This window comes from Neofelis nebulosa, chromosome 1, assembly GCF_028018385.1.
Source record: "Neofelis nebulosa isolate mNeoNeb1 chromosome 1, mNeoNeb1.pri, whole genome shotgun sequence".
NCBI lineage: Eukaryota > Metazoa > Chordata > Mammalia > Carnivora > Felidae > Neofelis > Neofelis nebulosa.
This window is the reverse complement of record NC_080782.1, coordinates 219,345,952-219,404,440: the sequence shown is the minus strand read 5'-3', so window position 1 is coordinate 219,404,440 and position 58,489 is coordinate 219,345,952. Positions and strand designations below refer to the sequence as shown.

At 44.5% G+C, this 58,489-nt stretch overlaps 1 long non-coding RNA gene across 1 annotated transcript; it reads right to left on the bottom strand.

Annotated features, from left to right (window-relative positions):
* Nucleotides 1-28,359: 28,359 nt before the first annotated feature.
* On the bottom strand, nucleotides 28,360-56,738 carry LOC131485614 (uncharacterized). Its single transcript, XR_009248940.1, has 2 exons — nucleotides 56,230-56,738; nucleotides 28,360-29,639 (listed from the first exon to the last, which is right to left on the bottom strand). It is a non-coding gene; the product is annotated as an uncharacterized LOC131485614 (long non-coding RNA).
* Nucleotides 56,739-58,489: the final 1,751 nt, after the last annotated feature.

Genomic DNA, 58,489 nt, shown 5'->3' with positions numbered 1-58,489 from the left:
AAGAGGGGTTAGGCCCATAGGCTCTGGAGCCCCAGCGATCACCACCAATAATTACTGATGCCCCGTAGCCGTGTGACCTTGACCAAAGTGATGACCCTCTGTATGCTGTCATATATCAAAAAGGCTTCTTGGGAGGTATGCCTGGATGGCTCATTCAGAAGAGCATGTGACTCTTGGTCTCAAGATTGTGAGTTCAAGCTCTACGTTGGCTGCAGAGATTACTAAAAAAAAAATAATAAATTTGTTTTTAAAATGGCTTCTTGAGAGAACTGAATGCATGACGTCTTCAAAGCACTCAGCACAGTCTGACAAATGTAGTGATAGCTGAATACAAAGTGGATACTGTTAGGAATTTGAGTAGCAGTAGATTGACGGCTCCAGCAGGAAGTAAAGAAGCTTTGGTTGTATCTAGAATCTCCCAGGGGGGAAAAAAACTATCATCTCTCCTGGAGGGAAAGCTTGAAGATCTTGTTCACTGGAGACCACTTCAAGGACTCGTTATTAATTATCTGGAAAATGTGTTTCCAAGTAGCCGGGTAAGAAAAAAACAATTAGGAAAAACTGAAATAATTTTCATTGACTAACCTGTGTAAAGTACAGGATATAAAACCAAAGACATTTGAAAGTTGCTAACAGAATAAATCTTCACATTTCTCATTATAAGAAAAAAGTTTGACTATGTACGGTGATGGATGTTATCTAGACTTATCATGGTGACCACTTTGTAATATGTACGAATGTCAGATCACGACATTGTATACCTGAAACTGATACAATGTTATATGTCATTTACACCTCAATTAAAAAAAAATAAACCCAAAGACAGGGTAAAGGAGGTTAAAATGTGTCTTGTTTATATTGGTTTGAACTTCATCACATCAGAGAAAACCAAGACTTTCTTCTTCCTCTGGTAACTCAACAAAAGAACATGTTGGCCTTTGATGCAGATGTGTTTAGCTGATTAAAGAGTTTGTAAAATGTGGGGGACCTTTTTTGTTTGTCAGACTGGCAAGCAACAGGGAAAGAAGATTTGTGTGCTGGAGAATAGTGTGGAGCTTTTGTTGTGGGATACTTTTTGGAGGCTGAAATAGTAAAATCTAATCACTTCTAATGTCTTCAGAATGCCAAAACATTCTGGCATGTGTTGATTGATTAGATGACAATGGGATGTTTGGCCAATGAACCAAAGTTTTGTTCTACAAGATGCCAAGCACCTGGATATTTGGAAGCAGCTGTTTGGCATCCTGTGAACCAAAGAGAAGCATCATTGTACTACTGTACAAGAGATTGTCTGTCTAAGATTGCCTGTTGTCTGAACCGCTCCTGTCCCTAAGATCCAGTCTCAGGAACAGTGTTGACCAAGGAGCGCCAGGACTAGTTTGGACCAAGGTCAAGTGGTAAAGTTGATGGAGACAGAATTTCTCATTGGGATTCAGATCTAAGGAGTGAGCATGGGACGGGTTTATTATCAGGGAGTCTGAACTTCCTCAGGACAACGTTTCAGGAGGCCACGGTGTGCTGGAAAAAAGACAGGAAGTAGTACGGAAACCAGGGCCAGAGTGATTTCTCCTTATGGTCAGACAAAGGCACTTCGAGGAGTCTGCAACAACAGCCAATACACTGAGTTTTCATGTTTTACCGAGTCAGTGGCATGGTGTGACGGAAGGAGCCCAGGACCGGGAGTTAAAGCAACTGGATTCTGTTTCTGGCTCCACCACGAGGCTGCACATGTGAGCACGTGTAAACTCTCTGAAACTCAGCTTTCTAACAGGTAAAATAAAGATTACACTGACTATCTCACAGGACTGTTGAGAAGTGCACTGACGCGCTTCCTAGATGGCAAAGTGGTATAAAATGGTATAGTCCCATTAAGAGATTTTTCATTCCCATTGTTTGATGTCACGCAAAATTTAGAATAATTAGCTAAAATTATGGGGACTACAGATAAGACTATTTCAGAGAGTCCTGGTGGGAATGGGTGGTCCTGAAAAGCACCGGAGAAAAGCTTGGGGTTTGGGGGAAATCAGACCCGGGTTTGGACTCCTGCCGCACGGCAGTCTAGTTGTGTATCCTTGGACAAGTCACTTCTCTTGCCTTGTGAGAGGTTTCCTGCTTTGTGAAGTGGGGCAAATGGTAGCAGTGACATCAGAGAACTGAGAGCAGCAAAGGAGATAATGGTGGCAAAGCCCCATCCCTGAGTCCAAGCACACACAAAGATGGGGCCGGTGTTAGTTCAGGGAGCTTCCTGTCACTGAAAGCAGACAAGCAAAAGCGGACCCCCAATCTCTTCGAGGTGTTAATGGCGTGGGAGGAGGTTGGGCAAAATGACTTCTAAACTTCCTTCGAATTCGAACCGTCTATGAGTTTCTGACATCAAAACACACCACTGTGGGAAGGAAACCAGGGATGCATTTGATCCTTGGGAAAGATCATTCAGTTTACACGCAGAATGAGAAGCTACCTATGAGGAGACGTCAGAAACCGTGTTCCCAAGCTTTCGACTTTGGAAAGTCTGGCCCCGAGTCCAGCCTAGTGAAGCCCAACTCAAACAACTAGTGAGCTTGTTCACAATGTCCTGTGCTTTGAAGTGTCAGAATTTCAACTTCTCCTGCTCTTACTGGGTTGACCCCAGGACAAGATAAGGGAACAGAGGATCTTGTTGGCAAGTTAAAGAATGAAAACAGTAACAGCAACTTATCAGTGTAACTGGGCCCTTAGTCCTAACTCAGGTTGTAATTGCGGGCTGAACAGATAAAGTACTTTGGGGCAGAGCTATCAATGTTTCTCACTTTGCAAACAAAACACTATTCTTCCTGTCAAACTCATCTTTTACGAGGGAGGAAGGACAGCCCAGTTTGGACACGGAGCCCTTGTTGAGAAATCTGTGCTGCTGAGGGAAAAATTCTCCCTAGCAAACATGAATTTCTCTTTGTCAGAGGTAAAGTTAACTGTTGACTTCTTTCCTTCTCTCGTTTTCGTGCAAACTACGCGCTCAGCACATTGCTAAGCCTTCTGCACGTTCTGCCAAACATTCTCCATTTGTTGCCCCAGACCCACTTCTCCACCCTTGTCCTGGGACCCCAGAAAGCTCCCCTTGAATGAATGGTGTCACCCAGGCTCCATTGACTTCTGGTGTGTAATTGAGTTCGACCACGAGGAAGCAGCAGCAAGAGTTAGAGGGACGGGAAAAAAGACAGTTTAGGCTACTTATTCCTACCCACCCCCTATTTCACATCCCCTCCCTGAGTTTCAGGTACTGGAAAGTCCAGGATTTTCTGGATTGAGCTGTTGGTAGCGCTGAGGTGCCTCAGCATCCCTTGTGGTGTCTCTTAACCTTGCTCACAGCTTTGTAAAGAATCCATTAAACAGTGGCCCTTTAGAGTACACCATCTGTTGTTCTGCTGTGACTCTAATATCTAATATATATAGGCTTACTTCCAATGGGCCATAACCAGAAAGGACATAGTCACTTTGAGGCCAAGCCAGTAAAGAGCCAGTGTGACTCCTCCCTTCATCAGGAAGCTAAGACCTCCAAGATGTCAGAGCTGCTATTTGGAAACAGCCCAAGTTCTTGAGCACTCTTGGAGGAAAGCCACGGTCTCAGACTGTGACATGAGCAGTAAGTGAACTTTTCTCAGGTGAAGCCACTGAAATGTCAGGGTTCGTTTGTTACTGCGGCAGAACCTATCATCCTGACCAACTCTCTTATTTAATTGAACCCTAATCCCCCACGATCTATGAAGGAGACACCAACGCTAATGCACATTTCATAGGTAGGAAAACGGAGGCAAATTGCTTGAGTGTCTTGCAACAATACCAGAAGCAGCAGAGCTGGTGCTCAAACCAGATCTTTCGGACGCCAAGGTCTAGCTTTTACCAACGCATGGTATAGTTTCCCGCTAAACCATACTCCTTTGTGTGGGGTCAGGGGAATGTCTTCCTGCCATGTGTAGGAAGATGCACTTCCTGTCCGCGAATCTTGCAAATGCAGTGTTATCCAGCAAAGGTGTATCCAGCAAAGGTTGAGGGAACTTTCCTGAAGCTGATGAAAGATGAGCGGAGAGCCCCTTAATACCCTTACTCGCCTTCCCTACCTGGAAAAGAGGGATTTGGGATTTTTTTTTTTTCTTGCTTAGGCTTATAACATTACTCCTGTGGAAGTTTCACATTTTCCCCTTCTTGTCCAGAATGAAAGCTGTAGCTCTTTCTTTATTACCCCTGTTGGGTGTATTTCTTCGGAGAGACCAGGAGCCCATTTTTAGCAACTTATGTTTAAAATGTGATTCTTAATGTACATAATGCCACTGACTGTGTACACTTAAAAGTGGTTAAAATGATAACAGATGGCAGCTACACTCCGGTGGGCACAGCGTAATGAATAGAGTTGTCAAATCCTAACAATAACATTGTGTGTTAACTATATACCTCAATAAAAAGGTTTCTTTCTTAAACTGTTTATTTACTTATTCTGGGAGAGAGAAAGCAAGCGGGGGAAAGGGCAGAGAGAGACAGGGACAGAGGACCCCAAGCAGGCTCCGTGCTGTCAGCAAAGAGCCTGATGTGCTCTTGAGCTTGAACTCACCAACCTGTAAGCTCTTGAGCTCTGAGCTTGAACTCACCAAGTTCAGCTCAGCTCATGACCTGAGCTGAAATCAAAAGTCAGATGCTTAACCAACTGAGCCACCCAGGTGCCCCTTAATTTTTTTTTAATACTAATGAAGTAAAGTACAAAAATAGCAACCCCAAAATAGTCCACATTGGGAGGTTTCTGTTATATGTGTTTGGCCACAATAGAAAAAAACGGTCTTGAAATAGGAGTCTTCATTTTCAATCGATTAAGGCACAAGGCTGCATCTTTGCCATGGATTATTTGCTTCTGAAATGCATGTCCAACACATTTCCAGAGTGTCATTATCAGCTGGAGGAAACAGGCTTTTGTCACTTGCAGGAAGACATCATTGACTCCAGGTCAGATCAGTTCCTTGCATTCAACGACGACTGTTTTTTCTGCTACCAAAGGAAATTCAGCAGCACGGTGACTTCTGAAATTTTGTGTGTAGGAAGGGAAAGCCAAAGGAGCATTGGTGGCCCAAGCCGGAAATGTGACCTATTGAGCTTTTCTGAGGCAATGGGGTCAGAGAAATCCTTTACGCTCCTGAGCTGGATGTGCTAAGCCTCAGCAGTTTGCTATGACTCTGTTGGGACAAACTCACAGGTAAAATTTCTGTCCAAACGTCCTACGTGTTTTCCCATAATCGGTTTGCCCCGGCTTCCTTCGCTGAGTTTTCAATGCATCTGGAGGGGGTCTGAGTGTGTGGAAACCATTCTCTCCTATTTATATTTTCCTAGACACGATAGTGCTCCTTGGAAAAGAAAGCAGGGGTTTTACTTGGAAAAGCCAGCAACGTTAGTTAGGACTGAGCTCGTACGCATTTGCCCAGAGCCCTTTAAAGAATGAACTTGTTGGGTAAAGTGGGAGAGTTTGGGGTCAGATTCTCCGTGTAGTGGCTAGAGCCAAAATAGGCAAGGACTGCCTGAGATGGTTCCCACACCTATTGCTTGCTTACTGCTGGGCCTGGCCTGGCCTCGGTGGCCTTTCCCCCACTCTTTCCTTAGGGATGGTATGTTTTAAAGTAGCCACATATTTCTATAAAAGGATGAGAATTCTCAACCCACTCTGAATCTCTTATTGCAAGGGCTGATGAAGTGTTTATTTTTCACCAACCAACCCATATCCACTTCTTGCTCTTTACTGCCCCCCACTGGACTGGGTCACAGGGCCCCCTCCCTACCTTCTCTCTTCCAGCTGGAGTTGGCCAACCCTACTCACCACTGAGGGGAGCCTGGGTTGGGGTATCCCCACCACCCACCCGCCCCTGCCTCCCTCCTCCTTGCTTTATCACTGTGGCTCTGGCTATAGCTGAGGGTTTCCTCTCAGGTGGCCTCAGAGGATGTGGTGTGGCAGCCTTGAAGGCCCCAGGTTTCAAGGACTTGAAGGCAAGTCCCCATCACTTCAAGCCAGCGTGGCAACGTCTTCTTGCTGTGCTGTTCCTATCTGCCTCTGGATGTTTGCTGGGTCTCTGCGGCACGCCCATACCTGCATAAATGTCCCGTCCTGAAATACTGCCCATCTGCCTCAAAGCATGCCTTCTGAGCCTGCAGAGGACTTGTCTGAGAGTTTCTCAGTTCCAAGAGCCTTTCCCGTTTGGACGAGAGTACTTACTGCCAGGAAGCCGCAGCTGCATAATCTGGACACTGTGGAGCCTTAAGCCAGTTTTAATGTTTCAGTGTCGACAGTGCCAGAGTTGGTGGCAAAGAGATTTTACTCTGAAAGAGATGATCCAAGCTACCCAAAGTGTGGCCCACACCCCAGCCGCCTCGGCATCACCTGGGAACTTGTTAGAAATGTTGAAACTTAGGCTCCACCCAGGACCTCCTGAACCAGAATCTGTAATTTAACAAGATTGCCGACAGTTGGGGTTTTTGAGAAGCACTCCTATAAGCCACGGATCATCGAGACCATTGTATATTACTCTGTGGGCAGAGCCTAGCTCAAAAGGGTGGTTAAGACCAGACAGATGGGGAGCGCTGTGAAATATTAACTGATTGCTCTTCATCCTCCAGGCTGATGAGAGCAGAGGAAATTTGGGTTATATCCCCTTTTAACACTCCTCCCTCTCAGACATCTCATGAGATCCTGCTCTGTTTTGCTTTTTCAGCCTAGCTCTAAGGAATCTGATACAGGCATTCACCCTACGGCAAATTAATGGGAAGATCCATTTTCATTTAGTCAAAACCAAACATCCTTGAAGCACCTGCTACAAACAACAGAGTGCTATACAGGAAGAAATGATGATAGCAGCAGAAGAAGGGAGGGTGTTGGGAGGAAGTGGGAAAGAGCCCGGGGAGAAATTCACCGGAATTTAGTAACTGGTGACCTGGCACCAGGGTTGGGGGTGAGGTTGAGGGACAGTGCGGAAATGAGATAGTTTCTCGATGTGTTGCCTTTGTGGTTGGGGGTGCAGGGGTGCCGGGACCAGGAGGCTGCAGCTGGGAAGGCAGTGAGAGAAGGAACAAGAAGAGGATGAGTATCTTGGGGGCACTGAGATATATGAGTTTGAAGTTTAGGAAATCAATTGAAAAAGGTGGGAGGGACTGGGGCACCTGATGGCACAGTCGGTTAAGTGTCCGATGCTTGGCTTCTGCTCAGGTCATGATCTCACGGTTCGGGAGTTCAAACCCCGAGTTGGGCTTTGCTCTGTCAACTCTGTCAACACAGAGCCTGCTTGGGATTCTCTCTCTCTTTCTCTCTGCCCCTCCCCCACTCACGCTGTCTGTGTCTCTCTCAAAATAAATAAATAAACTTAAAAAAAATAAAAAAATAAAAAAAGGGGAACTACCCAGTAAACATATGAGTGACAGGGAGACGCAGTGGAGTAAGAGGCTTGTTTCTCTAAGTACAAACATAAAGTAAAGGAAAACACCCTTCTAACCACCTGCAAGGTTAGGTCAAGGGTGCCCTGCGTCTTTCCTCATCAAGGGTGGGGGTGGATGGGGCGGGGCTCGGCAGGCAATCCTTTCCTCCCACACCACCTCTCAAAGCTCCTCACCTCCAGCCCCTCCCATGAGGAGTGGGATGTGACTTCCCAGACTCCATTCCTTGCTGTCCCGAGACCCAGCACTTAAGCCTTTGGTTTGGGGAATTTCACGCCAATCCCTATAGGAAATAGGAGAAAAGAAGTTGGAGCAAGAACAAAAGTGGTTGCTTGTGTAGTATTTTTACCCGCAGTAAATAGATTTTCTAAACGATTCAGCTTGGCACTTTCCCTGGACACCAAAAGTGCCCTCTTGGGAAATAAATGCAAAAGGAAATTTATGTTGGCTGACTCTTTTGAGAATGAAAACCTAATCCTAATAACAAAAAATCCTAATAACAAAAACCACGCTTTTGCTCTCCCTTTGCAGACTTGCTCTCTGCTTTTTTTTTTCTTTCTTTTAACTTTGTTTACTTTTTGTGTTGTGTTTTGTTTGTTTCTTTCTTCTTATTTGCCCTTCCCTCGGGATCAAATCTTGACTCTTGCATAAAGTCTCTTATATTTGGGGCGCCTGGGTGGCTCAGTTGGTTGAGGGTCTGACTTTGACTCAGGTCATGATCTCGCAGTTTGTGGGTTGGAGCCCCGCGTCGCGCTCTGTGCTGACAGCTCAGAGCCTGGAGCCTGCTTCGGATTCTGTGGCTCCCTGCCTCTCTCTGCACCCCCCACCCCCCCCACACACACACTTTGTCTCTCTCTCCTTCAGAAATAAATAAACATTAAAAAAATTTTTTTTAAGTCTCATATTTATATTGTAGTCTGTGAGGTCTCCTCATTGCTCTGGAGAATGAAATCAGATACTCCAACTGTAGGTATGTGAACACGCGCCTATAGAACTCAAATGAGTTCCAAATGCTGCTAGGGCAAGATGAATAACAATTCCTCACGCTAAACTGCATGTAGGATCTACGTGACACTTTATGCCGAGAAAGACATCGTCACTAACCAGCTAACCAGGCAAATAGCTTGTAGTCTCTCCACTTTTTTTCTCAAGTGATTTCAGTATTCACTTTTCTCCTCTTTAACAAAGAAAGAAAACACCTCGGGCACCTGGGTGGCTCAGTCAGTTAAGTGTCGCACTCTCGATTTCTGCCAATGTCATGATCTCACAGTAGTCAGACTGTCCAGGCTGGGCGTGGAGGCTGCCTAAGGTTCTCTCTCTCCCTCTCTCTCTCTCTCTCTCTCTCTCTCTCTCTCTCTGCCCTGCTAAATAAATAAATAAATAAATAAATAAATATTTTAAAAGAGAAAGAAAACAAACACTTGACCATCACCCCTACACTACTGAGCCTTAGCCTTCTGTAGAAGATCTTGTGCAGCACAGAATAATGCTGGCATTTTGTTTCAGTGAAATTCAATAATAAAAGGACTAATCTCAATAGTTCCACTCAAGTAGCCATCCTTTACCCTCAGTTACTAGAGTAACTCGGGCAAAAGTCATTTCTTCTGAATTTATCAGAATAGTTGTGATACGATGACAGTTTTTTGGGAAGGTTTCTGGGAAAATTCTTTGCCTTTCTCAAATTAGAAGCAAGCATTGCCTCTTATGTTTGATTGCTAGAAATAGCTGGTGGGCTCCCTCCTAACAAAAAATTATCAGTGCAATTTCTTTATGTGCATTCACTGAATAACGTTCTTTGACACCTGTGAAGACATAATTTGCTTGATGTGGAGAGATCCTTACCCTTGGGAAATACACGATTTTGGCGGGAGCCTGTGAGGTTAATAATGTGGAGAGTCATGCAACAGAACTGTGTGTGAACGGCCATGGGGGCTTGGAATAGAGAAAGTTCTAATTTTGTCGGGAGGAGAGAGGATGGATGAATAACTTCATAGGAGAGGTGACATTGAACAGCGTCTTGAAGAACGAGTAGGAGAGAGGCAGAGAGCATGAGCAAAGAGAGCAGAGTGAGGAAGGCACAGGTTTAAGGTACGTGTGTTTAAGATATGGGCTGTTGCAGAGGGAACAAAAAGGAGAGCGAGGTCCAGACTGTGACTGGCTGGTGAGGGAGGCATGGAAGTTTACAAGCTACCCTACAGATGGAGATGAGCGGCTGAGAGAGTTTTAATTAGGTATCTCTGCTTTCTTTATCTTCAAGAAAATATCCAGATCCTCTGTTATTAAGAATTAAAAGAAAATCCCCATGAGATCTTATTCCCCAAGGTCCACTTTTACTTTTTAATGGGTCCGTGGCAGTCAGCTCCAACATTACGAGGTCGCAAGGATATCTCTGGACCAAGCTGGACAGAGGGCTCTTCCAATGGTTCGGTAATCCCAAGATCTGACAAAGACGTTAAGCAAGATTTGATTAAACTCTGGCACCACAAAAATAAACATAGTAGGATTATACAATTGATAAAAGGTGGTTTGCTCTCAGGATGTGAAGGTGTGGTCCCATTCGGTTCCAGGTCCTCCCTTAGCTTCCACATGCCTGCACGCAGATGTGTTTACATTAGTGAGAAGGGATGGGCGAAGGGGGAGTACCCCCTGGACAACCACCACGCAGAAGCACATGCCTAGACCTCTAACCTCCTCAAAGTCTACTGACCCTTTTTAACCAGAGTTCCCCCAAAATATTAATCCTTAGTGCCTTAAGGCATCCAATGCATTTCTAACAAATCAACTTCTTTACTGTGTGTCTCAAATGGAACTAGTTACGGACTCAGTATTGCTGAGAAAATAGTCATTCAAATCGCTTTCTGTAGGGCTTAATTCTTCGTGCTCTTCTGATGATGAAAGACTGGAGAAAGGCCCAGCTCCCTCACCTGCCTGCCTTAGGTCCATCTCCCAGGATCAAGTTCCCATGCGAAATTGATTCTAGGAAGCTCACTTCCTTCAGGAGAGATCACACCTGACGTCGGGAATGTGACTTCACACTCACTTTCTCAGAAAGATTTTCTTGGATGATCTGGTGGTAGTGAGAAAGATGGGTTGCAGAGCGGACAGCCTAGAGGTAGGGAAAAAAGAGGGTACTATAAAGGCTCAGGAGGTTGGTGGGTTACTTTTGTGTAGCTCCCAACAAAGGGACAGGCACCCATTGATAGTATTTGTGCTGGGCAACTCTGCTCCCAGCCAGAAGGGACTCTCGTAAGAGAAGACATCTTACCCGATCAGATTCTCTCCTCTGAGGAGTTGAAACGTGGAAAAAAGACACACAATGGAGGATCTTTTGAGCTGATTAAATAATGGCAGGGCTTTAGGAAGACCAACTGTTAATTTCTTTTTGTAGTGATGACAACGTCCTAAACTTGATTATGGTGATGGTTGCACATGTCTGTGAATATATTAAAAAACCACTGCATTGGTTTACATGGGTTAATGTCATGAAATATGAATTGTATCTCAACACACAATGCTATTTTAAAAGTCTATGGAGAAGTAGATATCAAACTGCCTTTCTGAATTCCTCAGCAAGTCTGGGGGTTCAGCAGGGACTCTGCTGGTGTCTGAGGCTCAGACTCACATGTTTAAGGGCCTGGAGGTGGTAACAGCTACAATCGTGCAGTCCTACAAGGCACTACCAGGATGGCTTTGGCAGCATATTTGTGTCCAGCTGTGCTTGTCCTCTGATCCCAGGACCCCAGATCGCCAGAGAGTGGATACATTCTGTTCTGAACCTGAGCCCCAGGTGCTAGGAGAATTCCCGGATTCAGCATCTGGTGATGTCTCATTTGGCCTTTGACCTCAGCAGCTGGAGCCTAATACTTTTTGTGCAGAAAATAAATCAGCACACTCTAGCTTTGATATGATGATCAGGGCCGAACAACATTGCCATCTGAGGCCGGTGCGATCTGCCATTAATCAGAATAATTCAGAATACCCAAGATAGAGCTCTATAGGGTCTGCACTGTCAAATTAATGGATGGGAGGAAGAAAAATCATGTTTCCAGACCTGGCGTAAGTAGTTTGAAAGTTCAGTCCTGTCATTCAGACCATGTAATTCCCCATTAATATTCTAAAGGAGAGACCTCCAAAACGGAATGTGTTCACTCCAAAGGGGGCCCCAGATAATCCGTTGGGGTGCAACAGCGTCGTATTAGAATTTCTATGTATCCTTTACTTCATCCTTTTAAGTTTCTTTGTTTCTGTTTTTTGATATATAGAATATTTTAGGAAAATTGTGCAGGCATATTACTTATAAATAGATTAATGCAAATGCAGGTGCTCAAAAATTATGGATAGTTTTAGGCAACTTTTAAAAACGTTCGGGGGACTACTATTCTAAAGGATTTTTTGGTTTATTGCTAGATGGAGGGATTGTAAAGGTTGCCCTACATGACACATTAATTCACATTTGAGACCTATCCCAAAAAGGAAACCTGGTTCAGAATACCTATTTGCAAAGACTTGTTATATAAATTCATCTTAACAGAACTCAAATCTCTAGGGTTTAATCATCTCCCCACAATTGATGGGAGCAAACCCTCCGTGGCCGGCCCTGTTTGGGTTCCTAAGCTCTTTATCCTTCTTCTTCACCAGTTGGGCAGTTGGGTCCCCATATGTAGGTTCAGTCCTGCCCCAGCCTGAAGGACCCACCCAGACTTTAAACTGGTGGATTTAAAGTTTGTTTGTTGAGACCTACATTCTTGGCCAAAAGATCAGTCCTCCTTTGTTGCTGATCTAACTTCAGGCTACTTCCCCAATTCTGAGAACTGGCCTTGTGTTTTGACACTGAGACCAATTCCCAACCCACACCCTGTTTGTAGTAATTGAATCCTCTCGTATACCCTGTATCTAGGTCTGGATCCAAACAACCCACCTCCTACTCAGTCCTACAAGGACAGGGACAATCGAGGCCTCGCCCATCTCCAAGCCTATGATGCTGACAGAGATGTCAGTGGTTTGGGTTCTTGGAATGTTTACATGACAAAATGAAGCCATGCATAATTATCTCAAGTATTCTCATAACTGGCTATTAGCACCAGGTATTAATAACCACTAGGCATCTGCCTGATCAGCATTTAGATGTACTCCGTGGTGAACAAAGCTCATCCTTCCAAGAACACAAAGCTGTTGCATGGTACCAATCCCCTTTAAATGTAAAGCAAAATCAATAAGACTTCTGAGTGTATCCAATCTGGAGACGACAGATGGCTCCTTGCTGCTTAGCTCATCTTTGAGAACTAGGCACTACTTGGTAATGGTGAGAAATTTAGCCGTGGTCAAGCAGAGTCCCTGAACTCTGGACACCTGCAGACGGCCTGTCTTATCTCCCTTGTCCAATCCTTCTTGGGTTGACACTCAAAAGCTGCCTCTATGCATTTAATTACGTGCAAGTTCTACTAGCAATGTTTTTTTTTTTTTGCTTCTTAACTATTTTCACTTTTCCTGTGCTCTCTAAAGGAAAAAAAAAAAACCTAATGGTAGGAAATACACTCAAAACTTATAAAGCATTTGGAAGAGTATTTAGATTTGTCTTACTTTTTATATCCTGGCTCTTTATCAACTTGTTTATAGCTCTCAGCACATGACCACTCATCAGATTTCATGGCTAAGGGAACTGGATCTCATTCTACTTCAGGTGGAGTCTTGTGGATGGAGACCCATTCCGTCTCATCTACCCACGCCTGTGAGAGAGGCAAGCTTGATCGGCTGTTACCTAACAACCAAACAACTCCTGGAGGTGTAACCAGGAGTTACTGCACCCTGTAGGGTTACTTCATCTGTCCATTTCCAAACACCTGAAATTGTTACAATTATCTACCTCATGGGATGATTGATGGAGTAAAGAGTTAAGTGTTAAACTGACTACACAACATTCTTCCCAGCTGTCGTGACTGCTACCACAACGCCTATCAAGGTCTTCAAAATTTTTATAGAATATTTCACATGAATATTTATGCATAATGTTTTCCTCTGACTGTATAAGGTATACGTTCTTCCTGATGTCTACCTTAAATTCTTCTTCAGTAGTCCATCACCCTTGCTCTCTCTAGGGTGCTCACTATCACTGAGACCGTGGTTTTCAGTGGATGGAAACCAACTGTGGTTTTTCCTCAAAAGCTTACCTGATAGTAACATCCCGATAAGCAACAGGTCACTATTTAAAAAAAATAATGTTCAATATTTTATTTATTATTAGCACTCCACCTTCCAGAGCATAAACCTTATATTGACTTAAAAGTTTCATTAATTGCCTTCAAGGAGCAGTAAAGTCGTATGAAAGTTCATGGAAAGATTCGAAATTCTGAGAAGAGAAAGCAGAGTGAAGCCAATTTCAGGGGGAAAAAAATACAGTCTCTAATACCTGGAGTGGAATCACCTGGAGGTTTGCACCCCAGCTGAAAAAACCTAGAAAGTTGTATGATCTCTCAAGCCTCATTTCCTTGTCTGTAAGACGGACGTAGGAGTTAGAGCAAGGTTAATGTGCTGTAGCAAAGAGACTTGAAAATATCGTAGCCTAAAGAACGGAAAAGCTTATTTCTATCACAGGTGATGATTCGCAGGGGAGTATTCCAGTTGGCCACGCAGCTCTGCTCAGAGCAATCATTTAAGGATGCGTTAAGGATGCAGTATCATACTTAAATCCCACTTGTAACTCCACGAGAGTGCCAAAATCCGTTCTTTGTTCTTCTGGGGCACGTGGCTACCCACCCCCCCCCCCCCCATGCTGTGTTTTCTACTTTGCCACATGAATTGGCAAAGAATTTCTCAAACGCTATCTTGGAAACTGTGAGGCAAAATTTAATGAAATTTGATTACATAAAGAATTACCATTTTTGTGGCACGTTACAGGAAGCCCAGATCATGTCTATGGAAGGACTATGGATAGATGCTCTGATGGACCAGCCCAGCCAACCTACCAGCCAAGAGTCCACGGGCAGCTGTTAGCTGTCCCCTCCCACATGGAGACAGGTGAGTGAAGGAGCCATCATCGAGTAGCTCCTCCAGTCCCAGCGACATAACTGATGCCTGGAGGATGGATACTAAGCATCCAGCTGAGTCCTTTCTAAATTCCTGACCCACAAAACATTTAAAAAAAAAATGGTTGTCCTGATTTAGAACAGAGTTTAAGGAAGAGTCTGGGCTGAAAACACAGATCTGAGATTCCCAAGCATATAAGTGGTGACTGAAAAGTACTGGAAATCGAGAATAGCACTGCAGGATGGAGAGTCAAAACAAACAGGGTACCAATCCTCGTGGGTGGTCCGAGGAGAAGGAAACTAAGTGTAAGTGAGACTGGGAAGAAAGGGTTAAGCAAGAAGAGATGGAAAATAATTTTTTGCTTTATTGAGTTTAACTTGTGGTGGATTACCTGAAACTCTAAATTCACTCAGATCCATAGATTTATTCAAATGATTGTATGTTGATCACGTGGGAGGCAGTTGTTAAAAACTTGGAGTGGCAGAGGCAGACCAGATTCAGACATAAAGCCCAGTCCTTCGGGTCTTCGCAGTGTGTGTTTTTTAAAACATCATTATGATTCTTTTTCTTCTTTAAGATATACAGTAAAATACAATAAAATTCCTCCTTGATTAGTAAACAGTCCCGTGCATTTTGACAAAGCGTATTGGTGTATCCCCAGCCCTTCTTTCTCTTGGCCTCACGCCTTTTTGAGATTCGTCCGCGTTGTTATGTAGATCAGTAATTCATTCCTTTGTCATCCCTGAGTAGTAGTCTATTGTATGGAGGTATCATATTTGTGAATTCATTCCCCAGCTAGGGGAAGCTTGTGCGTTTTCTCATTTGGGGCAATTTGCTGTAATACAGGTTTTTATGGGGACATAAATTTTCATTCACTTGGGTAAATACTTAGGAGTGGGATTACTAGGTCATATGTTAAGTGGATGCTTACTGTATAAGAAATCGCCAATTTCTTTCTCGAAGTGGCTGTACCATTTTGTGTTCCCACCAGCAACCTGTGAGCAGCGCAATGACCCCTCGTCTGCGTTTGATATTATCAGGTGTTCCATGTCTTTAAATGTCAGCCATCCTGGCAGGTGTGTACCTCACTGAGGTTTTAATTTTGCATTTCCCTAATGACTAATGGAGTTAACGATGCCCATCTTTTCATGTCCTTATTTGCCATTATTTATCATCTTTGGTCAATGGGGTACTCAAGTCTGTTCTCCATAGTTTTATAAAAAAGGATTGTTTTCCTACTATTGAGTTTTGAGAGTTCTGGATACATTCTGGAAACAAGACTTTTATCAAATATGTAATTTGGAAGTATTTTCTCCTGGTCTGAATTGTCTTCACATTCTCTTAACAGAGTCTTGCAAAAAGTAGGCGTTCTTAATTCCAGTAAAGCTCACCATGTCATTTTTCTATGGATGGTGACTTTTGTGTCATTTCTGAAGTATCCACTCATAACCCAGAGGTCACAAAGATTTTTCTCCTGTGTCTTCTTCTGGAAGTTTTAGATTTTACATGTACGCGTAGGAGTTAATTTTTGTATGGAGAGAAGTATGGATCAAGGTTTATTTTTTTTTTATTTAAAAAAAAATTTTTAATGTTTATCTTTATTTTTGAGACAGAGAGAGACAGAGCATGAGCAGGGGAGAGGCAGACAGAGAGGGAGACACAGAATCTGAAGCAGGCTCCAGGGTCTGAGCTGTCAGCACAGAGCCCGACGCGTAGCTTGAACTCTTCAACTTCGAGATCATGACCTGAGCTGAAGTTGGAAGCTCAACCGACTGAGCCACCCAGGTGCCCCAAGGTTTATTTTTTTTAATGTAGCTATCCAACTGTTCCAGCACATTTGTTGAAAAAACTGTCCTTTCTCCAGTGAATTCAGTGAATTGCCTTTCTATCTTTGTCAAAAAGTCAACTGACCATGTATGTCTGAGTCTATTTTTGGACTCTATTCTGTCCTATCATTCTATATGTCCACCCTTTCCCCAAAACCAGTCTTGATTACTGTAGCTTTATGTTGTCTTTTTTTTTATTTAAATTTAATTTAAATTTAAATTTTAAATTAAAAAAATATACATTTATTTATTATTGAGAGAGAGAGGACAGAGCATGTGCAGGGGAGGGGCAAAGATAGGGGGAGACACAGAATTTGAAGCAGGACCCAGGCTCTGAGCTGTCAGCACAGAGCCCCATGTGGGACTCGAACTCACAAACCCCAAGATTATGACCTGAGCCGAAGTCAGATGCTTAACCGAATGAGCCACCCAGCCACCCCAGTTTATGTTAAGTCTTGAAATCAAGTAGTAATTATCTTTACGTTTTGATCACTACACTATCAAGAAATGTCAGAATAACAATTATACTAATAACAATTATACTAACAAAGTCAATTAACTTAAATTAGAGAAAACAAATAAATGGTTAACCTTTTATCACAAACTCTCAGATAGATAAAACATGTTACTTCTAAGTCAGAACATGGTGAGTGCATATCCAGGCCAAACTGCTAGCCCTTTACAATACATAATATCTATAAAATAATTTTAAAGTACAAAACATGACCATTTTTTTATTGCACACTTTCTACACACAATCTTTAAACAAAATAACACTCGTATTCTGGTGCTGACCTCTACGCTGCCATGAATCCACTGTAATTTCAAAACAACGTAAACAAGAAGAGAAATAGAAATAATAAAGAATTCATCACTCCAACTTTTACTTTTCTACGGCAGCATTATTGCTTCATAACTATTTTTAGACTGAAAAGAAGGAGAATCTAAGAGCCTGAAGGCAACTTCAGGCAATTTTGATAACTTACACACTTTCGATTTTTGAAGGAAACCTGCAGCAAAAGAATGAAGGCAGATGACATTCCTCGCAGCGATGTTTTTATCAGACCTGCTACTTAACCTGAGCACTGTGTTTCACAGGGGCGGGGTAGGGAGCCCTCCCGGGTTCAAGCCCATGGAATCGCACCCAAGTGAATCTCAGCTTGCTTTCTGTGACAGCAAAAGAAATAGTACTAACTAAAGTCAGTAACTAAAGTTGTTAAAAGGTTAACGGGAATTATGCACGGAAGTGTTGACCTTAAAATAAAAAAAATTAAAAAGAAGAAAGAGCTATGTCACGAAGCAAGTTTATCCAGGAATGGCCAAGAATTCTCCAGAAGAGCAGATACTGATGAAAGGTTAAAAATAACCTTTTGTGGGGCACCTGGGTGGCCCAGTCAGTTAAGGTAAGGTAAGTCGGTTAAGTAACTCTAGATTGCGGCTCAGATCATAATCACGGAGTTCGTGAGTTCGAGCACTGCCTCGGGCTCCACACTGCCAGTGTGGATTGGGACTCTCCCCTCACACGCCTTTCTCTCTTTCTCTCTCGCTCTCGCTCTCGCTCTCTCTACCTCTCCCCCGCTCACTCTAAGTAAATAAACTTTAAAAAGAAAAACCTTTCGAGAATACAGCCTCATACGTTTTATGTTTTTTGCTAAAATTCCTTTGAAATCTCCTCTTCCATTCTTATTAACATACGTCTTTGAGACTGATATCTCTACTATGTGTGTCATTAAGGCAAAACAGAAATAGTTTAGATATAGATAATCCTCACCAGTTTCTATCAGTGCAATGTAGGTAACAAGCAAGAGGCAAATATATTTGTCATACAAAAAACTTTAAATATTGATATACACAACATTCACTGAAAGCGGGTATAGATATGTTTAATATTGAGAGAACTATTTCACCCCTAATTTTTTGTTTAGTTATAACCGCCAAAAGTTATGAGCATAATACAGATTTTCTGTTAGTTGTCGAAATCCACATTTCAATAAACCTGCATACTTTTTGTGATTCTTTTCTTTTTTTGTTCTGTTTTTGCTACAGTTACGTGTGCTGAAAGGCAATTTGAAGTTTGCTGAGGCTGACGATAAAATAGCGGAGCTTGTTTATTTTATGTATTTTTGAACTCATATTTCTAGTAATTCGTGTTGAATTACTTTACGGAAGTGCTGATCCTAGGTGGACTGGAAATTGAGAGCACTGGCTTTTTACCACAGATAGTTCAAGAAGCAGTGCCAGGAGACCATGCTTCTCCAACTTTCCGTGTGTATGAATCACTGAGGGTCTTGTTTAGGAAGCAGATTCTGGTTTGGTCTGTCTGGGGTGGGGTCCGAGATACTGTATTTCTAGTAAGCTTCCCAGTGATCTAAATAATGCTGGTATAAGAGCCACACTCGGAATAACAAGGCTAGAAAGTGGGAAATTGATGTAAGGTTTTGAAACACCGTGGAAAGGATTAAAGGGAAAGAATCAGCCGAAGCAGCAGAAAGGGCCCAAGAGAAGCAGAACTGTGAAGTCAGCCTATGACTTTTGATAGAATTCTCGCACCAGGCACCGCTGAAAGTCTGATCGGTACTCTGGAAGTAATTGTCATAGTTATGCAAGGAGCCCGTGTTATGAAAATGACCAGTGTGCTCACTAAGGGTTGCCCCGACAACAAGCTGGGTGAGACTTCCCAGGGGTAGGGGCTCTGCCTATATTGGACAGGTGGCTTCTGCACCGCCCCCCACCCCCAGTGGTAGCAGGGGGTGGTTATAATACCCCGTGCGTCTCAGGGACCCCACCTGCTCTAAGTTGTCTCATGGGAAGAAGGCCTGGTGTTCCGAGACCAGTCTGCAAACAGTGATCGCGCAGTCTAGGTGTTTCTGACCAGGCGGCTTCCTCATACTTGGCCTAAGAAAACTGACCCACAAAGGGGAAAAGTTGTTCCATGAAACAAAACCATGGCCCTGGTTCATCTTTCCAGGTGTGATCCTCATCCAGGGACGACGGAGAGACTGGTGGGCCATATTCACTTCTGCCTCATTGTCCTGTGCATTTTTCTTGCTTCCTTAAAGGACTTTTCTGAAACCCCTATGGTAGAACACGATAGAATTCACCTGACCTTCCTTGTATGAGTAATGGCAGCCTGGAAAGGACCCTTGTGACCTGAAGGTCATTATTTCACAAAGTCTAACAGACACTACATTTGGCTAAGGTAAATCTGTACAAGCAAGTACTTAATAAATTACCGTTCAGAGAAATAGTTTAAATATTTTTGGGAGCAGAATAAAATGATGATATGGAAGGGGTTCTTGGAGAGAAAAAAGGAAGACCCATCTGAGCTAGTCTTAGCCACTTAAGGAAGTATTCATTGGAACATTCATTTGTGCTGTATCCTCCTTGGATTTTTACCCTCTCTTTTGATTTTGGAACGTGGCTGGGCTATTGGGTTCTCTTGCTTCACTGCTCACAGCAGAAGTTTCTTGGAGATAACCCCACTACCACCTCCAGTTTCCCAGCAGTAGCTCTTAAAAGCCTAAAGGGGATTATGCTCTACCTTCCCAGGAAGAGAGGAGAGGAGTGAATGTCTCTAAGGTGGGAAGCGGTAGAAGCTGTGACAACATAGTAGGCAGGGGGCTTCTCCCAGGTCTGGGACAAGGACGGGGGGAAATGCCAGTGACCTGAGCCTCTGCCCCTTGCAGCATCTCTGGGAGGCGACCACCCCTTACAAGGGAATGTCTGGATAGAGGACCAAAGGCAGATGGACCATCTGCATGGAGGCTCCCGTGCCCGACCAAGAGCCTATGCTTGTTTGGCAAAGAAGTAGCAAGTGACCTACCTTGAAGGACCTTGACAGAGGACCTAGCACCAGCCCAGCTTACGGGCTAAAGACAGAGGGTCCTCTTCTCAGATGTTCGTGGGGGAGGGAGGAGACTATCAATAGGATTAACACTAAATTTCCTGCCTCCCTGGTGGGGTCAGGGTCAGAGTTAACCTGGCTTTGAAAGAATGAAAGGATGTAACGGTATCTAGTGCACCCAAGTTTGTGGGGGGTAAAGTTCAGAGCTTCTTCATGATTCAGATGACCGAACTGAGCTTTGAGATTACAGATACAATGATTTTTCCAAGGTCATGCAATGAGCTGAGGGCAGAGGTCGTTGTTTTATTTTCTATAGCATGTTGCCTTCCTTATTGTATCTGATTAGAGTTCAGGTGGCTAAGAGAAAACAGATCCAATCCTAAAACTATTCAATAATAGTAGTAATGGCAATGGCAATGGCAATGATACAAACATAGCGCTATCATGCTGGGGACTTTACATTTGTAATTCAATTTAATTTTCATAATGCTCTACAGTAACTATCGTGATCTCCATCTTATAGAAATTTGAACCTCAGAGAATTTCACTAGCTGGCACACCTAGGAAAGGCCGACTCAGGGTTTGAGCCAGGCAGGGTGTTCCCGGAGTGTTTACACCTACACCACACTGTTCTCAACCCACACATCTGAGCTTCAAGAAATGAGGGCAAAAGCCTTGCCATCTGTTTTCGATTCAACCAACCTGATTTATTTTCGGCTTTATGCATTGAGAGTGTGCTAATATGAAATCCTGTGTTGCTAGTCTGTTCCAATTAGGGGAAAAAGCAGCGCTTTGTATCAATGGTGTCCTTCATTCTCAATGTGAAATTCTCTTAGCCTAGCAGTGAACGATGCCCAGACCCCAATTCTGCCTTTCACTCTACACCTCCAGAAAGGTTTCGAGGGTAGCGGGGATTTAAGCGACTGTGAACCTCGAAGAGAGTCTCACAGCTGAGGCACTTTGAAAATGAAACCATGTTATTTTGTCGTAGGTTCGGCAAATACTCTCAAAGTCAGGACATTCCTTGTCTGGTTTCCAACAGCGGTGCTTTTTAGCCAGTGGTCACCCACATGCCTCTAGTCTACGTGTGAGTGAGGCATAAAATTCTATTTGAACAAACCGGCTTTGACTTTCTCGTTCTTCCAGAAATCGAATTCCTCACAGCCACAACACTGAGCAATTTCACGTGGTGGTAATTAAGACCACATTTTCCATACTTGATTTTCCCGTCTCTGATAAACGGCATGAATGGAGTCTTCAGGTTCTAAACACCCTGGATACGCAACCGTTTTTACTCCTGGGCTCTCATTTTGCTGCTGTCTCAAGTAAAGAAGGTGTTATGGACCAGACGTGTGTATCCCCCCCCCCCTCCCCGCAATCCATATGTTGAAATCCTAACACCCAATGCGATGGCATTTAGGGGGTGGGGCCTTTGTGAGGTGATTGAGTCATAAGGGTAGACCCCACATGAATGGGATTAGCGCCCTTATAAAAGAGACCCCAGGAGCACCTGGGTAGCTCAGTTGGTTCAGCGTCAGACTCTCGATCTCAGCTCAGGTCACGATCTCACCGTTTGTGAGTTTGAGTCCTACGTTGGGCTCTACGCTGACAGTGCGGAGCCTGCGTGGGATTTTCTCTCTCTCTCTGCCCCTTCTCCTCTCGTACACTCTCTCTCTCTCTCAGGTAAACAAATAAACATTAAAAAGAGAGAGAGAGAGAGAGAGAGAGAGAGAGAGAGAGAGACCCCAGAGACCTTCCTACTTCTTCCTTCCATGTGAGGACACAGAGAGATGTCAGCTGTGTGCAGCCTGGAAAAAGGTTCTTGTCCCTTATTGTGTCTGATTAGAGTTCGGGTGGCCAACTGTGCTGGCACTTGGGTCTTGGCCTTCCAGCCTCCAGAACGGGGAGCAACACATTTCTGCATATATATTATACTACATATCAGATATGTAGCATATAATGTTTATATATTACTCGGCCTGCATTTGCTCTATCAGCCCATGGAGATCAGAGAGAGCCTCAAGGAAGCCGTGTCCCTTCATTCTCTCGGTCTTCCCTCTCTGGGACCCTTCTTGATGATGGAGCACCTTCTTACTCGTGGGGGAAACAGAGTCCTGGCTGACAAACAAGGAGAATCAAAGGATATTCCGCGGGCACGAGCTAAAAGCCCAGCTCGTGAAAGGGAGGCGCTGCCCCAGCAGAAGACGCAGAGCCCTCTGAATCCCCAGGTCTGAACTCGCTGTCCCCGGATCCCGAGAGAGAAAAAGCGGGCAAGAGCACTCTGCAGGGCTCTCCTCCCGGCGGCACCCTTGGTGGGGTCAGAAACAGCCCCTTCGGAAGAACGTCACCATCGTCTGGGCACAATGGAATGTTATTCAGCCTGAAAAAAAGAACGACATTCTGACACCGGCCACAGCACGGATGCACCTCGAAGACTGCGCGCCGAGTGACATAAGCCAGACACCGTGAACAAAGGCCATATGGATCCACTTACTCGGGGTACCCAGAGCGGTGAAAGGCCCAGAGACAGGAGGTAGACCCGTGGCTGCCGGGTGGGGGGGGGGGGGGGGGGGCTGCCGGGGGAGGAGGGGATGAGGACGGGGATCCACCCTGGAAAGACGCAGCGTTGGTGGAGGTAGTGGGTGCAACCACGGAAATACGGTTCGGGTGCTACATCTTACATCGTGTGTATTCCTCCCCCCCCCCCCCCCCCAAAAAAGAACTTTGCATGAAAATTGCAATGATCGGTTTTATGTTGAAGCTAGAAAGGCCCTTACCGATCATCGGGGACAACAGGGCCCATTCAGAGCGAGGTAAACCGAGGCCTGCTGGGCGGGTCAAGTGACTTATTAAGAAGCTCACCGCTAATTAGAGGGGCAGTCGGGCCTAGAGGGGAGGCCCCTTCAGCCTCCCCAGCCACCCTTCTTCCCGCTGCCCCTGTAACAAGCCCGGGCCTGCCGGATACACACACACTGTGGGGAGACAGAGGGCCCCTCTCCAGGGCCCCCACAACACTGACGCCTTCCTTGGAGTAGTGCCCACGTGGCATTGTTTTTGTTTTGTGGGTTGCTGTTCCTCCCAGACTCGAACCTCCTTGAGAGAAACACTTAAAAAAAAATTTTTTTTTAAACATTTATTTATTATTGAGTGAGACAGAGCATGACTGGGGGAGGGGCAGAGAGAGGGGGAGACACGGAATCCGAAGCGGGCTCCAGGCTCCGAGCTGTCAGCACAGAGCCCGGCGTGGGGCTCGAACTCACCAACCGTGAGATCACGACCTGAGCCCAAGTCGGACGCTTTACCGACTGAGCCACCCAGGCGCCCCAAGGAACACTTTTTTTTTTTTAAAGAATATTTTAGGGGCGCCTCGGTAGCTCTGTTGGTGAAGTGTACAACTTCAGCTCCAGTCATGATCTCACATTTGTGAGTTCAAGCCCAGCATTCATTGGGCTCTGTGCTGACATCCAGGAGCCTGCTTCAGATCCACTGTCTCCCTCTCTCTCTCTCTGCCCTCCCACATGTGAGCACGCTCGCTCTCTCTTTCAAAAATAAATAGTTAAAAGAATTTTTTAGAGCTGTTCGGGGTTCACAGCAAAACTGAGCAGAAAGTACAAAGATTCCCCTCTACTTCCTGTCCTCACACATGCAAACCCTTCCCACCATCAACATCGCCCACCATTTGTGCATTTGTGACAACCCACAGACCCACACAGACACATCATATCACCCGCAGCCCAAAGTTTACATCAGCATTCACTCTTGGCAATGGACATCGTATGGGTTTTGACAGATACATAAAAACGTGTGTCCATCATTATGGTATCCTACAGGATAGTTTCAGTGCCCTAAAAATCCTCTGTCTATTTACCCCTCCATCCTCCATAAACCCTGACAGCCACTGATCTTTTTACTGTATGGTTTTGTCTTTTCCAGAATGTTATGTAGTTGGAATCACAGTATATGGCCTTTTCAGATTAGCTTCTTTCACTCAGTAATATGCATGTAAGTTTCTTGCATGTCTCTTCATGGCTTGATAGCTCATTTCTTTTGAGCCTTGAATAATAGTCATTGTATGGATGTACCACTGTTTATTTATCTGTTCATCATATCTTTTTTACCTTTGTATTTCAACACCTAGCAACCTGCCTAACCCATAATAGAATCTGAGCAGATACTCTTTAAATGAATGAATAAAGAAACAAATAAAGCACCTATTAGCAGGCATAGTCTACTCAGCCCAAAAGATAAGTATTAAGAAGAGGATGGGCTGGAAGTCTCATTATTGGAATTATCAATCCTTGAATCCTGGGTCGGAATCCTATTGAAAGAAGCAATACTTTATGTATTATTTTATTTTGAGTTTTAAACCCAAATTTAGGATTTGAAAGGTAAACCAATATTCACATTTATTCAAAATACGATGACTATTTATAGATCTACTTTTACTAGAGAACAAAGATACACGGTAAGAGCCAATTCCCTTCAACTGTGACCTCTTTGTACTTTGCCAAGCCCACTTTCCTAATCCAGAAAACTGAAGTCTGGCGCCCTCTAGTGGTCTCTCATCTGTAAAAGAAAAAGGCAATAAAAAGTTTTGCGTTCCTAGGACATTTTTATCCACTTACGACTTCTGGTTTAACAGCATCCGTCTGGAGAAAGATTGCTTCCTTGCAACTCATGGCTTCTTATGCTAGCAAAGTCTCCCAACAACTTCACGTCAGAATATTCTACCCACCAAACGTGCAGTCGGACTGGATGCGATTTTTCTGTTGGTAGTCAGTGCAGGTACTTTGAGGTCCTGTGGTGTATTATAAAGAAAATGAATAAACATAAATGGGATTAGAAATTAATTAATTGCTTCCAGTCTCCCCTCTCTCACGCACTCCCCATCCCCATGCCTCGTTGACCAGTTAGCTGTTGATCTTGCAAGGTTACTTAAGTGTCATTTTCTTGATAAAACATTTTCTGGGATTAAAAAAAAAAATGGTCTACCTCTTCTTGGTGCCCCCACCTCCCTGCAGTCTACTATAATGGCCGACAACTATTGTACTTCATCAGTGGTTGTGCTCCTTGAGTGCAGGCTTTACATCTTGAGGAAAGCAACTGCTTATTCCCATTCACCCAGAGCTTAGCACAGAGGTGCGATAAATGTCGATCGCAAATTGAAGATCAAGGCAGGAGGTCATCATGGAATCAAAGAACGCATAAAAACACGTCTCTTGGCACCTCAAGACTCTTCTCCCTTTTACTTTCACTGACCTACTATTTGTTACAAGACTATGAAGGTGGGGCACCTGGGTGGCTCAGTTGGTTGGGCGTCCGGCTTCAGCTCGTCATGAGCTTCCATTCGTGGGTTCGAGCCACATGCGAGGCTCTGTATTGACAGCTGAGAGTGTGGATCCTGCTTCAGATTCTGTGTCTCCCTCTTTCTCTGCCCCTCCCCCACTCGCATTCTGTCTCTTTCTTTCAAAGAATACAATTTTTTAAAAAATTTAAAGAAAGACTATAAAGGCAATGTCACTTCCATAATGCCTGCAGACCCCCTAGATCTGCAGGGGATGAAAGGTAAATATTTCATGGCTTCTGTATGTGCTTTGGAAAGTGTTGAGTCAAACCAAACTCTGAATATAATGAAAAGTTCAAGAGGTCTGAAAGCATCATCTTATTCCTCTGAGTAAGAGGGATGGGGCTTGATGTACTGATAAAAAAAAAAAATGTGAGCTCAAAGTCTCTGCTTGCCCTAAATCACATGACTGATGAATGACAGAGCCAGGACGGGAACGTGCACCCCTGACTCCCAATCCCACACTCCATCCATTACACGGTGCAGTGCTTTCTCCTGGAAGGGAGCTCCACTCCTCAACTGGATATTTTAGCGTCACAACCTACAATATTTCAGGAAACATTCAACATTATTAAGATATTACAAACAATCCCCACTGACTCGGCAGTCCCACCCCAAGCCCAACTGAAATACACTAAACAAAAACAAACCCACTAATGAAAACAAACGGACCAAACCGTTAACAACCCTCCCATAGGACCAGTGGAGCATCAGGAGTATCGTGGTGGAATCAAGAGTCATTGGGGCTGCATCCGAATCCATGCTCTACCGTCGCCCTATTTATGGCCCCAGGCAGTTGACTCTCCCTTAACTTCCTCGTATATAAAATAGATTAAACAATCGTGTGTATTGAGAGAATTCAATGAGTTCAACTCACAGAGTCTGGCGATCAATTTTAGCTATTATTATTTGAAGATTTCTTTCAATTATCCAAATTGAAATGTCTACATTGGTGGAATTCACAATACTTTATTTTTCTTTATATTAGCTAGAGTCTTCGATGGGTAATTTCTTTAAAATGAAGTTTATTTCACCTACTATGCTATATGTAACAGTAGAACCATCTGGCCTCTCTCTGTCTCTGTCTCTCTCTTGGTTTCAAAGTTAAAATAATAGTTTCAATACCATCACCCCATGTTCTCTTCTGTACTCTTTCTCATGTCCCACCTCTAAGGTTCAGGCGCCCAAAGCGAGAAACTCTTTAAATAACTCAGACTCTGGTCAATACAGAAAGAGGAAGTCCTGCTTGTTTGCTTCTCTGAACACACCCCAAACGGATGCTGGGTCTTAGGGCTTTGATTGGTTTTGACTATTTTTATCTCCCTGTCTCTCTGACCTCTCATCTTCTCCAATACCAATTCAGAATGCAAATACCCCTTGATGGAATAGAATACTAAGAGTGCCTGCTGGTCAACTGGCTCCTGTATCCAAAAAGAGCCAACAGCAATCAAGGCACCCTGATCCCTGCCTTCTACTCTTCACTGTTGCAGACTGCATTATTTCTCCTTTATCTTGACACACACATTCTCCTAATCAAGTGGGATTTGCCTGGCCCTTAGGCAATGGTTCCATCAGACCGTGTTTGTTTTCTTCCCAGAAAGTAAAAAGAATGCTTCTCTCCCAGAGCAAGTGATCACATCTTTACCCACAAAAAAATCAACAGACAAATTTGTAGTGAGATCTTTGAATTGAGAGTCTTAGGAGCATCTACCCTTTTGACACCATTTGAAAGAGAAACTCAACTGAAAGCTTTCTGGAAAAAGGCAAAAAGTAAGTTTGGTAACAACCACATTTGACTGTTATTACCATGACAACCTTGAGCTTAGTAAACAGGAATCTCAAAGCAGGCTCCTGTCAATACCTAAGCATGTGACTCCTATAAGGATTAACAGCTGTGACTCACGGTGTATAGACAGAAATTTGGGCTGAAGTTCCCTGACTTAGCACTTCAGCATCCTGGTAAAACTACAGATCCACACTCTGGTAGATTTTGTCTCTTAAATTCAAACCACGTGTGTGGACTGATTAAATAAGCATATGTCATAACATATTTGGGCAACTATTGGGCAACACTAAAAAGTTGGCAATAGATCTCATAAAAGTTACTCAACTGTCTAGTAAGGCAAGGCGGCCTTTGAAAACATGGCCCCTCGCCATTTCTTTAAGCCCTTGGTGTGAGCAGCTGCAGGACTGGTGAGGATTGAAAGAGTTGCTATTCTTTCATGAACGAGGTGAAAATAGAGGACTGGGGGTCAAGCCAGAGATGTGTGTCTGCACTGAATCAAGGGAGAATGAAGCCCAGCCAAATCCCACCCTCTATCTGCATCAGATTTATGGAAGCAATGGGTGAAAAGCCACCTTCCTCATATGGGTAACTGGAAGTCAATTTCTTACCTCTCTGCAGCTTTGAGGGCTGCATTAGAAGCCTCTTGAGTTCATTGGGAGCTGGTTCTTAGGACCTTTTATCTTTTCTTAATTCCTTATTTTTTACGGGTAGTCATTCACACATGATGACACATACCAAGTACCCCAAACACACTCACTTATCCCCCTTTCTGGTGTCACAGCAGCCAGGAAATACAAAAGTATTTATTGAGATATTCGGATTTGCAAGTTGGTTAGACATTTCCCTGCTTTTTTGTGATCATTGTGGCTATTCAAAATGATGGTAGACAAATAGGTCTATATGCTCAAAATCAACACGCCAGAATTCTAATCTCATATCTAAATTGAATGTGATAACCTCTGATTGCCTGTGTATGGCAAGGAAGAGATCTGGAAGCAATGTCCTGGAACCCTGGGAAGAGGAACATTTCAGAGAGGAGGAAATTGTCAAATGTCCCAAATGCTGTAGATAAGTCAGTAAATATAGGACTCAAATGTATGCATGGGCTTTTAAAAATAATTTTATTGAGGTATAATTGACATACAATAAGCCACACATCTTTAAAGTATATAGTTTCATAAGTTTTCTGTATGGACACACCCTAAGACCATCACCATGATCAAGTTGATGAACACATCCATCACCCGAAAAGTTTCCTTCTGGTCCTTTGTAACCCCTCCTCTCCATCCCTTTCTATCCTTCTTTCCCAGGCAACCACTGATCCATCACTATAGATTAGTTTGCATTTTCTCAAATTTTATATAAATGAAATCATAGTATGTACTCTTTTTTTAAACTGCCTTCCTTATTTTGGGAATGGGCCTAATTATTTTGAGATCGAGACTCACCCATTTTGGAGCATTGTGTAAATAGCTTTCCCTCCTTCTTCCCTTCCTCCCTTCCTTCCTTCCTACCTTCCTTCTTCCTTTCTGCTGAATAGTATTCCATTGTGGACTTAGCATGGATGTATCACAGTTTATTTATCCATTCTCCTTAATGGATAAATGATGGACATTTGGGTTGTTGCCAATCTTTGGCTAATGCAGATAAAGCTGCTTTGACTGTTCATGTTCATGTCCTTGTAGGAACGCATGCTTTCTTTTCTCTTGGGTGAATACCCAGACTGGCTCATATGATCTGTATATGTTTAACTTTTTAAGAAACTGCTGAACTGTTTTGCAAAGCGGTTGTACAATTTTACATTCCCATGAGTGGTATCAGAGAGTTCTGGGCCTTCCACATCCTCTCCAGTGCATGGTAGGGTAATTTTTTTAAACTTCAGCCATTCTAAAACCGAAGCCATGACACCTCACAATCGGAAGGTCCTGATCATCTTCAGAAATCATTTCCATTGCAGTTGTGGGTGCACAAGCCAGACTGCAATGGGCAGAGGAGGCAGAAGTTAAGCAGTGGAGACAGTGTGGGCTGTTTTCAGAGACTGGGCTGTCAGGGAAGGCTCCAAGTTTATGTACAAGTCATCGTCATATACTCAAAATAGGTCTACTTTATATCTCAACTAAAACATTTTACAGTTTACTATTTTCCCAGTTCACCATGTGGGCAGTTAGGTGGGGCCTTGTAAGGATAAAGCTAAAGGATAAACTATTTCTTTTTATTCTTACCAATTCATAAGGCCACGTTGCTTCTTGAAAAGTATCTAAGTGTCAGGGTTGGATAAAAAGCAGCTGGAATTCTTCAGCCCTTTCATCAAGCTTTAAATATGTCACATGTGTCCTTCTCCTTTCCAACAGGGCACACCCAAGCAGAAGACACACAGGGAGCCTGGGAAAGAGAGACAAAGACGGAGTGAGAAACAGATAGGGTGACATCTGTCCCAGTTTGCTGGGGACTGTCCCAGTTTTGCACCAGACGTCTGAGTCTGTGAGCGTGTTGTGCGCTTTCGCCCGAGCTAGAGGAAGAACCAAATTTATAAAGCTAGAGGACTCGCATGGAGGACAGAAGATGTCGCAGTCTCAAATTCCTTTATGGAATATTTCTCATTTGTCCCTAAAAATGCGAAGTGTAACTTCACAAATTAATGATGTATCATGTGTGGAAGTGTTGTACAAAAACCAGGGGTTCGTAACTGGAAATGTTTCAGAACCACTCACTCAAGTGAGTAGATCCAAGGAGAGCAGGGAAAAGGTTAGGACGAGTTCAGGCTCCTCCCCCCACATACCTCTCGCTGTTGTGTGACAACCGGCTTCTCCTACCCTTTGGGATGCCATGTGGGTTGAATTGTGCCCCCCCTAATCCCAGCTACCTGTAATTATGACCTTATTTAGAGATGGGGTCTTTACTGATGTAATCAAGTTGAGTTAATACTAGATTAGACTGGGCCTAGATACTAGATACGAGATTAGATAACCCAAAGACTAGTGTACTTAGAATAAGAGGGACCTTTGGACACAGAAACACACACGAGGGAAGAAGGCCATGTGACAATGGAGGCAGAGATTGCAGTGATGCACCTATAAGCTAAGGAATGCCAGACTTCTGGTAACCACCAGAAGTGAGAAAGGCATGGAGTAGATTATCCCTCAAAGCTTCTAAATAGGAACCAACCCTGCTGGTACCTGGATTTCATATAGGTAGACCCCAGGACTGTGAGAGAAGAAATTCCTGTTGTGTTAAGCCATCCAGATGGTAGTACTTTGTCACAGGAGCTGTAGGAGGCTAATACAGATGCTTCCACAATATGGAACCCAGTGATCACTTATATCCTGAACATTCATTTCACAAAAGTTTATTGAGTAACTACCATGTTCCAGGGCCTGTGTGGGCATAGTGGGAGAAGCAGAGTAGAATGTCAAGGCCTGGCCTCCTCCTTTGCCTAACTACCCAATTGCACTTTCCAAGTCTCCATGTAGCTGTTACCCCTAGAGGGTAACAAGCCTTCCCCTCCCCTCACTATATCTCCCTCGGAGGGTTCCAATGGCTCTCAACCATCTCTGGGTATCAGAATCACCCAGGGAGCTTTTAAAACATACTAATGCCCTGTGATCTGAGATTCTGAATTCATGAGTTTGGGATGGTGCCGGGGTACTTGGTAAGATTCTAACTTGGATTGGGATTCTCTGTTAGGGCGCTCCTCCTCTGGGCTTTCGCCACACCTTGTGACTTCCCTCAGCACCCTTCCCAGCACCCTCAGTCTTGTATTGAAATAACACTCTTCTTTTCATCTAGAACATTTCTCGACTTTGGCTGCACACTCAAATCACCAAAGGAGCTAAAAGTCCTCAAGTGCCTGATCAATCCCAGACCACTTGAATCAGAATCTCTCCAGCTGTCTGCGATTGGCCGCCAAGTTTGGAAACTACTGTACTATATCATAAACTTTTTTTGGAGCAGGAATCGAGCTTCATTGGTTTTGGTAACTCCATTGCCAATAGACTCCTGATGCTTTATGCTGCTGCAAGCACACCAATAGATGTTTCTTAAGTAAGTTAACTCCACCGGAAAATGAGTTTATAACCCAGAAAGGAGGTCAAAACAAACAAGTTACTATTTACAAAGTTGTAATAAGTGACATAGAATAAGCACTATAGAGCTGCATCTTTTGGCAGGAGTTGATGGGTAAGGAGAAAAGTAAGGAAAGTCAACAATTACTCTCGAAAATCCTTTAGGAAGGTGCCTTTATAATCCAGCACTTTCCCAAGATCATAGAAATGATGGCCGTTTCTTTGGTGGAACACCAAATGAAATAATGGGCTTGCATTTAGGAATTGTGTTGATTATAAGATCCAACTCATTGAACGCTAGAATCACACTCAGTTTGAGAAGACACTCTATGGAAGGCTTATAGCACTGGAGATCCACTGAGGGGGAGAGCTGATTAATTAATTTCAGCTTTGCTTTCTCATCAACTCGAATAGGAATTTCCTCACCATCTAAACTGTATGCCCTCCCTTTTGAGCAAGAACATCTATTTTAATTTACATTTTTAAAAATGTGTATATCATTCCACTCCTTTGTACCAGCAAATAGCTTTGTGATAAACAAAAAAACAAATAAAAACAACTTTACATAAGGGAATTTTAAAAAAGATAAGGGAATAAAAGATAAGGGAATTAAAAAAAATTTTTTTTAATGTTTATTTATGTTTGAGACAGAGAGAGACAGAGACAGAGTGCCAGCAGGGGAGGGGCCGAGAGAGAAGGAGGCACAGAATCTGAAGCAGGCTCCAGACTCTGAGCTGTCAGCACAGGGCCGGATGCCGGGCTGGAACTCACAAACCTTGAGATCATGACCCGAGCCAAAGTTGGACGCTTAACTGACTGAGCCACCCAGGCGCCCCTGGGAATGCTTTCTGAATGGGTATAGGAATTGAGCCACACTTAGGGTTAAATGAAATCAGGATGGGAACAAAGGCAGTCTCTCATAGCTACTTCTCTTTTGTGTACCAGCTGTCTTCTCTCAGGCTTCTCTATACATTAAGGGTTCATGGCTACCAGTGGTTTAGGATACATGCTTTTTTTTTTATTTTATTTTTTTATTAAAAAAAAAATTTTTTTTTTAACGTTTATTTACTTTTGAGACAGAGAGAGACACAGCATGAACGGGGGAGGGGCAGAGAGAGAGAGGGAGACACAGAATCTGAAACAGGCTCCAGGCTCTGAGCTGTCAGCACAGAGCCCTACGCGGGGCTTGAACTCATGGACCGCGAGATCATGACCTGAGCCGAAGTCGGCTGCTTAACCGACTGAGCCACCCAGGCACCCCTAGGATACATGCTTAAAGCTCCATCTATAAAGTGAAGAGACTATAAAACTATAGAGAACATAAAACTTCCTTTGAACTCCAATTCGGGAAACCTCCAAGGAATGACTCTCATTGGCCAAGCTGGGGTCACATGACTATGGTGGAGGCTAGATGGGGTACCATGACTGAAATCCCCTCCGCAAGTACCGGATTGGAGCAGAGGGAAAGAGCTACCAAAAGAGAGGTGGCCCCATGAGAGATCAGTATAGCCTGAATGACACTGGTGCCATTAAGTACAAAAACAGAAACTCATCAGTTAACTGGGTGAGAGCTACTGGAGAAAGAAGGACCTTGAACACCCCCAGACGAGCAATTTAAACTGATGTTCCAGGGACGCCTGAGTGGCTCTGTTGATTAAAGTGCCCTGCTCTTGATTTCGGCTCAGGTCATGGTCTCAAGGTTAGTGAGATCCAGCCCCACCTTGGGCTCTGTGCTAACAGTGCAGACAGAGCCTGCTTGGAATTCTCTTTCTTTCCCTCTCTCTGCCCCTCCCCACCTTGCATGAGCGCGCGCTCTCTCTCTCTCTCTCTCTCAAAATAAATAAACAAACTTAAAAGTAAAATAGGGGCACCTGGGTGGCTCAGTCAGATAGGTGTTCAACTCTTGATCTTGGCTCAGGTCAGGATCTCACAGTTTGTGAGTTTGAGCCCCACACTGGGCCCTGCGCTGATGAACGTGGAGCCTGCTTGGGATTCTGTCTCTCTTTCTCTTTGCCCCTTTCCAGCTTGTGTGTGCTCTCTCTCTCTCTCTCTTAAAACAAATAAATACACTTAAAAAAATATAAAATAAAATAAAATAAAATAAAATAAAATAGAAAATTGATGTTCCACAGGTACATGGAGAATGAGTTGCGTACCTGATCATTGAACAGGAGGCTGGTGTTCAGGGGAAAGGGAAGGTCTTGACAGGCAAATATGATGTGATCTGCACAGAGGAAGATTAGGGGAGTTGAGGTCAATATTAAAAGAGAAAACATAAAGAAAAAAGAAGAAAGGGCTGAATGTGAAGGGAGCCCCTACACAGGAAGAGCTGGAAGAGGAGAGAGAAAAGTGCAATCCAAGAGCTAGATGGAACAGCTGAGGGAAAGGCACTGTGTGATGCTCACACACCTGAAGAAGGTGTGGCTGAGTTTTTAATGTTTGTTTACTATGAAAAAGAGAGAGTGTGTGTGTGTGGGGGGGGGGGGATGGTGGTGGAGGGGCAGAGAGAGAAGGGGACAGAGGATCCGAAAAGGCTCCGCATAGACAGCAGAGAGCCTGATTCAGAGCTCGGACCTGTAAGCAGTGAGATCATGACCTGAGCCAAAGTCGGAAGGTCAACTGAGTGAGCCACCAGGCACCCTACGGTGCAGCTGAGTTTTGAATGGTGACGGACAATAGGGTTGCCCAGGAGAGTGCGGTAGGAGTGCACATTCAAGAGAGTAGGAGGATAAGAAGATGTTAATGGGGTGAACCTCTTCTCCTTGGTTCTTAAGCTTTTCCTCCCCAGCCCTCCTGCCCCTCCCCCAGCCAAAGTCCAGACCTGTAGCAGCAGGAACTAGCACGTTAAGAGGAGCTAGCACGTTAAGCTAGCCGTTAAGAGGATGGGTTGCAGGCCTTCCAGCTCATAGATGCCTGAGCTTTAATAACCCTTTCTCTGACTCAGAGCCTTTGATGCTTATCAGTAACCCAGATGAGATCACTGAATGTAATCTGTTACAGTGTCATTATATTTAGGGCCAGCCTTCACGAAAAAGTAGGAAGCTATCTATTAGAGGTAGAACTTCCCATGACCCTCCTTGACTTGCAGCTGATGACTAGTCCACTATCAAAGCTTTATCTTGTTAGTTTGAGGTTTTGTTCCCTGTGAGGACACAGATCCCACTGGGGGAAGAGACCCCTGTATCTGCTTTACGTACGTGATTTCGTTCCTCGTTACGCTACTTCAAGATGCTTTACTTGATGGTCTATCTCCTCAACCAATCCACGCACTGGTCTATGAGGGCATACGTTGTGTTTCATCCACCTCCAAACCCCCAGTCCTCGGCACAGCCAAAGGTGTGCTAGGGCCAGCTTGCACCATTGTGCTTATATCTTCCCGACTCTGTGTTCGGTGATATCGCATTGGTAGCTCAATATCAGCCATGGTGGCAGCATTCACGCCACAGAAACTGGTAAGTGCTACCAAATCAGGGGCTCCCCATCTCCCGGATGGTGGTTTGGTAAATAGTTACCACCACACCACTCCCTGTCCTGCTAGACTTAGGCAGCTTATTTTTCCACTGAACCATTGGAGTTGTGGGTCCGATAGATTTTAATGTGGTGCTACTGTAAAAGAAAATTTTCCGTGATGCTCTACAGCTAATCTATAGTGTTCCCCACGTGACCTCTGAACAAACCTATGAGGCAGGCCAGGAAGATCATTGAGCCCCCTGTTTTAGCCACCTGTTGAGGAAGGGACAAGCTCCGTGAACCCTCGCTGTAGGAGGAGGAACAGGAAGGAATTTCTCCTGTTTTCTTTGCCCTTTTTCTCAACCGTTTTTAGCCGTTGACAGCTAACAACCAGACGTGGCTGCTGTGTTGGGCCAAAAGACCCTTCCAGAATGCATACTGGAACAGTTAAGGGTGAAATTTAAATACAGGCCTGTTTCATCTTATCTCAATTCACAGACATCGCGTTTTTTACCCATTGAAGATTTGTGGCAACCTGTATTGAGCAAGTTTGTAGATATCATTTTCCCAACAGCGTTTGCCCACCTCGTGTCTCTGTGTTATATTTTGCTAATTCTCACAATACTTCAAACTTTTTCATTATATTTGTTGTGGTGATCTGTGATCAGTAATTGTGACTTGCTGAAATGAAAGCTCAGACGATGGTTAGCATTTTTTAGCAACAAAGTATTTTTTAATTCAAGTCTGTACATTGCTTGAAGTCTCTACATTGCATACTTAATAGAATGCAGTACTTTTATACACAGTAGGAACCCAAAAAGATCATTTGACTTGCTTTATTACAATAGTCACCTTACCGTGGTGGTCTGGAACTGAACTCACAATATCTCTGAGGGATGCCTAAGGCAGGCCATGAGGTAGACAAGCTAGGAGGTCACTAACCTTATCCTGTTTGAGTCTATGGCTTTCGATGATCGGTATTCTAGGAGACCTTATCCTACCAGGAGACTTGACAAGTAGGCTACTGACAAACATGTTCCAGATTTCTGTGGAGGCCGAGCGGCTTTTCTCTGCACTGTCTGTCTCTGTGTATTACCACCCCAGGGCGACTGGAAGAGGGGTGTGCTGTGATGTGCTTCAAGTGATATGTTACAGATCACAGTGACAGCTCCAAACCAGAGGCTTCCTTGGGGAGAAGACAATTGGCTCAGGAAATGGAATTGTGTGTCTTAAATGGAGAATTTTCTGGCTCTGAGTCCTGGCTCTGACTTCTGACATGTTCCTTGGGATCAAGCTCCAGGTTGGCCCCCCCTCGGAGTCATGTTCTTTGTTGGGCTCTAGCAAGCCTCGGCCCCCCTTTGATAATGGGGCAGGTACCTCAGCCCCTTGAGGGCTGGGTTGTTCTTGATCTTTCTAGTTTTCCTAGGTAGTCGGTTTTCCTGGCCCTAAGCCACGTTCAACAGCTGGACCTTAATCACAGGCCTCATCCCTACTTCTTTTCTGTATTTCTACTCCTGACAACCTTTTTAGACGGCCGGGAACATCTCATCTTGTGGCCTTTCTACTTGTTCCTCCTTCGGAAGAGCATTTCTCAACATTCTTGAGTACCACTCCCTCCCTAACCCATTCCCTGTGGCCCTGCCTTATTTTCTTAATAGTACTGCGAGGAATTACCTGCTTGGCTGTCCAATTACTTTAGTTATCATCTGGCCCTCTTGCTCTCTCACTGCTTCTTGGAACACAAGTTCTAGGAAGGCAGACACTGTTGTGTTTACACGGAATTTCCAATTTCTAGGCTAGCCATCTGCCCCATAGTAGGCTCTCAATAAGTATTTGAATGACTGAATCCTTAGGTTAACCTGCCTTTCACTTACTCTGTCATTTCTTACACTGCCTTCATTTGGGATCCCAAGAGCTGCTGTCTTCACAGCAGGTACGTGTAATTTTGAGTTCCCACCCGTCTCACCCTCCCCAGCTCTGCTGAGTCCATGCCAGGAGACCCAGCATCACATCTCCTGAGCTCTAGGCTTTCCTTCTCAATACTTGACAATCCAGACCTCTGCTTGAACGGCTAGTTTTGATACATAGCCTTGTTCTTACCACCAGTAGCTCTGCCTTCTTGACTTTGGGATCCCACTGAGGCCTCTGGCCTCCCTGGCCTGCACTATGCCTTCTCCCTCCCTTGTCCCACTGCTCCATCTTTTACCCTGTCCTCCTCATTCCAGCTCCTGCCCTTGCTGCCTGTGGTCCCAGGACTGCCATAGAGAAGCTAGCATCAAGGTCAATGGCACTTTCAGCCTCTAATTTTAAATATGAAGGGCTTTCAGGGATCTCCAAGTAAGAATTTCATTCAAGTACAACCCAGAGTATGTCAGTCAATAAACAGTCAATGGCGCCCAAGTCTCCTCCTTGAGAAAGAGTTTATTTTCTTAGGATGACTAATGTCGCCGTTTTTTCCATATTCTTTTTTTAAAATGTGAAGTAAAACATGTACTCCAAAAATAAATGTATGAAACACATTTGCGTCATTTAATGAATAATTATCTAGCAAACAGCTATATAGCCGCCACCTGGATCAAGAAGTAGAACGTGACCCACGATCACAAACTGCCCAGATGTAACCTGTCCCCAGCCCATCTCCTAGTGAGAACCACTACACTGACTTCTGTGTTTATTCCATTTTTCTTTCTCTAACTATACCGCTTATGTATATATCCCTAAAAAATAGAGTTGAGTTTCACCAACTTTGAACATTACATGGCTAGAAACAAAACATATTTATCTTTTTATGTTTTCTCCTTTGGAGGTGACTCTTTTCCATGAGAAAATTGTTCTTAAAACACATGCTCCTTTTTTTTTGTCATTCTGTCTGTACCAGCAGCATCTAGCAAGAATCATTATTGGTAAGTTTACCCTTTTCTCATTCTGGCCTTCTTTGGAACGTGACTTGCAGTTTCCAGACGGGGTTTACCGCTGTGCTTTCCAGATTGCTTGGTAGTAAGCCCAATTGTGGCGTCCAAACCCTAACTCTCTCCTAGCTGCCTACTGCCCACCCCTCAACCAAACAAAGAACATAAGATCTTTTCTTATCTCTACGTTTACACATTTGTAGTGGAGATGAAAATTCTTTTTTTTCTTTTTTTTTTAGAGAGAGAGAGTGCACACAAGGCAGAAGGGCAGAGAGAGAGAGAGAGAGAGAGAGAGAGAGAGAATCTTAAGCAGGCTCTATGCCCAGTACAAAGCCTGACATAGGGCTCAATCCCACTACTCTGCGATTATGACCTGAGCCCAAATCAAGAGTTGGACGCTCAACTGACCGAGCCACCCAGGCTCCCCAGAGATGAAAATTCTTAATGACTTGCACTGGAATATGGCCTGTAAATATCCAAGCTCTTATTCTATAGAGAACCAGAAGGAGAATTACCGAGGCCGCTGTCCTGAAGCAGGAAGAGCATGTGGAAGATGTGGCCAGTCTTGGGTAAAAACAATCCATGTGGTGCAGCTAACACTAATCCTTTGTAAAGAGAAGTTTTATCTAGGGCCTCCAAAAGGGGACAAACTAACACACTGTGAAGTACCCCAATTCTAAAGCACATTCCTATCGCTGAAAGAATATTGAGTACTCTCATTCTAGAATATAGCAACTTTTTCAAAATAGCGATATGAATAAGTCTTTGGATGCAAGCTAAAGCTTTCGGAAAGCCAATTTGTGCAACAGTTTTGTAAATCAGGCCTGACTGTATTCTCTGCATTGAAATGAGTCATGAAAGTCGTGTGCCTTGTTAGCGTTGTTCCACAGTTGGCTTTCTGACTCAGCAGTATCCCCCAGAACTGATTTATATGTTGGGAATGATCATTCCGAGGCAAAGAATGAAAGAAGAGAAAAAAAAAAAAAAACAAAAAACACCACGTCTCGTTTTGGCCATCAAGTCAGAAGCCTCCACTGTGGTTCTGAGAAATCGCATAAATCCACCTGCTGTGCTGAGCTCATTCATAGTCTGCGCTTGGGTAGTTTGGCCCACTGTGCAGTGAGTTACAATGGGCTACATCAGCAGGTTCTGTCACTTACCCTTGCTCCCAGCTGCTGAGGTCTGAAGAGGAGTGTGTGTGTGTGTGTGTGTGTGTGTATTAACAAAAGGGAATCCTGCTGGTACATTTGAAAGGGGGATCTTAGCAAAATACTTACTCTTACTTTCAGGAGTAAGTTCTAGAAGCTCTGAATGCTCACGCACACACACCCCAGGTGCCTCTGTGTTTCTACCCCTTGCACAGCAAAATAGTCCTTTCCCAGTAAAACAGAGCAAGAGAGAAAGGATGCGATTACTTTCACACAACCATTTGATGGCTATCAAATAGAGGAAAAAGGAGGAAGTAAAATACAAAGTTGATGACAACCTCTTGGTGTTCAGGCCAGACTTCGTGGCAGGACCTTACCTTCTCCGAGCGAAATCCACCCGTGTGGCTCTGTGCTGAGAAAGACTGGGTGACTGCAAAAAGCAGTTGAAAACTGTCTGGGGACAGCTGCCAAGAGACAGGGTCCCATGGCTTCTGGGACCAGAAAGCCACATACACAAGAAATGAATGTGAAGATACTCTTCAACGAGTGAGTACAGGGTGTTCAGTTTGGGGTTGTTAATTTAAAAAAAAAAAATTTAATGTTTTTATTTATTTTTGATACAGAGAGAGACAGAGCATGAGCGGGGGAGGGGCAGAGAGAGGGGGAGACACAGAATCTGAAGCGGGCTCTAGGCTCTGAGCTGTCAGCACAGAGCCCAACGTGGGGCTCGAACTCACAGACTGTGAGATCATGACCTGAGCTGAAGTTGGACGCTCAACCGACTGAGCCACTCAGGAGCCCCTGGGTTTGTTAATTTTATCTGTGCATCCCAGGAACACAGAGCCCGATGCGGGGCTTGAACTCATGGACCGCGAGATCATGACCTGAGCCGAAGTCAGCCACCTAACCAACTGAGCCACCCAGGCGCCCCTAGCCTGCATAGTTTTAATAAGGCTCAAATATATGCTGGTTGCTACATTCTTAAAGGGTCTCATGACTGCCTGTGTATCTCATCAAACTGACTTCATATCGAACTGCCTGATAAACACCAGAGAAATCTTGTGAAAGTAGTTTTCTGAGTAGAAATTCGAAGAAGACATTAATGATCTCATGTTCCCTCCACGTCCCCTCCCCCTTGAGCACTAAGCGTGTAACCCCCAGGTTCACATAGCAAGTGCAGCCCTTTCTGCCCACGGGTCCTGTCCCCATGTTACTTGAATAAACTTACTAAGTTGCACCATGACACATCTCAAGGATTCTTTCTTGACTGCCGCTCTCAACGATCCCACCACACTGAGACGAGCAGTGAGCAGAAGGTCTCTCAGAAACCCATCCCCGAGAGCCAGGCAGAGCTTACAGCTGGGGTGGCAGGGAATGACGGGTGGCATAGGCCAGGAGTGTGGCTGGCTTGGGACAAATCTGTGCAATGCAAGAAAAACATTTTTGCTGGAAGAAAATCAGTTGACACCTGACCTTTGAAAATAAAACAAAGAGCTGGGCACGTTTCGGATTTATGGGAGGAGTTTACATTTAAATTCGTTTGAATATCGCTTACATGCAGCTGTAAATACAGATCTCCTCTCAAATTAGAATTCATTTGTCTACAACTCAGCGCGGCCAAGGGGAATAGTGATACTTTGTAGGAGTTTAGTGTATTGGGGGGACAGATCATTCATTCATAAGCAGGGTTTTTACTTCTTTAGGATCCTCTGGGGATAGGTGAGTGAACAAGTAAATACAGGAATCAAGGTAATGCACCAAGTGTTTGTCTCAGAAGTGGTGAGAAAAACAAAGATTTAAAGTCCTTATTTGCTGTCATTTCTTACAAATCTGCCATGCCAGATATTTAAACCACCAAGGTGTTCTTCGGTGTCTAACTAGATAAATAGAGCTTGTCCCGCCTTTTGCACTAAAAAAGTAAATTGTAGAGGTGCCTGGCTGGCTCAGTTGGTTAAACCTCCGACTTCCACTGAGATCATGACCTCAAAGTTAGTGAGTGTGAGCCCAGCATCAGGCTCTTGACTTTCAGCCCAGAGCCCACTTCAGATCCTCTGTCTCCCTCTCTCGCTGCCCCTCCTCTGCTCTCTTTCTCTTTCAAAAATGAATACACATTTTTTTTTAAAAAAGTAGATTGTGTCCCCAGGAAGATAATATATGTGAGGCAGTACCTGAGATGCATTTATTTCCTTTCAATAAAAGGGAGCCCTGCGATGGAATAATAATTTTATCATCTGAAGCATTGAGTGTTGGTTAAATAAATTATGGATCAGCCATGCAATGGGCTATTACACAGTCACTCAAAATCAGGTTTTTTTTGAAAGACATTTCATGAATTGTGGAAATGCTGATGCTATCTTATTTTTAAAATCTGGACTATGCTAGAGTGCCTGGGTGGCTCAGTCGGTTGGGCGTCCGACTTCAGCTCAGGTCATGATCTCACAGTTTGTGAGTTTAAGCCCCATGTCGGGCTCTGTGCTGACAGCTCAGAGCCTGGAGCCTGCTTCGAATTCTGTGTCTCCCTCTCTCTCTGCCCCTCCCCCACTTGCATTCTGCTTCTCTCTCTCTCTCTCTCTCTCTCTCAAAAATAAATAAACATTAAAAAAAATTAGGGATGCCTGGGTCGCTCAGTTGGTTAAGCATCCAATTCTTGATTTCGGCTCAGGTCATGATCTTACGGCTTCATGGGTTCAAGCCCCACAGTGGGCTCTGTCCTGGCAGCATGGAGCCTGCTTGGGCTTTCCTCTCTCCCTCCCTAGCTGCCCTTCCCCGACTCGTGCTGTCTCTGTCTCTCTCAAAATAAATAAATAAATAAATAAATAAATAAACTTAAAAAGATTTTTTTAGTTAAAAAATGTTTGGATTATGCTGTATATACAGTTTTCTATTTTGTAATATATGTGTGTGTACATATACATATATACCATATATGTACATATACATGCAAAAAGACAAAGGAAATACACCAAAATATTAAGAATTGTTGTCTATAAGTTATAGGATTATGTCTGATTTAGAAATTGAGTAATTTTTCCATTCCAACTAGCCTACAATAAATATATTTTACTTAAAATCAGAAAAAAAAACCCGCATTTTTAACATTTTCAAGAATTGTGAGTCCCAAAGTGTCCAATCTGTTTTCTGGAACATTCACAAATATGATTAAAATAGATGTAGATAAGGCCAGGAAGATAAAGGTGTTCATCTTGCGAACTATTTACTTTGTTTCCTTGGCCACACGCTTCCCCAAATCTGCAGAACTGTTTCTGATAACTGCTGGAGAGGCAGCTCGAGATCCTTTCCTTCAGCGGGTCATCATCGCCCAGAGGGAAGTGGTGCCCGAGAGGAACCTGAAGATGCTTGCTTGTTTATAACGCCGTTCAACACCCTCTCCGACAGGTGGAAGGCCATGTGCTGGGGTTGCGGGGACTCTGCCCAGGAGGTCTGGAGGCCTCAGTTCTGGCCCCGGCTCTGACTTGCACACACCGTGTGGGTTTAGACAGGAAAGACACAGACCTGATGACCCTACATTCTACTCTAGCTCTCCCTGGACCCACATGAAGGAATGAAGAACACGAAATGGAGACCACATGGAGAAATACATGGCACCATACAAGCAAATAGGAGACTTTCTTTCTTATGATTCAGGTATCTTTAAAAGATAACCAATTGTATAAAGCAAAGCGAGGACAGCACTAAAGATTCATATTTGTCTATTTAATTTTCATAGTTGCTCTATTTGAAGTAGGTTCTCTTATCATGTGCACTTTACAGATGAACAGACTAAGGCTGGGAGCTGAAATATCTTGCCCAAGGTCAAATAAACACATCACTTATATTCTATTGCTTTATGCCATTGACACAGTACACAGTTCTCTTGCTAGAAGTATGTGGAAGGGAGGAAATAAATATATTGAGTAATTACTATATTTAGTCGCTTAAACAAATGCCTCTCTGTTCAGACAAAAAGATATTTATTGGGGCATATTACCATGTTACTCATAAGTCTAAATATGAAAGTCTATAAAAAAGAATGTCTGATTCACTGAAAGGGAAATGATCCAAGATCTGATAGAGAAGGATCAGTTAAATTTTATGAGAATTTAGATGACAAGCAACTGGCTTTTTAGGGCAGTAACTGGAGAGGAGAGAACAACACTGTAAGAGAATCTTAGTGTTTCATATTATGTCATTTATAACTTCCATTTGGATTAGGCAAGAAACGGATACAGGATAACTAGCATCTGTTTCTCTTCCCCACCAAGTATAATGTTATTCAAGGAAAAGAATTTAAAAGAATACTCATTTTAAATCTATTCAGTAAGTGTGATGGTAGAAATTTCTATGACTGGACTTGAGCCTTTCAGAAGACCTCAAGCAGTACACAGGTTCATGAAACAATGTATAGATTTTTCTCCCGATTCAATAGGATCAATGGGGAGCAGGGAAAACTATGCATGCGTGTGTGTGTGTGTGTGTGTGTGTGTGTGTGTATTGTGTAGGGTTAGTGAAACAAGAAACTAACAGAAGTTTGTTTAAAAAAACTAACATTTTGGGGTTCCCGGGTGGCTAAGTCGGTTAAGCATCTGACTTGGGCTCAGGTCATGATCTCAGGGTTCTTGAGTTAGAGCCTTGCATTGGGCTCTGTGCTGATAGCTCGGAGCCTGGAGCCTACTTCAGGTTCTGTGTCTCCCTCTCTCTTGCCCATCCCCCACTGGTACTCGCTCTCTCTCTCTCTCTCTCTCTCTCAAAAATAAATATCCATTAAACAAAACTTAAAAAAACTAACATTTATTAAGTTCTTATAATCTATAAAAAATGTACCACACATATTTTTAAACATTATCTGTAATGTAATGGGTTCTAAGGAATACAACTTTTGGCTATTCAGATGGCCGAATATTTCTTAGATATATTTGGTCATCATCCACAGTTCCTAAAAATGCTTCAGAGCCATACAGGTGAAATGGGTGTCTTGTTATTAATGAATGTGACTTTTGGACCCACGCAAGGTGGGGGAGGCTCTAGTTGCCAGGAGGATGAACCATGTGATTAAAGGTTTGGAACTTTTAGTCCCCTGGACCTCAGAGAAGGGAGTGCTGGAGGTTGAATCAGCCAATAGTCCATGACTTAGTCAATCATGATTATGTAATGGAGCCTCCATCAAAAATCCAAAAGGATAGCTTTTTGGTCTTTTTCAGAGGGTTTCTACACTCGGGAAACCAGAATGCTTCCTCAGGCCACCTAACAAGTCCCCAGACTCCATAAGGACAGAGCTCCTTTGTTCAGGACATCACCCTGTGCACCTGTTCATCTGGCTATTCATTTGTATTCTTATCACACCCTTCCACAAACTGGTAAATATGAGGCAGTGTTTCCCTGAGTTCCGTGAGTAGCTCTAGTAAAGAAATGGAACCTAAGGAATAAGTCATGGGAACCTCTCAGCTGTAGCCAGTTGGTCAGAAGCACACATAGTGGCCTGGGGCTTGAGACTGGCATCTGGAGTGGGGGTGGGTGCTGAGGGCAGTCTTGTGGGACTGAGCCCTTAGCCTGTGGAAGGTGATGTCATCTCCGGGTACAGAGTGTCAGAATTGAGTTGGATTCTTGGACACCCTGCTGGTGTCTGAGAATTTCTTGGTGGTGTATGTAGGGAAACCTGCCCCATGTTGCAGCTGGGCCTAGGAACTCTAAAATATCATCCCATTTAATCTTCATAAAATCCTATGTAATAGGTGTTAGTATCCTTTTTTACAGATAGGGAAAGTAAGTTTTAATGAAGTGATCAGCACTATTAATAAATAATGTTCTAAGCATTTATTATAGAAGTTGTACTATGTGTCATATTTCTGTGTTAATCTTCATAATCACTGTTTTGAAGTAGATACTCTTATCATGTAGCATGCTTCACAAAGAAGCAAACTGAGACTTAGAGACCCTAAATATCTTGCCCAATGTCAAATAAACACTCTTCATTGATACTATTGCTTTGTGTCCTTGATAGAGTCCAAAAATTAGTCTCCATTCGTCCCTAGCATCTCTGTGAGGGGTATCTACCAACACCAAAGGTAAATGTTGGCAAGTTACATTTTCATTTGTGATAATCTGTAAAAGGCTGGCCAAAAGAAGGTCCCATGTCTTCAAATCTGCCTCTCAGTCTATCAGGGAGGGGTGCCTACTTTTCCTTAGTTTCCATGATATGCTTGGGGCACTTGGAAGCTTAGATGTTGGGAGTCAGGAAGAGTCTGATTGAACATGAAGTGTTTGGGGCATGGTCCTTAAGGACTATGAGTGTAGGGCCAAACCAGACAGTAGCTTTGCTGCACGAGAGAGCTATGATTATCACACCAATAGGTGACTTCTCCATGCCAGCACTGGGTCTGGCATGTCCAACCCTACGTGCTACACGTTATTGGCATCTTGTCCATTTTACAAAGAAGGGAACTAGGGCTCAAGAAGTATCTTGCCCAAGGCATGCAGCTGGTAAGTGGCAAAGAGATGGGAAGGTTCCCATCTGGCTGGGATGTCTAGCTGGGATGTCTGGCTGGGAATTCCTGAGCTAAACTCAGATCCGCCTTATTACCCTCTTTCCTGATAGAATAATAATACAGAGTAAAATTGCACAAATGGTGGTCTTGGGTCTTATTTAAAGACTTGCCTGGAACTACCAACCTTTAATGTCAGTAGGCTATTCTTAAGTCTGACTGCACATTGCCTGCTGCAAAAGGTTTAAGAAAGACAAAATCAGGGGCGCCTGGGTGGCGCAGTCGGTTAAGCGTCCGACTTCAGCCAGGTCACGATCTCGCGGTCCGTGAGTTCGAGCCCCGCGTCAGGCTCTGGGCTGATGGCTCGGAGCCTGGAGCCTGTTTCCGATTCTGTGTCTCCCTCTCTCTCTGCCCCTCCCCCGTTCATGCTCTGTCTCTCTCTGTCCCAAAAATAAATAAAAAATGTTGAAAAAAAAAAAGAAAGACAAAATCATTGCTCCTGTGGCTGGGAGGTCACGTGACCCCAAATAATGCTGACAACTTCATCAGGAGCACTCTGCACTGACAGCCAGTTTTCTTTCTAGGCTGCTGTCCTTTTAGGAGGATTCTAAAAGCACGGCTGAGGCCTCTTTTTTGTTCTCTCTTTATAAATCATTAGTTGGAAAAGGGTCTGGTATTTTGCAGTTGTAACGCATCCACAAAATGAACACAAAGTTTAGGGCTCTGTGTGTGTGTGTGTGTGTGTGTGTGTGTGTGTGTGAGTATTTGGGCCCATCTGAAGAGTCTTTCACAATACTTTGTAAATCTCTAATAAATATAAACTGTAGCTAATATAAAAGACTAGATTGTAGGTGTTATTGAATATATTATTTCAAATACCAATCATATCTTTTATGGTTAGTACTTCCCATGTCCCGATTAAGTAATTTTTACTCACCTCCAAGTCACCAAGGCATTCTATGTGCTTTTTAAAGATTAAGTGTTTTTACTGTTCCACCTTTCACATTAAGCTCTGTGATCCCTCTCAAATTAATTTTTGTGTATTGCATCTAATTTATTTTTCTGTAACCTTCCTTCACATCTCTAAATCATCCAAACCAAGGCATGATCGTCATTTTTGGAGAATCTGATGTTCTTGGCTTGATGTCAATTTCAAGAAACGGAGAAGTCAGTCCTGCTTAAGACATTAGGAAAAAGAAATTTCAAAGCCTATTTGTAACTAAGCACATGGAGAGCAGGACAAGACAGCGAGTTCTGAGCAGAAAGCGCAGAGAGTCTGAGTAAGGTCCAGAACAAAGGAAGGGCTCAGAAAGAATGACTACGGACTTCGCTACAATGTTCTCTGTCCAGACTATTAGGTCACCCCAGGAAAATACACAGCTATTTGAAAAGGGAAAAGAGCTTTGTGTCCGCCCTCCAGCTGCTCCCTTGCCTTCTTGCAGGCTCTGAAAACAAATCATTGATAGATGCTCACAAGGCATTCTGTTTAGGCTTTTGCTACTCAAAATGTGGTCTCTGGCTCAGAAGTCCCGGCATCACCTAAGACCTTGCTGTAGCATCAGGGGCTCCACCGGAGAACTACTGGGTCAGAATCTACATTTTTTTTTTCAAGACTAAGGGGATTCCCGTGCATATGAAAACTTAAGACATATTAGATCACCAAGGAAGGAAAATGCAAACATCAGCAGGCTCCCACTGTCCCACTGTCATGTCCCGTTGTCCAGGAGCCTTCAGTAACTCCCCCTGCCCTGGGGCTAAAGCTCCAACACCTTAAGGTGGCCTTAGACTCTCCCCTCCAGCCTCCTCTCCTCACCCTCCCCTTCTTGTATTTCACCCAAGCCCAACTTAGAACAGCAACAGGAATCAGCCAGGCTTTCTTTTTCTGCTTTGTGTTGCACGTGTTTCTGCTACTTAAAACAGGACTGTCTTAAAGCCGCTAATTAGAAACAATAAACATTTAAAACGAGGCCCCCTGGCCCATTGGAACCCAGTGAATGTGCATGTGGCTAGGTCAGTGCATCAGCTCTGTACACAGCTGAACTCAAGAAGCAGAGCTCTCCCCAGGAGGGTTCTTCAGTCAGTAGCTTTCAGCCAATGGCATTTCTCAAGAGACCTCTTTGTTTACACTTGGTTGGACTCTGACAGCAGCTCCCACACCAAAGAATGACAATAGGACTCTTGGGAGCCCTTCTTAGTTGACCAACTGCTGTAATGATTCATTGAAATGCTCTACTTGTCTTTCCTTCTTCAAATAGACCTAGTGTTTCGTGTTGTACATGATATGGGTGTCAGCGATGTTGACAACAATGTCACAAGCTCTTCCACCAGCCAACCTGAAGAGCTTCCTCGTGTCGTGGAGTAGAACTGAAGCTCCCTCCTGTATGAGGGAAGTCACTGCTGCCTGCTAAGACTGGCATTGATTTTTTAATTTTTCTCGGTAAGTGGAAGAGAGACCTGGGTATTATCGTCACAAATTCTGCTACGTGCAGTCCATACAATTTAATTACCAATGTCTTCATAGCAGAGGCACTCGTTCACAACTAGCCAGAGAGAGAGAGAGATGGTTATTCCTCAAGTTCCAGAGTATCAAAGGTAGACCAATTGTGGCTTGCAGACTCTACATTTTGCCAAAATTTCTTTATTCGACAGATACTTTTAAGAGCCTAGATTATGTTCAAAGCACTTTGATGATTAGAGGGAAAAAACTGAGATATTTCCAATGGAATCCAGGAAACCACTTGGCAAGGATACTACATTGTAGCTCCAAAAACTGCTTTTTTGGAGTTTGGATTTTGCAGTGCATCCAAAATCACTCAGTCTCTTGAGGTCTGTAACTTAAAACAATACAAAATTTATCATCATACAGTTCTAGAGGTCCGAAATTCTGAAATGGGTCTCACTGACTTAAAATCAAGGAGTCAGCAGGGCTGTGTGTTCCTTCCAGAGGCTCTGCAGAAGAATCCATTTCCTTGTCTGTCCCAGCTTCTAGAGGGTGCCTTCATTCCTTGGCTCACGGTCTGCTTTCATCTTCAAAGCTAGCAATGGCTGGCCAGATCTTTGTCACATTGCATCACTCTGACTCTCTTGCCTCCCTCTTTTACTTATGAGGACTCTTGTGATTACGTTGGGACATGTGAATGGTCTAGGATAATCTTCTCCTGTCAGAGTCAGTTGCTTGGCAACCTTAATTCTATCTGCAATCTACATTCTCCTTTGCCGTGTAACATGACATAATTACAGGCTCTGGGGATTAGGATGTGGGTGTCTTTGGGGGATGATTCCTCTCCCTATTACGGGATCTGATTTAATTTGACCAAACTCACTGGAGATTAATAGGCAAGAAGGAATGATAATTTATGACTATTTACTATGAAAAATATAACTTCAGGGTAGTGGAGTCGGTGAGAACACCCATGGTGGCTGGTCAGCACCTTCTTTCCCTGTAGGCAAACTGACACGCAAATCTACTTTTAAATAGAAGTTAGTAAGGACAGCACAAAATTAGAGCATCAAGTCAAGCTGAATGACTTAATGGCTAGTGAAATGAATCAAAAAAGAGAGAGAGAAGGGGCCCCTGGGTGGTTCAGTCGGTTAAGCCTCTGACTTGGGCTCAGGTCACGATCTCACAGTGTGTGGGCCGGAGCCCCACATCGTCTGGCTCTGTGCTGACAGCCTGCTTCACATTCGTGTCTCCCTCTCTCTCTGCCCCTCCCCTGCTCACGCTCTGTCTCTGTCTCAATAATAAATAAACATTAAAAATTTTTAAAAAAAGAGGGGGAGAGAGAGAGAGAGAAGGTGTTGGTTGGATCCATCTTTGCTACAGAGAGCTAGTCTCCCACGGTATTCATTTTACTGGCATATTAAAAGATTGTAACTTAATGTGGCAAAATAATTTATTGAGAAAAGTATTTGTATTTTATTGTTCATGATAACTTATTAAGAAATGCACTTGTTTTATCCTCAGCGCTTTGCAGAAAAATCCAAAGGAATTGAGACCACTTTTCTGTTAATCTCCCTGCCCCTAAGAGGATCAGTAGGGCTTGGAGTACCCCAGGGCGGAGTTAAGGCATTGTGTACTTAACTTAATTGGATTGTGTGGTATGGTAAGCAGAAAGGCAGGAGTTGCCTGAGTGGGAAGTGGCTTCTTCAAAGAGAAGATTTTTTTTTTTTTTAGTTTATTTATTTTGAGAGAGAGAAAGAAAGAACGTGAGAGCACGTGTGTGTGTGTGTGTGTGTGTGTGTGTGTGTGTGTTCCTATGCGCATGAGGGAGGGCTAGAGACAGGGGGAGAGAATCCCACAGCGGGAGCCCGTCAGCGCAGAGTCCCATGCAGGGCTCCATCTCGCAATCTGTGAGAACATGACCTGAGCTGAAATCAAGGGTCCGATGCTTAACCAACTGAACCACCCAGGCACCCCTGCCTTTTTGTTTTTTAATGGGAAGGGCAGAAAGGGTCTGTGAGAGAGGGATAGACTTTCTGAAGGGGCAGCGTTTGAATGCTGAGTGACTGAATCCCTAAGAGCCTGGTGAAGGACCCTGGTACCCACACTTGGAATAGAGTGATGGAACTGCTCAAATTAGTAAATTTCAAAAATGAGGATCTCTCTAGTGACCATGATGGAAGAGACCAGAAATGTTACATAGGCACTTGAGCTCTTGAGAAACTTTAGGGAGGGAGCAAGGCTCGTTAACACATGGCACCTTTTTCCTGCTACCTTTTCAAGTGGGGATACCAAGTCAACTTAATTTGATGTAGAAACAATTTTAGAAAAATAAGGTTTTTCTTTTCTCTTTTTTCTTTCTTTCCTTCTTTTCTTTTCTTTTCTTTTCTTTTCTTTTCTTTTCTTTTCTTTTCTCTTTCTTTCTTTCATATCCAAGTTACAGAGAAAGATTCCTACCAGCCACACAGGATTGAATCTAGGCATTTTAGCCTTTCCTTATCAAACAGCCCATGTGGAAATGACATAAGGAATTATCTATACTGGGCCAGAAGGCTACCAGAAAGACTAACAAAATGTCAGGCAAGAAACACTGAAGTACCAGGTCGTCTCTGGGAAGCCGACGTGAAAAACGTAAAATGTGGTTGATGGCTTGAGGCACAAAGGTAGGAAACAGTGAAGTATGTCCTCAGAGCAATTGGTGGGCCATTGAGAGCCTTAGCATAATTGAGACACGAGTGAGAGAAGAGACTGGAAATTGGGCTGAGATCATAGTAAAGAACACTTTAAATGTTGACTAAGAAACTAAATGTTGGACACTTCAAGTGTTTCCAAACATGGGATAATCTTAGCCTCATGTCTTTCCCTTTCGTGGGATGGCATTCAAATCACACCCCGCAAGCCATGTGAACAGTTAGCAAATACATGGATCCCCAGAAACATGTGAAGTACAGGGCCAGGTCTGGGGGGAGGGAGTTGTGGGGGAAGTAACTCAGAACTGAGTAAGGTCCCCCGGGTCGACAATCCAGAGGGCAAGACAGAATACAAACAGCTTATTGTTTCAGTTCTAACAGATTACTGGGTACCCTTGCACTCATGTGGGACCCCACATTTTTACGTATACCACATTTCTTGTGAAAAGAGACCACAGAACAGGTGCAGCTTCTGGTTCTACTAGTCCCGCTAACTAAGGGCATCTTCAAAGAGGATGGGGAGAGGAGGAGGGGAGCTAAGGACAAGGTTTACTGGTTTTCCGTCAGACCCAGGGCACGTGTCCTTCCTCTTGCCATTTCCACCAAAACAGGCTGACCCTGGGGATCAAGGTTTGCTCGTGACAAAATACTTTTGCTCGTGACAAAAGGGAAAACAGGCTCGAAATGGAGTCATTTGCCCCCACAAGAGTAAACCAAGAGTTCCTTACAGTTTCAGCTACGCCTGTGAACGCTCCCTCCAATCAGTCTGGAATGAACTGATGGCACTAGTGAGGTTAGACTGGGTGAGAAGCCCCGCCCCCTGCCTGTCCCTCAGAGGAGAGTGACCTTGCTGGAAATCATCCTTTCTTTTGTGTATGGCTTCCTTGTCCCACCCCCTTTCTGCCTTTAAAAACCTTCCCTTTTTGGGGGCGCCTGGGTGGCTCAGTCGGTTGGGCGGCCAACTTCGGCTCAGGTCATGATCTCGCAGTCCGTGAGTTCGAGCCCCGCATTGGGCTCTGTGCTGACAGCTCAGAGCCTGGAGCCTGTTTCAGATTCTGTGTCTCCCTCTCTCTGACCCTCCCCTGTTCATGCTCTGTCTCTCTCTGTCTCAAAAATAAATAAACGTTAAAAAAAAAATTAAAAACAAAGCAAACAAAAAAAAAACCTTCCCTTTTTGTACAGAGCTCCCTTCTGTGAGCCTGATTCATGAATCATTGAATAAAGTCAATTAGATCTTTAAATTTACTCAGTTAAATTTTGTGTTTTTTTAAAACATATTTTAGCTTCCTCTGTCTCTGAAAGGTAGAACCTCTTTCAGGGTATGCCATTTCTGAACATGCCCTCACAGACCCCCAGCTACCTATCACTGGCAGAAGCAAGTAGTAAAGTGGCAGGATTACTCTTCCTTTTGAATGAGGAGCACGACAAACCCAAAGCTAGGCTCTGGCACCCCTAAAGGAAAGCAAAATAGGGCAAGACTTATGAAAATTCAAAGAGTTTCCGGGGGCAGAAGGCATCTCTTATCTTAGCATGTTGCTTTCCCTTGGGCTTTTACTCCAAAGAAGTATTACATCCTGATGATACATCTTAAATATATTTATATATGTTTATAATATTACATATATATAATGTATATATCATATATAACATATACACTATGCATTTTCAATATGTATTTATATACATGTATATACCTACAACACATATACCTTATTATGGTAAAATATACAGAACATGAAATTTACTACTTTAACCATTTGTAGGTATCCAATTCAGTGCCATTAAGTACATTTGCAATAATGTGCAACCATCACCACTATCCATCTCCAGAGCTTTCTTATCATCCCAAGCAGAAACTGTACCCACAAAACGATAATTTCCCATTTCCACTCCTCCCGTCTCTGGTAGCCTCTATTCTCTTTTCTGTCTCAATGAGTTTGCCTATTCTAGGTTCCTCACGTAAGTAGCATCATCATACAAATTTGTCCTTTGTGGATAATGGATGTTTCAGACACACAGGAAGGAGGAAAAGAAACTGAGACAAGCCTAATGCAGCCTGGTTCTTTTACCCCTTGTCACGTGCTGACTTCCCTCACATGTAGGATCATCCCTCCTTCCCTGAAAGTCATGATGTCAGCAGACTCCTTTTCGTAGCTTACGAGGCAGTTCATCTCATTTCGTTCCTGTTTTGCACGGAGACCGATTTCTCCTTTGCTGACTTCATTAGCTGAGCTCAACAACAGGGTCGCGTCCCTGCTCATGGCACAAATCACTTCTTGTGAAGTCTGGCTGGGTTTGGAAGGGCAGCTGCCAGGCTTCTGCTCCCCTGTGAGGCTCGTCCTGGCCACAATGGAGACTTGTGTGTGACCAATGGGTGCTGGGCAGGAGCCCAGTTAGATGAAGCCGTGAGTTGTTCCTGATATGCTCACTGCCCTGGGGCCCCAGGGCGTGGAGGGCACTGTGACCTGGAAGATGACCTTCCCCATGAAAAAGAAAACCAACCTCTGCTTTTCCTGAGTGGTTTTTGGCTTGTAATTATCAGTGACTTTCTCAGCATTGAACAATTGATTGGGCAGTCTTGAAAAGCCCATACTCAGCATTTAGGACTTAGGAAATTCTACCTCCAGAACTCTAATCTCAGAGGGGACAGTCGATTTCCAGTATTCCTTATTTGAAACACCTATCCTTGAGCTTTCTCTCTTAGTTGTAGAGATAAGCTTGCAGAATGTGGCCTCCTTTATTTGTGATTAGATGTTGAATGTGGATGTTCAAGTTTATAGGATGCCCACATAACAGGGCATAGGCCAGCCTATTTACTTTTGATAAAGATGATTCCAAAGTGACTTCAAAGGGGACTGACCAAATCTTACCATCTTGGTCTAAAATCTCCTAGTGTCCCTACAAGAATGCTTTCTTTGCCTTGGATTTGTCCAGTCTTACCACCTAGTACAGTTTGGTTTCTGTTGGTTGTTTTTTTTTTTTTTTCTTTGAATAGTAGACTTACTGGTTTACTTTGCATGACATTTTTTCTGTCCACTTCCTCCTGATTCCTTTCCTCTTTTAATTATTGCTTGAAAATTCTCATGCTTCGCCCCTCGATTTCATTATTTTTCTGTGTAGCATGGTGGAAAAGGGACATAAGGTTTGGTTGATGGAGACCTCGGTCTTCAGAGCCTAACTGTGCTTTACTAACTGTGTGACCTTGGGCAAGTAACTTAACCTCTTTAAGACACAGAGGAAGAATCTGTGGAAACAAATGATATTCCGGAATATTGATAGGATGGCTCGAAAATAATTTGTAAAAGTACCCGAGCCCACACATACTTTTTTTTTTTTTTTTTTTTTTAGTTTAGTGTAAGCCCTTCCCAGTCTGTCTTCAGCCGATCCGAATTCCTGAGACAGAACCCCAAAAGTTCAGAGTCCTTTCCGGTCTAAGTGGTTCTAGGCTCCAAACAGGCTGTGCTCAGTGTTAAGTCGGGTGACTGACAGCTAGTGTTCACCAGACTCTGACTTAGGATCAGAGACTACCTGACGCCGCCCCTTAGCCACTCCAGTCTAGGCTGTGCCAGGAAAAGCGTGTTCCAAAGAGACATCCAGCAAATAAAGCCCAACATACCCGTGAGCTGGTTCCACAACCTGGAGGTGACCCAGGACAAAGCCAAAGAACCGAGGGGGGTGCGATGCAGTTGGCTTACCCCGCAGAAGGGAGTCTTTTAAGTAATCCTAGATCGGCTCACCCGCTGCCTGTTGCTACCGGGGCAGGTAACTCCGAGATTCTTCCCCCAACAGAGGTTAGGGCGCTGGCGGAGCGTGTTCAGCCTCCCTAGGGGCGAAGGGACACCGTGCACTCAGCCCTACCAACGGTCAGGGCTTCGGTGTCTGAGCGTGACAACATTCTGTTTTGGTTGGCAGCTTCTCGTCAGCGTCCACCTAGATCTGGACGCAACCCGCGGCACCCCTCGCTTCCAGAGGACTAGGTGATGAGTAGGTAGGTCGGAGGCTGCCAGGGAAGTCGCCGTCGTGGGGCTCCGCGCGGAGCAGCCCGCTGAGGTCACGCTCGGGGGAAGCTTTAGGTCTCGGTCGGGCGCGTAGATCTCTGTGCGGACGAATCCCGTATACTCGGCAGGATCACGCGTTCTCTCAGGCAATTGCACTGAACGCCAAATACCGCTGCCCGGGGGAGGGGGGGAGCTGGGAATTCGTGTCCGCCAGGTCTGCGGGCATCTCGGTATTTCAACCCCAGAAAGCACGTTTGCGGCTCAGCCCCCCCCCACCCCGCCCCCAGCGAGGGCACGGCGTGATTTCGGGAGGGAACGCGGGAAGAGGGGAGCACGGCGGCCCCCGGCTGTCCCAGCCCGCGTCACCCGGCTCGGGGGTGGGCGGCCGAGGACACGGCTGCGGGGGGAGGGGGGGCAGCGCGGGGGCCGCAGTTCCTTCCGGCTCGCGTCCTCCGCGTCTCCCCGCCGGCTGCAGGCCCGGCCGCTGCGCTTCGCTTCCTCGGGGACCTTCTCGGATTGCTGCGGTGGCCCGGGATTTCGATGGGGGTGGGGTGGCGGCGGCGTGGCAGCGTCTGGGCGCCGCTTCCCCCTCCTCGCTCCCTCTTTCCGCCGCGGTGGCGCGCTCCCGGAGCCCAGCGAGCCGGGAGCCGACGCGATGCGCGCACCTTGGTGAGCAGGGGTGAGCGGGCCGGGGGAGCGAGGGGCGCCGGAGGTGGGTAACGCCGGCGCGGTGAGGCTGCTGCAGCGGTGAGGGGCGGGGGGGGCGAGGGGCGCCGGAGAGGCGTGCGCGAGCCCGGGGGCACGCCGGGGCAGGGGCCGGGCAGTGCCGAGGCCCCTGGGCGAGTGGAGGAGGGGGCTGCTCTGCAGGGATGGCGGGTTTTTATGGAATCGACCTCGCAAAAGGGGGCGATCCCGTGCTCGGCTTGGATCCGGAAGGCTCAGGAACGGAACCTCGAAGACACTTCAGCGCCGGGCGAAGGTCAGTGAGCCCAAAGCCTGCGCCCTGCGTGGCCCCAGGCACCGCGCTCCGGGCGCGCAGGCTTTTCTCGGTTCCCCAAAAGCGCGCGCACAGATGGCGAAGGCCCGCGGAGGATCCGCTCCCCACACACCCAGCCCTATGTATGGATGTCTGGTGGCCCAAACCCATAAACTTTCTGTTACTTAACCGAGCTGGGTTAGCGCACGGCCGGTTGTGTGGACCCCAGCGCCCACCGAGAAGTCCACCTGCTGACACTGCGGCGGGGAAAGCGGAGCTGCTGCGCTGCACCCCCACCCCGCTCCAGCCTGCGGGTGGCCGCGGTGAGGTTCGCCACCCTCCTGCCACATTGATACCGTCAGCCTGGAGAATGTGGAGAACCGCCGGAAGAGGGGTTATGTAGCCCGAATGGGAATCAACACGATAAGGAAGGGGTATATTCCGGAACCGTGCTTACTGTGTTATTGCAATGGCACTTGGAAGGATCTCTGAACTGACGGTACGTTGGGAAAGCGCAAAGGACTGAGGGTCTGCAACTTTGGGTTCCGGGGACTCTGTCCTGAAAGGCTGAATAGCAGCAGTGAGGTCTGGGCAAGTCAAGAAACCTTGTTTGTGTGAGAAGCAGCAGGGTGATCCCTGCCCTACCTCACTGGACGGTAACTGGAGGAAGAGTAGGGTTTTGAAAAGCAGAAGTGTGGTTTCTATAAATTAAGGTATCACCACATTGCTGCGCACACCTCCCTCCTGGCCGCCAGCAGAACCTCGTTTGGAGCAGAGGTAAGGCAGCACCTTCAGGGTAGTGCGGGCACTTTCCCGCTTACCTGTCCACGATGTCCGGGTGTGGCTCTTCCTCAGTGTTTCGTTCTGGGCCCTCTTGCGAGCAGTACTGCCTGACGCTGCGCATCAGTGTGACCTCAGGGTTCAGGAACTGTGCTTCCTCATCTTCTTTAGGGCCGGAGGGAGATGCTAGGAAAGTTGATGAAAACCGGTCGTGGCCTCTGGGGGTTAGATTTGATTCGAGATGCTCTTCATGACTCTGAAAACATCCTTAGCCTTCTGAAGTTGGAGGTCGTGTTTTCTGACACAGGGAAGACTCTGCCAGCACCAAGGATAAACGTGCAAGAATAAGCGTTTTAACTGGAATGGTCTTTAGAGGAGGATAAGCAAAGAGGTCAAGAAAGACTGCGTTGCTCGCGAACACATTTTCCCCACCTGTCTGAGGGCACACAAAGAATAGCTTTGCCAAATTTGAATAGTTTCCCTTGTTACTAAATTGAGATTCGTATTTCTCATATGGAAAGGAAAGAGTCACATGGTTGGTTGCATTACTGTTAAAATTGAAGCAGTTCTTTTTAAATAAGCTTGTCAAGCCTTCCAGAGATTATAAACATGAGCAATAGTAATGCCTGTGTGTCATATTGTATCCTTTCTAAAGAGATAAGTAAGGTGGGCAAGTCAATATTACCAAGACCTCTGATTGTTTTCGCGTTGTCATTTTTTTTTTAGCATTTACTTATTTTTGAGAGACAGAGCTGTAGCAGGGAAGGGGCAGAGAGAGAAGGAGACACCGAATCTGAAGCAGGCTCCAGGCTCTGAGCTGTCAGCACAGAGCCCGACGTGGGGCTCGAACCCATGAACTGTGAAATCGTGATGTGAGCCAAAGTCGGAGGCTTAACCGACTGAGCCACCCGGGCGTCCCGAGTTTTCATTTTAATTAAAAAGACTTGAAAGATGACTCATTTGCAAAGTTGGGAACTAAAACTAGGTCTCCTTAATTGTGCTGTCATACACTGAAGTCTAAGTCTGTAAAATTACACTGATGGTGATGATAAAGCCAACTTTTATGGAATAGTGTCTGTCGGACTGAGAGATGCATGTTACAATTCGTTAAGTTCTCACAACAATCTGTAAAAAAAACCTGAAGCACAGAGAGGTTAAGTGCCTTGCCCAAGGTCACACAGCTGGTAAGTGAGGAATTTCTCAGATTGGCATAAAAATTATATTTGATTGGGACTCTTTTTTTTCCCCCTTAATTTTTGTGCTGTTGTATCTTACATATACAGAAGCATGAGGGTGAGATTGGGGGCTCTGGAGCAAGGTTCCAGGGTCCCAGTGCTGAGCTTGCTGCTTAGTTGCTGTGTGTGGTCTTCACTTCCTTTTCCTAGGCCTCAGTGTTCTCATCCACAAGATAGTAATAATAATCCTATATTGAATGATGCTTTATTTCTCACGTGTGAACCATGAAAGGGAAATACTGCCGCAGGTAAAAGGAAGTCTCAGAGGCAGATGTTTTTGTCGTCGTTAACAGTAGGCTGGAAAATGACAAAGGAGAAGCAGCTGAAATGATCTACACACTTAAATGTGATCTGCTCAACAACTAATGTTTGAAAATTCCTTAAAAACATATTTTGGTTCAGGGGTGCCTCGGTGGCTCAACCGGTCAAGCGTCCAACTTCAGCTCAGGTCATGATCTCATGTCTCATAGGTTCAAGCCCCACATCTGGCTCTGTGTTGACAGCTCAGAGCCTGGAGACTGCTTCAGATTCTGTGTCTCCCTCTCTCTGCCCCTCCCCAACTCGGTTTTTCTCTCTCTCTCTCTCTCTCTCTCTCTCTCTCTCTTTCTCTCTCAAAAATAAATAAACACTAAAAGAAAAATTAAAAAAAATATTTTAGTTCTGTTCTTGGATCCTTAGTTTTACATTTACTGAAAGAGATAAATGTAAATTGGACCTCAAAGTTTTGGGGGCAGGTGACCTTGAAAAGCACCCATGGCCAACAGGTGCTCTGCTCTAGTTGATTTCAGGTGATGAAGACTGAAGGGCAGTGTGGGATTCTTTTTAATCCTTAGGCTCCTCGACATTCTCTTATTTCAACAATCTATAGTGGGTCAGGAAACAAGTGTCCTGGGAACATCTGTAAAGTACCTCCCTATTCTCTCTTTCTTTCTTTGGAAGCTGTTTTTAGAAGACAGCTTTTGGGACGGCTATTTTAATACGGTAGGTCGGGAGACTTGAGCTTTTATTTATGCACATTTTAAGAGTGTTTTAAACCGTCAAATCACTTGAACTGTCCTATGACATA